Below are 72,089 nucleotides of genomic sequence, written 5' to 3'. Positions count from 1 at the left end.
TAATCAATTAAATAATAATTATTATTAATTAAATAATATAATATAATATAATATTATAATATTATAATGATATATATATATATATATATATATATTAAGTATATTTTGAAGGATGAAAATCCTTCGGGAAGAAGCAACGTAGATAGAGGCGCTACCTCTGTCCCCCCTCGTCCCCTCTCTCCCACTTTTTTCCATCTCGTCTTCATTATACGGCCGATCAAAAATCCGAAAATACGTTGGGCTCTGCTCGTCGCCACCGATATTTCTACTAGAGCGGATCTATCGTAGGAGAAGCGTAGGCACATCTCTTGGGGTGAGGTCAAATTTCAAACTTATCTCAATTTCTATTAAACTATAAGCCCCATTAACAAAAAGAAATTGCCAGGAGACTCGTGGGGGGATTCTCTACAATCTAGCTGGAGCGAGTTTTCGAATTGGAGTTTCGGGGTACCAATCCTAAATTTGGGGTAAGTTTGATAACTTAAGCTTTTATTAGGCTATTTAGGGTATTCAAAACTTAGGAAAATTTTAGGGAAAGTTACTCTAAGAATTATGACGAATAATATGGTAAAATTTAAATTTTAGGATTCATGGGTTTTTGAACACCAAGGGCGTAGGCCGGGGTGTTAGCGAGCTTTTTCAAGAATCAGGTAAGAAGATTAAGTTAAGTCAGTAATTTTATGAAATTTGAAACCATTTAATTGTTATGCTTATATAAATATATATATTTATTTATTTGAGAATTTAAAGGCTATTTTGGAAACCAACTGTTCAAAATGAATTTTACAAACCTAGGATATATGGTATGGTATTTTTGAATAAAATGAACGGTGAAAAGCTTATTTGTTTATTTGGATTTGTTAAAATGTGGAAAATCGTGTGGCAGATGATTTAATTTGTATGGATTATTGTATATCTAGATTTGGGATTTTGAAATACTGAATTATCTGTGAAATACTGAATTGGTTGAGAAATACTGAAAATGCTTGTGAAAATACTGGAACTATTTATGAAATGTAAGAGTTTGAACTAACGGCCAATGGCCGGGTGTTATTTTATTGGCCAAGGGCCAGGATTATTATTTGACGGCCAAGGGCCAAGTTTTAATTAATGGCTATATGTCGGATTGTATTTTGTGGCCGCAGGCCAGATTTTTGGAATAACAGGAAATATACGTGAATTGATATTTTAAATGGTGATTTCTATTATCTAAATTGCATGATATGCTTTAGGAACCCTGGGGACCAATGTATTGTGAGCATGGTACCATTGCCAGTTAGATCATGTGCACCCACACTGTCTGGATAAAAGTGTAGGGGGTCCAACCAACTGCCTGCGTGAGGTTGAAGTAAGGGCGTCGGACCTGCAACTTTGCTGTGGATGCCTACATATGTGTTTGCAGAGGATGTTGTATTTAACTTTGTTTGGGCTGATCACCCAAGCTTAGTCCAGCCTTCGGGCTGCACAACCTGTGCCATGGGGAAGTAAATGGCATGTTTGCCATAGGGAGTGTCTTATATGCATATCTGTTAATTTATGTGAATATGAATAATTAATAAGATAATTTCGAGAGCTTGCTGAGAAAGACGGTGCCCTAGTAGCAGTAATGGTACTAGAGTAAAGGGAAGCTACTTGTATGGGCAGGTAATCTTCCCTATCCTCTGCTAATTGTGTATGTGAGTGCAAATTAAGAATGTTTTCATAAATGTATTTATCTATTTAGTGAACTGGTTATTTTCTGTACACTAAATGCATGATGGTCACACACTGACATTAACTTAGTCTTTCCCTTACTGAGTTGTGCCACACCCCTACTTTACAAACTATTTTTTCAAGAAATCCTAGAGATCAGGTCTAGCGGGATAGAGGTGTAAATTCATGTAGGTAGTGTGTAGATAGAGATTCTATTTTTGTTTAGTTTTATGGCATGTAGTTATGTGGAAATGGATATATTTGTATATAAAGATAGAACTCTAGTAATGTAGTTTGAGGATTTTATATTTTATTTCCGCTGTGTATGTGTGTTTTATATTTGATGAATAAGGAATCAAGTACACTGACATTACTAAAGTAACACTCCGGGCCCACATGGCAAGTCGGGGTCGTTACAGGTGGTATCAGAGCCTACGTTTGTTAGGTTCTGTAGACTTCGAGGATTGATAATTACCAGAGTATAGGTTAAGATAAGATAGGGATAGGAGTAGGTAGGTTAAGATGGGTTTTTGTCTGGAAGCTTGGAGGCAAAAATCTATTGACGGACTTCTGTGATTTTCTGAATCAGTCGCGAGTTTTAGAAAATCATGGTAAATCCATCGATGGTTCCGTTTCTAGTTTGAGGGACTTGAACTCAGGAAATTTAGGTTGGAATGTTAGGATGAGTGGGTATGTGGGTGAAGTAAATGTTAAGATGGAGATTTTTTTTTTACCTTAATGATAGAATTGGAGTATGAATTATTAAATTAGAATCTGCATATTATATCAATTCCATTATTTCATATTTACATTAATTATGTTAAATGCAAAATTTCTAAGTTGGGTTGTATCCTATTTACAGGATGGATTCCAGGGGAAAAGATATTGTGATTGGAGGGGATACCTCTAGTATTATTTGATTTAGGTGCAACCCACTCATTTGTGTCTCAGACATTTGTTAAACTATGTGGGTTAGAGGCTTAACTATTAGAGACTGAGTTAGTAGTGGGCACACCGATAGGGTCAATGTTAATATGTAGCAAGGTGATTAGAGTTTATCCAATAAAGATTCAGGAGAGAGTGCTGCCTGCTAGTTTGATAGTCCTTGATATGCATGGTTTTGACATTATTCTGGGCATGCACTGGCTAGCATCCAGCTACGCGAGCATTGCTTATCGCAAGAAGGAGGTGGTATTCAAACCTCCTGGGGAGCAGGAGTTTATACTTGTTGGGTCGTGTGTGTGTTCGGCACCACAGATCCTTTTGGTTATTTAGGCAAAGAGGTTACTTTTGGGGAAATGTCAAGGTTACCTTGCAATGGTGAAGGAAGCATCGAAGGAGGAACTCAAGTTGGAAAATATCCCAATGATAAGGGAGTTCTCTAATATTTTTTTCAAAAGATTTACCAGGGTTGCGTCCTGATCAGGAGGTGGAATTTACAATAGAGTTGATTCTAGGGACAACACCAATCTCTAAAAGCCCATACAGAATGGCTCCAGCTGAACTAAAGGAGCTAAAGGAGCAACTACAAGAGCTTCTAGACAGGGAGTTTATCAGACCGAGTGTATTGCCCTGGGGTGCATTATTGTTGTTTGTGAAGAAGAAGGACGAGTCGATGAGGATGTGCATCGACTATCGGGAGATTAATAAAGTAATAGTGAAGAACAAGTATCCATTACCCCGAATTGACGACCTGTTTGATCAGCTTCAGAGTACGTAAATTTTCTCTAAAATCGATCAGTGATCTAAATATCATCAGGTGAAGGTTAGATCAAATGATGTATCGAAGACTGCTTTTCGGACTCGGTACGACCATTACAAGTTCCTAGTTATGCCGTTCAGATTAATGAATGCTCCAGCGGTATTTATGGATCTGATAAATAGGGTATTCCACGAGTACTTAGATCAGTTTGTTATTGTGTTCATAGATGATATTTTGGTCTATTCGAGGAGCCCTAAGGAGCATGAAGCTCATCTGAGACTAGTACTTCAGGTGCTCAGGGAAAAGAAGTTATTTGCTAAACTTAAGAAATGTGAATTCTGGCTAGAGCAAGTTGCATTTTTGGGTCATGTGGTATCCAATGGAGGGATTTCAATGGATCCGAGCAAAGTAGAGGCTATAGTTAATTGGGCAAGGCCTAAGAATGTGCAGGAAGTCAAAAGTTTTCTAGGTCTTGCCGGATACTACCGCCGATAGGGGCTCTCCAAATTATTAGGGTCTTTGACACAACTCACGAGGAAGAATGTGAAGTTTGACTGGACTGACAAATGTGAGCAGAGCTTCCAGGAGTTGAAGCAGCATCTAGTCACTGCCCCAGTGTTGACCTTTCCATCAGGTGAGGGTGGATTTGTAATTTATAGTGACGCATCACAAAAGGGACTTGGTTGTGTACTAATGCAGTAGGAAAAAGTCATTGCATATGCGTCTCGTTAGTTGAAAGAGTACGAAAAGAACTACCCTACGCACAACTTGGAGCTGGCAGCAGTTGTGTTTGCATTGAAGATCTGGCGACACTACCTTTATGGTGCAAGGTGCAAAATCTTTACTGACCATAAGAGTCTCAAGTACTTCTTCATCTAGAAGGAGTTGAATATAAGGCAACACAGATGACTCGAGTTGATAAAGGATTATGACTGCACCATTAGCTATCATCTAGGAAAGGCGAACGTGGTAGCCGATGCATTGAGCCAGAAATCTGGGGGTGCGTCAGCCTCAGCAGTTAGCTTTTCATCATATCATGATGGACCTGGAGAGGTTGGGTGTAGAATTGGTAGAAGGGAATCATCAGGCGTTCATTTATGGTCTAGTGGTTCGACCGACTTTACGAGAGAGAATCAGAACAACTCAGTTGAAAGATGCAGAGTTGATGGAGATTGTAGAGAAGTTACAAGTTGAGCAGCACGCAGACTTTAATGTTGCTGAGGATGGAGTTCTCAAATTTCACACTCGATTGTGTGTGCCAGATGATGCATAGATAAAGAGGATGATTCTAAAGGAAGCTCACTGTTCTCTCTATACTGTTCACCCAGGTAGCATGAAGATGTATAGAGACTTGCGAGAATCGTTTTGGTGGAGTAACATAAATAGGGAAATTGCTAAATTTTTGAATCAGTGCTTGATATGTTAGCAAGTGAAGGCATAACACGAGAGGCCAACGGGACCACTTCAACCACTGGACATCCCTACATGGAAGTGGGAGCATATCTCGATGGACTTTGTATCAGGATTGCCTTCAGCATTGCATGGGCAGAATGTCATATGGGTAGTGGTTGATAGATTGACAAAGACTGCCCATTTCATTCCGGTTAGAACTAGTTATTCCATGGATAAGCTGGCAGAACTCTATGTTTAGGAGATAGTCATAATACATGGCGTGCCCGTGTCCATCATTTCAGATTGGGATCCATGGTTCACTTCTCGTTTCTGGAAGAGTTTATAAGGGAGCGTTGGGTTCTCAACTCACTTTTAGTACTGCATTTCACCTGCAAATAGATGGACAGTCCGAACGAACCATTCATATTCTCGAGGATATGCTACAGGCATGTGTATTAGATTTTGGGGGTAGTTAGATCCGATATTTGCCGTTGGTTGAGTTTGTATACAATAACAGTCACTAGGCCAGCATTGGTATGGCACCATATGAGGCTTTGTATGGTCGCCAGTGCCGATCTCCGTTGTATTGGGATGAAGTAGGCAAGCGGCAGATTTTGGGACCAAAACTTGTTTAGCAGGCCTCTATAAAGGTCGAACTTATCAGGGAAAGGATCAAGGCAGACCAGAGTTGGCAGAAGAGTTATACGGATACTCACAAGGTGATATGATATTCTTCAAGATTGCTCCAATGAAGGGGGTGATTGAAGTATGGAAAGAAGGGCAAGCTGAGCCCTAGATACATTGGGCCGTTTGAGATCCTGGAGAGGATTGGTTCGGTGGCGTACATGATAGCACTACCCTCAACGCTGTCCAAGATACACGACGTGTTCCACGTGTCCATGTTGAGGAGGTACATTCCAGACCCCTCACATGTGATCAGTTATGAGTCGTTGGAGATCGGGGATACTGTAGTATACAAGAAGGTACCAGTTTAGATTTTGGATCGGAAAATACATAAACTGCGTACTAAGGATATACCGTTAGTAAAGGTGTTGTCATGGAATCATGCAGTTGAGGAGACTTCTTGGGAGTTAGAAATGGAAATACGTCAAAAGTACCTGCAACTGTTCAGCAAGGGCTAGTGCTAGACGGGTAAGGGTATGCTTGTATATGGTGGGATTATAATAGGTTGTGTAATTAGTTGTGTGTAGTTTTAATTATGGATAATCTTTAGAAAAATTTGTTATGGTTATTGTGATTTCCCAAAGGCAGTAGTGTAACCGCGATATTCTTTCGCCATAAGTGAGAGTAGTTAATAAACGTGGGACGGGGCCGTTATATGGGTGGCTACCAATTTTTGTAGACGGAGATCATAAATTAATAAGATAATTGGTAATAGTTAACAAATTTCGAGAACGAAATTTTTGTAAGGAGGGGAGAATGTAATGATCCTAAAAAAATAAAAATAAAAATAAAAATAATTAAAAAATTAAATTAAAAAAAATATTATTAAAAAATTAATTAAATTAAAATTTTTAAAAATAAAATAATAATAAAATTAATTAATTAAATAAGATAATATAATAATAATATAATATTATAATGATATAAATGTATATATATATATATATATATTAAGTATATCCTGAAGGATGAGAATCCTTCAAGAAGAAGTAACGCAAACAGAGGCGCTGCCTCTATCCCCCCTCATCCCCTCTCTCCCACTTTCCTCCATCTTGTTTTCGTTATACAGCCGATCAAAAATCTGAAAATACCGTTGGACTCTGCTCGTCACCATCGACATTTCTATTAGAGCGGATCTATCATAGGAGAAGCGTAGGCATATCTCCTGGGGTAAGGTCAAATCTTAAACTTACCTCAATTTCTCTTAAACTATAAGTCCCATTAACGAACGGAAATTTCTAGGAGACTCGTGGGGGGATTCTCTACAATCTAACCGGAGCGGGTTTTCGAATTGGAGTTTCGGGGTACCAATCCTAAATCGGGGGTAAGTTTGATAACCTAGGCTTTTATTAAGCTATTTAGGGTATTCAAAACTTAGGAAAATTTTAGGGAAAGTTACTCTAGGAATTATGACGAATAATATGGTGAAATTTGAATTTCAGGATTCAAGGGTTTTTGAACACCACGAGGGTAGGCCGGGGTGTTAGTGGGCTTTTTCAGGAATTAGGTAAGGGGATTAAGTTAAGTTAGTAATTTTATAAAATTTGAAACCATTTAATTGTTATGTTTATATAAATATATTTATTTATTTGAGAATTTAAAGGCTATTTTGGAAAACAACCGTTCAAAATGGATTTTACAAAGTTAGGATATATGGTATGATATTTTTGAATAAAATGAACGGTGGAAAGCTTGTTTATTTATATGGATTTGTTAAAATGTAAAAAATCGCGTGGCAGGTGATTTAATTTGTATGGATTATTGTATATCTGGATTTGGAATTTTGAAATACTGAATTGTCTATGAAATACTGAATTGGTTGAGAAATACTGGAAATGCTTGTGAAAATATTGGAACTATTTATGAAATGTAAGAGTTTGAACTAACGGCCAATTGTCGGGTGTTATTTGATTGGCCAAGGGCCAGGATTATTATTTGACGGCCCAGGGCCAAGTTTTAATTGATGGCTATATGTCGGATTGCATTTTGTGGCCGGGGGCCAGATTTTTGGAATAACAGGAAATATATGTGAATTGATATTTTAAATGGTGATTTCTATTATTTAAATTGCATGATATGCTTTAGGAACCTTGGGGACCAGTGTATTGTGAGCACGGTACCGTTGTTAGTTAGACCATGTGCACCCACACTGTCTGGATAGAAGTGTAGGGGGTCCAGCCAACTGCTTGTGTGAGGTTGAAGTAAGGGCGTCGGATCTGTAGCTTTGCTGTGGATGCCTGCATGTGTGTTTGTAGAGGATGTTGTATTTGACTTTGTTTGGACTGATCACTCGAGCTTAGTCTAGCCTTCGGGTGACATAACCCATGGCATGGGGAAGTAAATGACGTATTTGTCACAGGGAGTGTCTTATATGCATATCTGTTAATTTATGTGAATACGAATAATTAATAAGATAATTTCGAGGGCTTGCTGAGAAAGGCGAGTGCCCTAGTAGCAGTAATGGTTCTAGAGTAGAGGGAAGCTACTTGTATAGGTGGGTAATCATCCCTATCCTTGGCTAATTGTATGTGTGAGTGTAAATTAAGAATGTTTTCATAAATGTGTTTATTTATTTAGTGAACTGGTTATTTTCTGTACACTAAATGCTTGCTAGCCACACGCTGACATTAACTTAGTCTTTTCCTTATTGAGTTGTGCCTCACCCCTACTTTACAAACTATTTTTTCAGAAAATCCTAGAGATCGGGTCAAGCGGGCTAGAGGTGTAAATTCATGTAGGTAGTGTGTAGATAGAGATTCTATTTTTGTTTAGTTTTATGAAATGTAGTTATGTGGAAATGGATATATTTGTTTATAAAGATAGTCAGAACTTTGGTAATGTAGTTTGAGGATTTTATATTTTATTTCCGCTGCGTATGTGTGTTTTATATTTGATGAATAAGGTATCAAGTACACTGACTGTAGCGTCCCTCAATAAAATACAACATAATAAATAAAATGGTCGACCCGAACCCGTGGGTAACAGGAACACCTGTCATACACAACGGAAAACCTAGCAGCAGTAAACATAAAAACCCATACGTCCATCCATAAAACATAATACCAGAGCTTTTATAACATTATAATACTGTACTTCTATACATATCCATATACATCAAAATATCTCTAGGGTCACACAAAATAACTCTAACCCTAGTACAAAATCTTATACTTCTCATAGGTAATCTCACTAACTCAACGGCGGCCTTGACCAGCCAGTCTTTCTGGGGCTCCTGAAAAATTTAATAATGTTGGGGGTGAGACACTTCTCAGTAAGGGAAAGTAAACTAAATACAGCTGTGTGACAACATGAATATTTAAAGTGCTTATGCATATACAGTACACTTCATAACTCTGGAAATAATCATAATATCATGCTGGATAATCATGTATTTTCATATTCGTTAATAAATCATAACATACATAAACATCTATTATAACTCGTAATACTAAAAATATACCCAGGATAAATAGCTAGCTAATGTCATGTATTACCCCCCATGACGAGTTGTGCAGCCCGAAGGCGGGACCCGACAATGGCTGGCCGACCACTGCCGAATCAAATATGTCTGTAAGTACGATGGGCCCGCCACACCCTGGTCCGGACTGCCAGGTGGACGTCCACACTCTACTGAAAGCCACATCGACTATCCATCTCCCATCCCCTCGTGGGATGGTTAGCACTAATACGACCTTGTGCCAAATCTAATCTACCCATAGCTACGGTACCGAGCTCCTGGTCTAAACTAAACTAACATCTTGGTTGTGATAACATATAATACATGATCATATATAACATCATTACGGTTTCGTGCCGAAAACATGGATACGGCCTTGCGCCAAAATCATACGTATGGCCTCGTGCCAAAATCATAGTAAACATGGCCTCGCGCCAATAATATCAATACGGCCTCGTGCCGATAGCATAAATACATGGCCTCGTGCCGAATACATTTCAGGTATTTACATTTGAAAATAACTCATTTATCATATATTTGTCAACTCAATATAACATAACCCATCTTTCCAAAATACCTGAAAATGTGTTTTACTCGTAAAAGCATTCATATCTTATCTCATTTCACGTAAAATAATATTCATGCCACACATGCTCTATTAAAAGTCATTCTTCATATTTTAAAATCATGATTTTCTGACATCTCATACATGCATATACTTTTTAAGCATAATAGCAGTATTTTCCCAATCATACATTTCATTCATAATAAATGAATATATCATATGTTTTTCTGAAAATAAAATTACTCATAATCAATAATAATTTGCATGGAAAAGAACTGTTTTAGTTTACTCCCTTACCTGACTATTGAGAAAGCCCCCTAAAATCCTAGCCTGACCCCTGTAGGATTTCCTACTCAATATCCTGAAACTCAAAACTCCCAGTATTAAACGTCTATATTTTCGTGCGTACATCAATTTTTATAACTACCTCAAAGTCTAATTTGGCTTAAAAAGCCTTACCTCAACTCTGGGATGATTTCCAACTTCGTTTCCCCAACGATCTGCTCCGGCAAACTTGTAGGGAACTTCGCCAGGAGCGTCGTGGTAGCCTCAGATCTTTGATCCGGTGTAAAACCAGCCCAAAATCGAAGAGAGAGTGAGTGAGAGAGCCGAAGGGGAGAGAGAGGAGAGAGAGAGAGAGAGAGGCTTCTTAAAAATGATATTTTCCACGGATTTTCATACTTATAAAACAGTGAGATTCGTCGACGAGCCCGACCTTCGTCGACGAGTCCTTCACAAATTTCGTCGATGAGACCCTGTATTCGTTGACGAAATTCAGGCTATCTCAGAACCCCTCTTGGTATTTTCTCGTCAACAAAGCCCTGTGCTCATCCACGAAATTCTTAAAGACTTCATCAACGAAACCCTATGTTCGTCGACGAAATCCTGCTGAACCCCTATTTTTAGTCCTTCCAAAAATCAATATTGTCAACGAAGTCGACAGCTTCCTTTTGTTTCCAGTATTTATTTCCCTATCTTTATTATTTAAATACCATTCTAAATTCGGGTCGTTACACTGACGTCACTAAAGTAACACTCCGGGCCCACGTGGCGGGTCGAGGTCGTTACACTGTAATAGTTGACGCCGTCTGTGGGAACTTCATGAGAGGTTTTCTCTTTCAATCTTTGATCATGACTACATCAAATAATTGAAGGTCGATGCATTGGCTTGATTAAGATCGTCCGAAATGCCACCGTCCGACACCTAGACATACTCGACGCCATCTGATCCATCACCGATCAAGACCCTACCCAACGCAAACTCTTCATTCGCGGCCTTGGATGGGACACTACGATCAGGAACCTCCACAATCTCTTCTCCACCTACGGTGACCTCAAAGAAGCCATCGCGATCCTTGGCAAGGTCATTGGTAAAAGTAAAGGGTACGGGTTTATTACGTTTAAGCATGTCAATGACACTTTGCTCGCTTTGAAGAAGCTAAGTAAGAAAATTGACGAACGAATAATCGAGACCCAGCTTGCGATATTGGGAAATTTCGGATCTAATGCGAATCCGACTACAATTGATGTTTCTATGCGCAAGATTTATGTAGCCAACGTTCCTATGCTCAAAGTATGATTTTTTCTCCATCATACAATAATAATTCTAAAAAAAAAAAAAACAAATAGATGCCACAGTTTCAACCCTTGAAAAGCTCCGCCTTAATGGCTAGTAATAATTAATAGGATGTTTAAGTTATTTAATTGATTGAACAATGACCTATGCACCAAATGCATAGTGGGGTCATGACAACTGCATTGCTAGTCAAATAAACAAAGCTAACCTTTGAAATTCAAATGGGTTGGTCGAATGCACCATGGGGTTGGCAATAATGACTCTTGCACATTCATGTGCGCTGAACAACGAATTTGAAATTGTAATTGGAAATTTGAGTTGAAATTGTAATGCATACTGAAATTGCGCAATTCTAGCAACTGCCATTGGAAAAACCCCAAATGGCAAAACCGAGCTACTTAGTGACATTCAGTTGAGCACTTGGAGCCCAATTAGCTGAACAATCCACACCATAATCAAAACAAACAGTAACAAAATCACTGTTGCCAATGGTAGACATCTCGTAGATCTCAATCTAAAACTTCAATCTGCCACTGCACTCACAACCCTATGTCCAAAAAATTCAACAAGGGACTCACGGATCAACTGGGATACAATCGAATAATCTAAATTTATAGACCCCATAGATGATACAGGCAACACGAAAATAGTCTGCGAAATCTATGACACTGCACACTTACTTGCAGTTCCCTTTTGCCGTAAATGATCGAACACTTGGTGCATACATTTCCAAACCCTTTGAAACAAATCCATCCTAAACTGATTTCGAATCCTAACTGATATTGAAAATACCATAACTCACATCTTTAACTCCAATGAAATCAAAACTGCAGGAACCTATCGAATTGAACAACCATCCCAGCATCATAAATTACCAAAAGGTTGCTGAAGATATAACCCAAAATATGAGCACAACTCATTAGGCAAAGAAGAATCAGCCCAACTGATGAGCAACGCTTGTGCGGCCAGAAGACTACCCAAAAAAAGAAGAATCGGCCTAACTGATGAGCAACGCTTGTGCGGCTAGAAGACTACCCAAAAAATGAGCACAGCTCATTAGGCAAGGAAGAATAGACCTAACTGACGAGCAACGCTCGTGAGGCCAGAAGACTGCCCAAAAATGAGTACAACTCATTAGGCAAAGAAGAATCGGCCCAATTGACGAGCAATGCTCGTGAGGCTAGAAGACTGCCCAAAAAATGAGCACAACTCATTAGGCAAAGAAGAATCGGCCCAATTGATGAGCAACGCTCGTGAGGCCAAAAGACTGCCCAAAAAATGAGCACAACTCATTAGGCAAGGAAGAATCGGCCCAACTGACAAGCAATGTTTGTGAGGCAAGAAAACTGCCCAAAAAATGAGCACGACTCATTAGGCAAAGAAGAATCGGCCTAATTGACGAACAACCCTCGTGAGGCCGAGAAACTACCTAAAAAATGAGCACAACTCATTAAGCAAAGAAGAATCAGCCCAACTGATGAGCAATGCTCGTGAGGCCAATAGACTGCCCAAAAAATGAGTACAACTCATTAGGCAAAGAAGAATTGGCCCAACTAACGAGCAATGCTCGTGAGGCCCAGAAAAGGCCCAAAATATGAGCAAAGCTCATTAGGCTAGAAACGGTAAAAAAGAAGAGCACGACTCATCAAGCCACAAGAAGCCCAAAATGCCTCAAGAAGAACTATTTAACAAAAAATAAAAAACAACAGCAGCAATAACTTTCGAACTTTGGAATCCAACTTCAAAAATTCGAAACTGAAAGGGGGGGGGGGAACTGATATACCCCAAATATATCACTTTCCATAAGTCTAGAGGAGACTAGAGCCTAGCATTGATAAAGACAGTTACCACCTAAGTCAACTGCTCAGCCATAGCAATTGATGCCAACTCTATGATGACCAGAGCAATCTACGCCAATGTTATAACAATCAGAGCGATTCACACTTACGCCATAATTGGCCAATAAATGGCACATCACCTTTTGGGTCAAATTCCATCACTATAAATGGGGATTCAAAAAAGAGGTTAAGATATTTCATTCTAAACTCTACTTTATTGTTGCATAAAAAACCTCTTAAACCAAACCCTAACTCAAGCATCGGAGAGATCCCCTAGAGTGCACCCTAGGTCCTCCAAGCCTTGCTTATTTATCTATTTTCAGGTGGTTATGATCAGCGATCGTGAAGGTCGTTTAATTTTTGGTTGCAACATCATACATTTAAATGCAAGAATTTTTTTTCTAAATTTTTTTTTAAAAAGTTATGGCACGACAAACTTGAGTTTTTTCCTAATTTATCTTTTTTTTTAAAAAAATTTATTAAATAATACATTTTTTAGGAAAATATTTATCGGAATAACCCTAACGTAATCTCGCTACTTGAGCCAGTGAGATTTAAACAAATCTCTCTGGATCAAGTAGCGAGATTTACTGTACATGAATAAGACAACTTTGGATGCGTGGCAAATCTCGCTGTTCATCCAGCGAGATTTGTTTTGGAATGTTTAAATGATTATGAAACAATAAATGCATAGGGGTTTGCATTTTAGGAATGTCATTTAATTTTTTTTTCAATTGGAGTTTACAAATGTAAATGTATATATATAATGAATTTTCTTTTGTTCTCCTTATTTATTAATTTATTATAATAATAATTAATTAAATAATTGAAGGGAAGAATCATTTATTAAAAAAATATTTTTTAACTTACTCAATAAAACTTAATTTAATTAAGAAAATGACGTTTATGATACTTGAAAATTTTAATTAACTTTCTACATTTATTTATTATATGCATAAAATAACAAATTTATCCTCCTAATTAAGATTTTGCAATGAACATATTTTACGATGAACACTCTTCTTATACTCAATTAATAAGTAAAAAAAATGATTCAATATTTTGAGATTTTGTCAAAATTTTGAGATTACATTTGTATTTGAGAACACGAATGCAAAGTCTTAAATTTGAGTTTGTGTGGATTTAAATTAAATTTAATATAATTTTGTATTGTATTGTATTGTATTTAGATTCATATAAATTCAAATATGATTATTAAAAGTGCCAAAAATATAAAATAATGGTGAGACAAAATTATTCGAGGTAGTGAGTCGAGAAATTTCATACTCATAATTCACAGATGTAAATAATAAAATATAAATATATTCTTAAATTTTCCAAACAAGTAACATTAATTTTTCAAAGAAAATTAAAAGATACTCTTGTGAGCATGTCAATATAATTAATCAATCTTATTTTATTTAAGAGCTGGGGCGAAACAATATTTTAATGAAAATAGCCGAACAACTCTTTAATTTATCAAAGACTTTTTATTTTTTGATTTTCAATGGAGAACTGTTAGAAGAAAATTATTAAGTAGACCAAGTTTATCATGCCATTTTACTATAAAAATGTATATTCCTAAGAAGGAACACTTGGAATATAAGCATTATAACCTTCACAATAATATTTAATTATTTTGACAACTTCTTGTTAGAAATTTTTATATCTAAAATAATATTTTTTTTGGATTAAATCATTCATCTTGTACATATTTTTTTAATTAAAATCAAAATAAAATGATCATATGAATTTAAATATAATTAAAATAAAAATATGCATAATTTTTAAAAAATAAAAATAATAAAAGCCAATTTCAAAATATTTTTTGCTATTTTTCAATTGTTGTGTACAATAAGATTGTTATTCTAAAGGAAATTTTGAAAATGTAATAATTAAGTAAAATTATTAAATTTGTTTTAGTATTCTTAGTTCCTATTTTACAGTTTTATTATTTTCATCATATTATTTTATTTAAATATGAAAATGAACATTGTTAATTTGTTTTAACTTTACAAATATAAACATAATTTTGCAGAAAGGCGGAACAATATAGAAATATAATAGAAATTGTGAAAGTTATAATGATTCAAAATTTTTAGAGAAATATTATTGTCACTCTAAAATAATATTATTGACAGTTCACATTTAATTTTTTTATATATATTAAATAATAATTTTACCCTTAATTAATTTTTACAACCAAACGTTAGATCATTTTTTTTTTTACTTTTTTTAAATTTAGAGGATAAATTTGTTATTTTATGCATACAATAAATAAATGTAGAAAGTTAATTAAAATTTTCAAGCATCACAAATGTCTTTTTCTTAATTAGATTAAGTTTTATTCAGTTAAAAATATTTTTTTAATAAATGATTCTTCCCTTCAATTATTTAATTAATTATTATTATAATAAATAAATAAATAAATAAAGAGAACAAAAAAATTCTATATGTATATACATTTACATTTGTAAACTCCAATTGAAAAAAAAATTAAATGACATTCCTAAAATGCAAACCCTGTGCATTTATTGTTTCATAATCATTTAAACATTTTAAAGCAAATCTCGCTGGATGAACAAGTGAGATTTGCCACGCATCCAAAGTTGTCTTATTTATGCACAATAAATCTCGCTACTTGATCCAGCGAGATTTGGTTCTTTCGTTGGATCAAATAGCGAGATTATGTCATGGTTATTCCGAGAAATATTTTTTCAAAAAAATATTATTTAATATAGTTAAAAAAAAAAGACAAATTGGAAAAACTCCAACAAACTTACCAAACACTTGTTCAATCACAAAGGGTCGGTAAGCCCAAGATACGGAAGGGGCCCATAGTCGGAGAAGCCCAAAACCCATCGTAAAACCTTCTTCTCCCTCAAGAAACCGCTGCTACCTACAAGTCGCCACGCCATTTAGCTCCCAGTCCAGCTTTGATTCCCTAAGAAGCATTAAACCTAAGTTCTCGCTCGCTCGCTTTCTCTTGCTTAACCATGGGGGATAGTCAGTACTCATTTTCTCTCACCACTTTCAGGTATCCAGTGAATTACTAACTCACACTCAGAACTAATTTGCAATTTTCCTTTGTCTGTCTTTCTGTCTGTCTGCCTGTCTCTCTGTCTACATGTATCGTTTGTTTGTATGTATTGATCCACCTATCTACTTGTCTATCAATTAGTCCTTCTGGGAAGCTGGTACAGATCGAACACGCATTGACAGCAGTTGGATCAGGCCAAACATCTTTAGGGATCAAAGGTATCCGAATCATTTCTCTGTTTACGGTGAAACATATATTTTATTGGAAGCTTGTATTATTTTGATTTTATTGCGAATGTTCTATTGATTTGTTTTGAATTTAAGAGAGAGTTTGTGAGTTTAAGATTTGATGAATATTTTGGATGTTGACATGCAAACTGGGTTTGCCTGGAAATAATTTGGGATTGTGAACTTCAATAAAAAAAACTGGTCAAATTAGGATTGAAAAATGCATTTAATATGGCAATTTGATATCTTTCTGTTTATTAAGTTGAAAATAACTTGAATTTTGAAAACTTTATTGAAAATTGTGCGAATTTGGCAAATGATTGAGTAAAACTTTGAATCTTGATTCCCCAAATTTAGCTAAAAACTGCAAATTTGACAATTTTGGATTCAGAGTGGACACCTGAAACTGCAATAAATTCATAATTTAAAAACCACGAAAGTGTACACCCCAATCATATCCTGTTGTTGTTTTCAAATGTCGTGAAAAGGATTGTGGTGCTTTCTTCCAGTAATAAAATTTTTATGGAATGCTTTATCTGGTTATTGCAGCTGCTAATGGTGTGGTGATTGCAACTGAAAAGAAACTACCTTCAATCTTGGTTGATGAAGCATCTGTGAGTAATTGTTTAGCCCATAATTCTCATTGTTGATATGTTACTTCTTCTGTGTTGGCTCTCATTACTTTTTTTTTTCCAAAAATTTTAATTTCCACTCACTGATTTTTGGTGACCTTTTAGAAAAATAGATTAATGTACACAACTCTGGTCCACTGCCCTTATATAGTTTGTTTTTAGTTTTATGGTCTCTGTACAACATTGGCATAATTTCATCCCTTCTGAAATGATGACAATTGAAGCTCTCAACCCTCCCACATTTGGATTTTCTTCCTAGATGCGAGGCAAACTAGATATTTTCATTGTTCCAGCAGTAGAAATAGTACTTCTTTGCCCCTCTGACGTCCGTGGACCTCAATAGAATTTTATTTTTCCACGTGTAAAATTTTGTTTGACTGGTTATGATAGTTATTTTGTCTGCTTGATTTATTTGTTTGTTGATTACAACTGCTGTGTCCTCTTTTGGTTGTTTAAAATTCCCATTCTCATATCCCAAGTTTTCTTAAAATACCATTTGGATAAACAATTGAGCTTGCTTGGATCAATATTCAACAGATGAAGTGTTTGGTTGGAATATAGCAGGTCTATGTGTTCTAATCTTAAGCAAATTAATTGTAATTGCTGGTCAGTATTTTTCTAGGGGATTGATTGTTGCTCTTCTAACAAGTTCTCCTACTTTCCTATAAAGTAATGCAATTATGCATGATCTAAGAATTTCTTGTGCAACCGTGTGTTGTAAGTTATGGATCTCAGTCCTTTAAAATAGCTTAAATGCAACAACCTAGCGCACAAGGCTCCCGCATCAAAGTTTGAGCCTAGGCAATAACGGCATATTTACAGTCAGCTCCTGCCACTGGAAATTCTCCTCCTTCAGCTACCTTGGCAAGATTCCCTGGTAGCTATACTTAGAAAACCCCTGCCTCCACAAAGGTTGCTTTGTTTTTTTTGGGGCGTGGGAGGCAATTCTTGAGAAGATTCTTACAATAGATAACCTGCAGAAAAGGGGGCTGCCTCATATCAACAGATTTTTTTTTTTTGTTTCATGGAGTGGGAGGCAAATCTTGAGAAGATTCTTACAATAGACAACCTGCAGAAAAGGGGACTGCCTCTTATCAACATATTTTTTTTTGCATGAAAAATGGCTACACAATTGATTATATCCTCATGCATTTTTCTTGAACGAGAAATCTTTAGGACCTGGTCACTGCATTGATGGGTTAGTGCCATGATAGTGGAGGGCGAAGTATAGGCATGGGAAGGATTCTCTCAAGTAAGCAAAAGAAGGAAAACTTTGACCCTTACTTCCCTTACCATTTTTTGGAGGTGGAGGGAAAGAAATAGAAAAGACTTTTGAAGGATTAGCTACGTAGTTAAATTATCAAAGACAGATTAACAACCACTATATCTTTTTGGTATAGCAGTTCATACAGGATAGGCACTCATACAATTCCCAACTTTTTCAACAGCCTTTATGATGGGTATTTTGAGACACTGTTTTCTACATGGGTAGGGCGTGCCTTTTAATAGATTTTACCTTTGCCAATTTATAAAAAAAAAAAAAACGAAGCTCCGACCCCATATCAACGTCTGGGGAAAGTGTGATGCTGTGACCTTACTTCCACATTTGGAGAGGCTGCTGTGACCTTCAGGTTTGAGTGTAACACTCTTACCGTTGGATAAACTGATCAAGGCTCACGGTCTTTAAATACCAAAAAAAACTGCAGAAAATGGGAATCTGAAACCTTATTTAGTCTTTGCTCTGTACTTCGCACTGGTGGTTAATTTTGTTGCTTGAGAATATCGGAAGTATCGAATGACATGCTTGCAAAGCTATTTTCTTTGTTTTTTCTTTCCTGAAATATTTTGATTTTCAGGTCAACCAAAATAATGACTTGTCATAAAATTTGCATTTCTGTGATTCCAGGTTCAAAAGATACAGTCTTTAACACCAAACATTGGGGTTGTTTACAGGTTTGCTCTTTTTGCTGCTTCTTGGTAATTAGGTAGTGGATACCAATTTTCTCCATCTTGCTTACTTCTAGTGCTTCTGTCGATGCTACATTCATGATGTGGGTCCTGACTGTATTCACTTTTTCACTTTTTTTTTTAAAGCAATTACACTGCTAAAACTCTAGCACAGATGATTGTACTGTGACTTCCAGAAATGGGCCATCTCAGGGGTTTTCTTCTTAGTAATTTTTTGAATTTAAGTCTGTTATGCCAGCTATTTAAATGATATCTGGTGGACTGCATGCTTTCCCTTTGCAATGAGAGAAAAGTTTACTTTGTTGGAGTAATTACTTTACTATTCATCACGAGATCTAGAGGATTAATGGAATGAACAAGTATTTTTAATCCCTATATGCACACACACGTGCACACACATATATATATATACAGGCAAGAAGTCCTAAATAGAAAAAGAGAAAATGAAAAAAAAAAAAAAAAAGGAAAAAAAAAGAGCCCGACACAATTTACTTCAGAAAACTCTTTTTAAGCCCTCCATAATTTATTGAACAATTCATACTACATAATACATGTTGCCCTATTTCTTTCTTTTTTTGGATAGTAATTCATGTGGCCCTATTTTGTCTCCTCATTCTTACCAAATTACAACCAAACTACTCGTCCTCCAGCTTCAAGTAACCATAAACCCATTGTCGAGTGTCGAAGTCCTTCCCATTAGTCTCCTTTATAGGAGATGCAGGCGTTGGCAATATGCCATCCCTTTTGAAATCGCCTCATCATCCTCAAAAATTGGGATTCCATCCAAACCTTCTAAAGGAGCCGCTGGCATATGAGAAATATTACTAATCACAAAGCTTCCAATAATATTCCATTATCACATGCACATTCGCTATAAAAATACTCTCTTCATCAAACTCATCGCCCATTTATTTTTTCCCCTTAATTGATCTCCCTCATTAATCTTCTCCTCTGATCCCCTTGGATCAGTTGGAGTCTCCGTAACAAAAAAGTTACCAGCTCTAGCTTGCTTTAATTCTTTTTTTTTTTTGTCCACATATCAGAATCAAGTCATTTGGCATTGAAAACTTTTTGTCAACACTCGCATGCATTGCCTTGTGTCACGAGCTAAGCTTGTTCAGGGCATTATGCTTGCCTGTGACCGCTTATCTCGTGTGCTTAGGATGGGTTTCCATCATGTAAATACTAGTGTAGGGTTATTTTCTACTAGTAGAGTCTTTGTAAGCCAAATAAGGCAGTATGACTCCTCGGTCATTTTGATGTTTCCTAGTGCCAGGATGATAATTACATAAAAATGTCTTTAGGGGAGGGTGAGTGTTCATCAGTCATTGTAAAACTCACTAGCAATTGTCAACGTGCTTAGCCTACTTGCCTCCCTCGCTAAGTACACCATGTCAACGGAGGATTTGTTAATGAATTACGTTTTCCTCAATGTTTACTGCTTGCTTGCCACGACTTTCATGAATTGATTACTGTTTCCGCTGCTATTTGAATGAATGCTAATGAAAGTGTTTCATGGATGAATGTTGGTAAACGATAGGCTGGCTAGTTAGTTAAAACAAGAGTGCTTTAGCTAGCGCCGCACGACCCTTCACAATGGTGTGAAAATAGTTGGACCATGACATTTGGTATCAGAGCCAAGTTGGTGACACTTGGTGAGAGCCCAAGGTTGAGTTGCAACGTGAATTCGATTGCCTTCGTTATTGGATTTGGGAAGCTTTGGTAAGTGACCATGGCACCAAACAACGCTGAAAGAATCAGTGCACTGGAAGCACAGGTTGAAGAGACAACCAACTATATGGCCAACGAGATGGCTTAACTGAGGGGACTTGTTGATGAAGTGATGGGATCACAGCAGCATCAAGCAAGTTTGACAAGTGAAATGTTAGAGGACTTTCACCACACTGTGGAAACTTTGCAAGCCCGGATGGCAGATCTGGATGCAAAGATGAATGTGATGGTTCTTGCTATGGGGAACTCCAACACTCTGGGAGTTAGCAAGGCCAAGGTGCCAGAACCCAGGACGTATGGGGGTGCCTGAGACGCCAAGGAGTTAGAGAACTTCTTGTTTGATGTGGAGCAGTACTTTTGTGTTGTGAGGATGGCCTCAGAACAGGTAAAAATGGATACTGCAACAGGTACTTGATTGGTGATGCCAAACTGTGGTAGCGTACCAAGTACAGAGAAATTGAAAATGGAAGCTGTGTAATTGATAGTTGGGCAGACTTGAAGAGAGAGCTCAAGGCTCAATTCTTTCTTGAGAATGTTGAGTATAATGCAAGGAGAAGACTGAGATATCTCAAGCATATGGGGTCGATCAGGGAATATGTGAAACAGTTTTTTGCTTTGATGTTGGATATTCGGGATATGTCGGAGAAGGACAAGTTGTTCTATTTTCTAGAGGGGATGAAACCATGGGCAAGAACTGAACTTCATAGGCAAAGGGTTCAAGACTTGTCAACTGCACAAACTACTGCAAAACGTTTGACGGACTACGCTAGTGATGAGACCGCTTCGTCCAAACGGTTTGGCGAAGAAGGAAACAGTGGAAAGTCTTTCAAGAATGGCAAACCCAAGAGTGGGGGAGCCGACTCTAAATGATCAACCTAAAGGAAGCTTCGTCGTCTCAAGGGTTCAACACACCCAATGGAAAGGGGAAGAGTAAAATTTCGTGCAACTTGTGTAGTGGGTCTCATAGAGTTTTTTGAGTGCCCTCACAAAGCATCACTTAATGCTTTACAGGCTTCCATTGTAGAGCAGGTAGTGGAAGACGATGAGGAAGAGGATGATGTCCAGAGGGTGGGTTCAGTGCGGCTTGTGAGCGCATTGGAAAAGCAGGAAAAAACCCCAAAAGTTACACAAGCAGAAGGGTTAATATTTGTGGACTTGAGGATAAATGGGAAGAGTACTCACACTATGGTGGATACGGGGGCTACTCATAATTTTGTTTCGTAGTTGGAAGCAGGGAGACTCAACTTATCCTTAGAGAAGGATACAGGACCCTTGAAAGCAGTTAACTCTGTAGCCCAGCCTACACTGGGAGTAGCCAAGCAAGTGGCTGTAAAGCTTAGACAGTGGGAAGGTCATGTGAATTTCACAGCAGTGCCATTGGATGACTTTCCAGTCATTCTAGGAATGGAGTTCCTAAGGGGGACGAGGGCTGTGCTGATGCCTTCGGCTGGTTCCCTGTGTCTAATGGGAGATCACTCGTGCATGGTGCAAGTCGTTGCAACGAAAGGAGACAACGGGAAGTCCCTTTCAGCCATACAACTCAATGAGGGATTGGGTCAGGGTGAGCAGACACATCCAACCACGGTGGTGGTAGACAAAGAAGTAGGCCAAGAGCTGGAGCCTACGACCATCCAAATGGTGTTGGATGAGTACAAGGAGGTGTTGTCGGATAAGATGCCTTACAATTTGCCTTCATGGCGGATTGTGGAGCATAAGATCGAGTTGTTATCAGGAGTGAAACCACCTGCTAAAGGGCCATGTTAGATTGCGCTTCGAGAGATAGTAGAGTTGGGGAAACAACTTGATGAATGGGAAACGGGATGTGCTCGCCCTTCCAAAACACCGTTGGGAGCATTGGTGTTGTTTCAGAGGAAACATGAAGAGCATCTATGGAAGGTGTTCGACAGGCTGAGGGGAAACAGCTTTCGCTCGGCGGAGCAACAAATTCCTTGGTCAAGTGGTTGAACAAGGTCCTATCCGGAGGGGTATGGAGAAGGTAAAGATGATTCAAGAACGGAAGATCCCCACGACAGTGAAGGAGTTGCGTTCCTTTCTTGGCCTTAATAGATACTGCAGGAAGTTCGTTGAGGGGTATTCGCGGAGAATGACTCTAATGACAGAACTACTGGGGAGGTATTATTGGATGCACATGCGAGATGATGTGGTTGATTATACCAAAACTTGTCTCACCTGCCAACAAGACAAGGGGGAGCAGAAGAAGTATGGTACTTTCATGGCCGCACCAAAGTACTGTTTGGCAGAGGAGACGACACAATTGTTCCTTGTGACTGTTGTGAAACATTGGGCTGTTCCCCAAGTTATTATTTCTGACTGAGACTTAATGTTCACTGACAACTTCTTGACAGAATTTTTCAAGATATTCGGGTCACATATTGACATCTCTTCGAGTTCTCACTGACAGACAGACGGACAGATGAAGAGATTCAGAGAGCTGCTAGATGAGTACTTGTGCCATTTTGTCAATGACAACCAGAAGAATGACGTGCAACTACTTAATGTGGCTCTGTTCTGTGGCAACGTCCAAATGCGCTCAACAACCAACAGGAGCCCTTTTGAGCTTGTTACAGGCCAGCTGCTGCTATTACCTCACACAGTGGGCGAGCCGTACAGACAAAAGAGTCCTAGGGCGTACATCTTCACCAGTGAAGGGAGATAGAATGCAGAGTTTGCCCAAGCCTACCTGGAGAAAGCTTCTGAGTAGATGAAGAAGTGGGCAGATAAGGGGAGAAGACTGCAGTTTCATGTTAGCTGCCTCAAGCCGTTCAACGCCGACACCAATGACCTGAGCAGAAGTTAGTTCAACAGAACAGAGTTGAAGATAGTGCAACTTGACAGACATGACGTTGAAGAGATCCTTGTAGACTAAAAGTTCATATCCTCAAGGAAGAAGCGGCAGAAGTTCCTAGTGAAGTGGAAATGCCTTGATGACAAAGAAATCAGCTAGATTTCTGCGGAAGATATTCAACCATTTGTGGACAAATTTGAAGTGTACCTACCACCAATAGTCTACGAGGATGTCGACCGCATAAGTGGGGGAGAATGTCACGAGCTAAGCTTGTTCAGGGCATTATGCTTGCCTGTGACTGCTTATCTCGTGTGCTTAGGATGGGTTTCCATCATGTAAATATTAGTGTAGGGTTATTTTCTGCTAGTAGAGTCTTTGTAAGCCAAATAAGGCAGTATGACTCCTCGATCACTTTGATGTTTCCTAGTGCCAGGATGATAATTACATAAAAACCTCTTTGGGGGAGGGTGAGTGTTCATCAGTCATTGTAAAACTCACTAGCAATTGTCAACGTGCTTAGCCTACTTGCCTCTCTCGCTAAGTACACCATGTCAACAGAGGATTTGTTAATGAATTACGTTTGCTTCAATGTTTACTGCTTGCTTGCCACGACTTTCATGAATTGATTACTGTTTCCGCTGCTATTTGAATGAATGCTAATGAAAGTGTTTCGTGGATGAATGTTGGTAAACGATAGGCTGACTAGTTAAAACAAGAGTGCTTTAGCTAGCGTTGCACAGCCCTTCACAACGGTGTGAAAATAGTCGGACCGTGACACCTTGCAATGGGTATAAGCTTTTGTAATTTCATTGTGAGCACATTGCTGCTCATCATTGGGAGGCTTATTTCCTCCCCCTTAGATGCCATTGCTTCTTGAACAAGTTACCGCGTAATTCATTGATGTGATCCTGATTTTGTTAAATTATGTTAATGATCTTCTTTCCCTTTGCTGGTAAGCATACCTTTGCTGAAGCATGATAAGACGATGACTCCAGAATACCATTCATTACTTCTCTTCAAAGTATGCCTCAGACTTAAAGCTCAAGTAGATAACTCTGTTGGTTTATCAGCCTTAAACCCACTATGAGCTTGGATTTTAAAGCACCCATTCCCAATATAACCTCAGTGATTGATGGGGTTACATTCCATTGATCCCATGCATTTGAGCTGTGATTGATCCTATTAGATGCCTTTTTCTGAAGAGGAAGATGAAGCCACACGATGAATGCCCAACTGCCCCAACCACTTTCTATGCTACTAACAGAGTATTAACACCCTCAATCAATTGTAATACCTTTCCTTTTTTGTGTTTTTTATTATCCCTATGAATTGACTATCTTGATTCTATTTTGGGTCAGTTTAGAGAGGGGAATATTCTGCAAGGTAAATTGCAGTTGGGTCAATCAAACGGGCAGGCTCAAATGCTTAGTCAGGTCTCCAGTGAAAAAAATGCCCTCATCTGAAAACTTCTAGGCTGTGGGAATTAATATCTCCTCTGAACAGAAGAAAAGTGCAGGCGGTTCAGCACCTCAATTGTCTTCAAATAAGATCTATGGTTGTCAATAGGAGAGAAGCGGGTGCTTTGAAAGCAAAAAAGATAAGGAGGAGGCTCCAGATAGATGGGTGGCTAGAAACTCTACTAGTTTTCTAGAGAGTAATGCATGATAGACAAGAATGATAGTAAGCGGGATTCCAGCATTGAGTTTGGGGGATCTTCTTCTAAGAATGCTGATTCTTGTGTGGTTGAAATCAAAGATTTTATTGTTGGTTCAGAAAGGAATTTAGATGATAAGAGAGTCAATTCGGATAATTTGAAGACTTGAAAGGTTTACGCTTGTCATAAGAGTGTGCAATTGGGTTTTGAAAGGAGGAAGTATTTTTAAGATAATCAGGACTCGTCTGGTGATGCAACAAAAAAAATTCTTAAGAGATTCTGAAGGTGATTTAAGTACAGTGGAGGATCCAATGATTGAGGGTTAATATAAGCAAGGATATTAAGAGACGGGGGATGTATTGGGTGATGATAGTGTGTGTAATAGTGATTTTGAATGCAGCAAGGGTTTACTTTTGGATCAAATTCTGGAGCAGCAAGGATTTTCTTCTGACTCTTCTGATTGTCTCAGGCATTTAACTTATGTGCCACCTTCTCCTCTAGAAAGTTTGGATGTAATTAATATTTTTGAGGATGATGTTCCTATAGAAGAACCGAAGGTAAAAGATGGAATTCTGCCCAAGTTTGAATATCTACTGATAAAGACGGTCAAACTCAGAATTTACTTTGCTGAGCTTGGGCCTCACGTTGGCTGATCATGGAGGAAATGAAGTTAGGCTTGATGGGGATAAATCTAAGGTGAGGAAGGGTCAGAGGGAATTAGGGAATTTGAAGTGTTCGGTGAACTATGATGGGAAGGGATTAAAGAGGGGCTTTCTTCGATAATATCAGCTTTTTATTTTATATTTTATATTTTATTTTTTAATTTCCTTTTTGTTCTTTGATATATATTTTTTTCTATTTTTCTTTATGAGGATTTAGTATCCTCAATCTGATTGTACACACTCTCTTTTTTAAAAAAAAACTCTTGGGTTTTTCTAAAAAAGGCTCTTCCCAAATGGGCCATAACTGAGTTTTGTTGGGCCACTGCTTTCTATTGCACGTAATAAAACTTGATGGATCACAGCTAAAAATAAGTTAGCATTATTCATCAATCAGCCCAAATCAAAAGAAAAAGATAGAATACCGGGCTCATCCTAGTAAGCCCTAGCTACAGCATTCCTGTTCCCCAACTGATCAGCTTCAATATACCAAACCAAATCTGGAGAAGCAGGAACCTTCAACTCCCTGACAATATTTGTCCTGACATTAGTCAACCTGTTTCCAATACTCCTTTTGATGTAAAGGCCAGAATTGGTTACCTAAATGGTCTCAATCCTCTGCAACTACTAAAGGCTTCTGCCTTCCCTGTTGTCTTTTTTTCCCCGAGTTAATAAATTCTTCTTACCATATTTGCTCCCAAAAAAATCCCCCAGCTACAGGCCCATAATTGCCTAAATCTCCTTCCAACACTGCTCCACCTTAAAACCCTAGTCACTGATCACCTTTCTCTTTTGACAACCTGATCCTCACAAGAGCACAGCATCAAATGACCACAAGGTTATACAGAGATTGGCTTTTTTAGAAGACGATGGACCTAAAAACTTCCTTCACCACATCATTTTCTAACTCCCTTTGTCACATCTGACAGAAGACCAGCCTGCTTCACAGCCCATAGCTTTATTTGGATATGCATGGAATACAAAGGCATAACGATCTCTTCAAAGAAAACCCATTGCTTCCAAGGAATGAAAACAGAATGCCCGTTTCCCTTCGGACTCCGCCCTAGCTCCAAAAACTTTTTACTTCCTGTTGATTGGAACACCACCCAATACCAAAATTTCCCAAATTCTTTTCCAATGAGAAAATCTTCCCAAATGCACAAAATACGAACGAGAGACATTCATAAAACCACCAGGCAGTCACGACGGAGACTAATCTATCAATTTATTCAAGGATTTCACTCCAATGAAAAAAAAAACAAAAAACAAAAAAGCATTATTCAGCCTCCTCTCGTCGCTGATGGAAATATGTGCCTCTTATCTGGACTTCTATCCAACGGAAGTCCTCCGCCGTAGTGTTTGGAGTTCACTGGTGAGAACATGCAGTTTGGAGATTGTTTTTGGGAGAATTTGTACATAGGGGATATGCTCTTTTATGACACTTCCTTGTTTATACAAAATTTCCAATATTCATGATGTTCCAATTTCACATTTCTACAGTCGGGATGAAATTAATCTTTCTTGGAAGCTCTTCCCCCCTCCTCTCCCTGCAGGTGCAATCTGAATGATAGGGAAGTGGATGAGTTTAGTTTCTTATGTCCAATGCTAGGTTCTTACCAGTTCCATTTTGATAGTTCTGATATTTTCACTTGTAAATTCTTTAATTCTTACCTTGTTAAGTCCTAACTGATCAATTGTCCCTCTTGCATAATTTTATTTGGAAGGCAAAGGACCCTTTGAGGTTAACACTTTTGCTTGTAGAGGAGGAGATCTAATATGGCTTTATCACTTGATCCTTGTGTGTTGTGCAAGCAGAGTGGTGAGATGAGCTGCTTCTTGATAAATTTTGAGGCGCTGGAAGAAGGAATGGGGTTTGAAATTTTTTGTGGAGTTTTGCTTTAACAACCATGGTGTGGGGCATTTGATTAAAGGGAAATTCAAGAATTTTCCAGGTTAAAAAATCCTGCCCAAGTGTTTGCTTTGGGAGAGGGTGCCCTATGGGCATGACTAGCAGGTGCTTTTCCAGTAGTTCCATTTTCCCATATTCAGTGACGTGTCATTTTGTTACATTGATTACATTATGACTTTTGTTGTGTTCTTTTGTATTTTTGTTTTTCATTGATGCATGGATTTCTGGTCCTCTGCTTTTCTTATCTCTTCCTTCAAATGAGAAAATACTAGGCCCATAAGTATTTCAGCTTCTAATGAGACACTTTCAGAAAATAAATGGTCAAAGTTTTTGTGCAATATGTTGTTGTAATACTGATCTCCTTTGAGGAGGATCTCCTCCTCTTGCTTATATCTTTCTCATAAATTAAAATCTGTTCCTCTTCCAATCTACCACCCTAGGCACCAATAACTTGTGGTTACCAGTTTTTTTTTTTACTTTTTTTTTTTTTTTTTTTTTAATTTTCAGCAAAGATAAATTCCATTAAAAGGGCACCAAGGGGGTGCCACCCATGAGAGAGAAAAAAATGGATCAACAATGTGACATTGTATTCAAGGGATAAAAATTTAAATGCTTGTCCAGCATGTACTGCCACTGAACCAGCTTGAAATACTAGTTAGCCATCTGTCCTTGAGGATTGTGGGAGAAGCATATGTTCCTTCAAAAGCTCTAGCATTTCTCTCTCCATGCAATCCAGAAAATAGTAGAGGAATCAAAGACAAGGCCTTTGCCCTTTCTTTGTTCCTAGAATTGTAGATATACCCCTCCAAGCCTATATTTCCTTTCCCAGAAGTGGGCCAGTGCTGTCCGGATTCCCGAATAAGTTGAGGCCAGATTCCAAAAACTCTGGTCTAGGGGCAGTGGACCAGTAAGTGGTCCACAGTTTCAGCATTTTCTTTGCAAAGAAATATTTATTGACCCAGTTTGGACCCCTTCTCTGAAGTTTTTGAAAGTTAGAATCCTCCCCAAAGTTGCCTTCCAAGCAAAAAGAGCAACTTAGGTTGGCGCAAGAGTTTTCCAAATGCTATATTATTTATTTATTTATCTATTTTGTGTGGAGTTCTGCTTTAATGGCTTTGGTGTTGGGCATTTGGTTAGGGAGGAGTTTGAGAATTTTCAGGGTCCAAAAACCCTGCCGAAGTGTTTGCTTTGGGAGAGGTTGCTCTATGGGCATGACTGGGAGTTGCTTTTCCAGGAGTTCCATTGTCTCATATTCAGTGGGACTTGTGATCTTTGTTACATTGATTATTTTATGAATTTTATTGTGTTCTTTTGTGTTTGTTTATTCATTGATTGATACATGGATTTCTCATCCTCTGCTTTGCATATCCTCCTCCAACAAAAATTTCTTTTCTTATATAAAAGATGCATAGAACAACTTTCCGAGAGTGTACAGGAAGAGAACCTAGGATGGTTGACAAAATAGTTTGGCTCGTATTTATTAGCTTCTAAGTCTAATGAGACACTTTCTAGAAAATAAATGATTCATTGAATTTTTTATGCAATATGTTGTTGGAATATTATTGGTCTCTTCTGAGGAGTCTCCTCCTATTGCTGATACAAATTTGTTCCTCTCCCCACCTTCCTGTCTAGCACCTATAACTTGTGGTTGCTGGTTTAGTTAGTTATTTATTTTTATTTTTAGCGCAAAAGATACTGAGCTCCCTTGAGGTTTGACAAAAAGACATGGGCCTCCCGTGAGGTTTCAAAAATCCCATGGACCTCTCTTGATGTTTCAAAAATCCCACAAACCTCCCTTGAGGTTTCAAAAATCCCACAGACCTCCACTGATATTTGATTTTTGAGACACTTAAACATCTCAAAAGGCTTGTCTTTCTTTTTGCAAAATATAAAAGGAGGTTTGTGTCTTTTTGGCAAACCTCGAGGGAGGTCTATGGAATTCTTGAAACCTCAAGGAAGGCCCCTCTAGGATTTTTGAAACCTTAGGGAAGGTCAATGTCTTTTGCCCTTATTTTTTGTTTTTTATTTTTTATCTGCAAAGAGAAATTTCATTAAAAATTGTATGAAAGGGGTGCCACCCGTGTGCAAACAAGAAAATAAAGAACAAAAAAATGGATCAACATTGTGACAGTGTATCCAAGAGAAAAATTTAACTGATCCAGCATCGACCGATCACTGAACCAGCTTGAAAGAGTAACCGTTTGGAACCACTTACAGAAAAGTGCTTTTCTAAAAAAGTGCTGAATTGAAGAAGTGCTGAACTGGGAAATTAGTGTTTGATTGTATCTAAAAATAAGTGTTCATTATAAGTTTTAATCAAATAACTGTTGTTTGAAAACTCATTTTTATTACAAGAGAGTATATGAATTTGTATTGTTATATTTAAGGTGAATGAGTGGTGGCAGTGCATACAGTTGGTAAGTATGTTCATTCCTTAATTTAACAAATGGGTTGGGGAATGCCATGTTCACGGAGGATGATAATCCCGAAGGTTCCTGCAGTTTTTGAGAAAGTTTGAAGATTAACTTAGAGTGGTTGATATATGCTCAAGAATGGGGGGTTCTATTTTCTTTTTCGTAGAATCCAAGACTTTTGAATTCTCAGTTGAGGAGGGTGGTTGTTATTTCATGTTATGCATTTTTGAGCGAAATCAATACTCTCTCCGATCAGTTTGCATTGGCAAAGAGAGTGCAAAAAGTTTGCTAGCTATTGTGGTGGAGCTAATGTCCAATGTAATTCCTGGTAATTTTGCACAAACATTTAGAGATGGTGAGAAAGTATTTATTTTGCAGTCGGGATCCAATGCACATGGTTGCTTTTTAATGATCTCGAAACTTATACATGGCTGTCGGAAAGGATTTCTGTGGTGCCAGAAGGAAAACTAGGCAGTGGGTGGGGAGGGTTTGGATTTCATCTACGGAAGGCCATTGCTCCTGAGACGTTAGCCAGCAAACAAACATTAGCCAGCAAACAGACATCCCGATCTGCACTTAAACTCATAGAGAAGAATTCCATAACTTTTCTGTTGGCAGCGGTGGAGGGGGTTCGGAGAGATGATGGTGGTGGCAAGAATGGAAAGCAATTAATGCCATATTCTCAAAATTTAAAATTGATAAATCATAGCCACAATATACGTGATTTGGGTACTGGGAAGGAACAAGCAAAATCAAAGGCTAATGTTTTGGTGGAAATTACTGAGAACGTTAGTGGTAACACAAACTCTTATGTATCTTTGAATATAAGACTCAGATTGCATAGTGGGCCGGATGGAGAATAGGAGGTAATATGGTCCAAAGTTACTCAAGCTCAGGAAGATCAAGGAAAACGATAAAAGTTTTAAGCCCAAAGCCCCCTTCAAGTCAAAGCCCATACCTAATCCCAAGCCCATCTCAGTTTGGTGGCCCAAACCAACACAAGCCCTTCAAAATAATAAGACCCAGAATCCAGAATCGTCATCTTCAGCCTTGGGGAGTTCAGTGAGAAGGGGTGATGTTGTGGTTCTCGATTTGAAGCAATTTGAAGTTGATCACCGAAGCGCGTCGATGCTAGCCTAGTTGATGAAATCTTTCGATGACACCGGGACTGATAGTATCGGCACTAATGAGACCGATACTGAGCTCTTAGGCTTCGACGAGACCGATATGGAGCACTTGGGCGATGATGAGGCCGATAAAGAGTGCCTTGGCACCGATGAGCCAGTAAACACATCCGATGGTGAGGAAAACTTGCAGCAAGACATCCTATTGATTCTTCAAGAACATTTTGGCAATATTTTTAAGAAGTGGGGAAATTCTTAGCAATGGGTGCTTGAGCTGCGAGATGGAAGAAGAGTTGCGGTTCCAATTCAGATTTCTTTGCCACGTGGTGAAGTCACAGAGAGTTTGGAAGAGCAAAACCAATTGTCCTTGGTTTCGTTGAAGCCTGCAAATATTTTGGAGGTGTTACCAGCTCAGTTTGATAAGAATGATGTACTTGTGGAGGATTGGGCCTCGGACAACGATACATAGGTTGCTGTGCTACCTAACGAGAGGGGTTTGTCACCTTTTGCAGTGGAACCACTAGCCTATTCTTTACCTTTTGAGTATGGAAGGACAGGAAGTTGTGGATGTGGAGAGTCTAGTGAGGGAAGTACCTTATTCCGAGTGGTTCCAAAGAAGATTTAAAGGGTTTGACAAATTTCTGGGCACGTCCTTACAAGGTTTGGAAAATCAAGTAACCACTTTTTTGCTGGCTGTTAAGGCTGAATTGCACCGTAGGGCTACTTTGGAAAAAAAATGCATGTGACTTGAAGAGAACTAGTGCGAAAGGTTTATTCAGTACAATTAATTATGGTTCTACTTCATCTAGGCGCAGTGGTATTAATAGGGAGCGGGCTCTCTCTGTTTCTAAATGAATCTGAAGATACTTGAAGATACTTTCATGGAATGCTAATGGATTGAATGAGGTTGAGAAGAGGCTTTAGATTCGTAATTTGTTGCGTACATGGAAACTTGATATTGTATGTTTGCAAGAGACCAAACTTGAATGGATTACGAGAGGAATTGTCTGAAGTATATGGAGTTGTCCGTATGTAGACTGGTTGTACTTGGGTTCAGAAGGTGCTTCTGGAGGTATTGTCCTGATATGGGACCGAAGGGTAGTGGAAAAGGTGGAGGAAGCAATGGGGTATTTTTTTGTTTCATGCAAATTTAAAAATACCGGCGATCAATTTGAGTGTGCTTTCACAGGTGTTTATGGGCCAAATTTGAACACGAGGCGTAGGAAAATGTGGGAGGAGCTGATAGGGCTGATTAGTTTGTGGGATTCGCCATGGTGCCTAGGAGGTGATTTTAATATAATCCGCTTCCCATTAGAAAGATTAGGGGCTTTAAGTTATACTCAGGCTATGCATGAATTTTCAGATTTTATCTCTTTTCATGGGCTGATGGATATATCTATGGAAGGAGGCCTTTACACCTGGTCCAATTCTTCCTCCGCTTCTAGAATAGATTGGTTTCTTTTCTCTCCGTTCTTGGCGGATCACTTCACTCAATTTTCACAGAGAAGGCTGTCCAAAATACTTTATGATCATTACCCAATTCGGTTGGAGGGGGGGAGTCATCGGAGAGGTAGAACTCCTTTTTGCTTTGAAAATATGTGGTTGAGGGTGGAGAACTTTGTTGATAAAGTGAAGGAGTGGTGGGCTTCCTATTCGTTCCAAGGAAATCTTAGTTTCATACTAGCTAAGAAATTGGTAGCATTGAAGTTGGATTTAAAAAAGTGGAACGAGGCAGAATTTGGGAATGTCACTGTTAAGATATAGCAACTTTGGAACAAATTGAATGACTTGGATGTTAGAGAGGAAACTTATCCTTTAATAGTTGAGGAAAAGTTAGAACAAGCTACTCTTCGCACCAATATTGAAAAGCTCACTCTTTTAGAAGAGATTAGTTGGAGGCAAAAGTCTAGGGTGCTACATTTGAAGGAGGGGGATGCAAATACCAAATTTTTCCATAGAATGGCAAATTCTAATAGAAGAAATAATGGTATTGAGAGCCTGGTGGTTGATGGTGCCTTGTCTTCCGATCAAGGTATGATTGCTGATTACATCACTCAATTTTTCATGAAATTATACTTTGAGCAACAATTTAGTCGATCATTCCCAAAAGTCTTAGTATGTCCAAGAATATTTGGTGATAATGCAGATTGGCTAGATAGACCATTTGAGGAGGCGGAAATTTTTGATGTCATACAAAATTTTAATGGTGATAAATTGCTTGGACTAGATGGATTTACAATGGCTTTCTTCCAAGCTTGCTGGGGCATTCTCAAACCTGATCTTATGGCCGTGTTCCATCATTTTTTTGCTAAAGGCCAGTTTGAGAAAAGCATGAATACTACTTTCATCACTCTCATTCCCAAAAAAAATGAAGCAATTGAAGTAAAGGATTTTCACCCTATAAGTCTTGTTTTGGGGGGGGGGGGGGGGGGGGGGGATTTTAAAATATAATTGCTAAGGTCTTAGCCACCAGACTTCGCACGGTTATGGAAGATATAATTTCAACTTCACAGAATGCTTTTGTGAGGAACAGGTAGATTCTTGACCCTGTACTTATTGCTAATGAATGCCTTGATAGTAGATTGAAAATTGGGGTGCCAGGGCTACTTTGCAAATTAGATGTTGAGAAGGCTTTTGATCATGTAAATTGGGGTTTTCTTATGCAGTTACTAGAACGGGGTGGGTCCTCTGCCAAATGGAGGCGGTGGATTTTCTTTTGTATATCTACAGTTCATTTCTCCATTCTGATAAATGGCATTCCTTGTGGGTTTTTTGAGAGCTCTAGGGGGTTGAGACAAGGTGACCCATTGTCTCCTTTGTTGTTTGTCTTGGTTATGGAAGCCCTGGGGAGAATGTTGGATAAAGCTGTCCATGATGGTCACATGTCAGGCTATGGTGTGGGGCGTATAGAGGGAAGAGCTTTGGTGGTGTCTCATCTTCTCTTTGCGGAGGATGCTCTAATTTTTTGTGACGCTGATCTGGATCAGATTTTGTTTCTCCATGTGATGCTTATGTGGTTTGAGGCGGTCTCTGGTTTAAAGATAAATTTGGGCAAGTTAGAGTTGGTTCCTGTTGGTACGGTGTTTAATTTTGACTTATTCTTGCACGTCCTTGGCTGTAAACAAGGTAATCTACCAATGAAATATTTGGGTCTTCCTTTGGGAGCCAAATTCAAGGATAATACAATATGGAACCCAATTTTGGAGAAGATAGATATGAAGGTTAGCAGGGTGGAAACGTTTGTACTTATCTAAGGGAGGTAGAGTAACGTTAATTAAAAGCACTTTATCTAATTTACCCACTTACTTTCTATCTTTATTTCCTATTCCTGCAGTGGCTAACCGTATTGAGAAACTTCAAAGGACTTTTTTATGGGGTGGCATTGGTGATAAACCAAAATTCCATTTGGTTAAATGGGATATTGTTTGCTCTCCTATTTCTTCGGGTGGTTTGGGGATAAGGAAGGTAAGACAGTTTAATGAAGCTTTGCTGGGGAAGTGGTTATGGAGATTTGGGATGGAGAAGGCTGCTCTTTGGAGGCAAGTGATAGAGGTGAAATACAGCTGTGAATGGGGTGGTTGGTGTCCTAGGCCTGTTAATGGTCCACATGGTGTTGGTTTGTGGAAAAATATTGGTCGGGGATGGCCTTCCTTTTCTTGCCACGTTCTATATGATATTGGAAATGAGTCTTAAGGTGAAATTTTGGCAAGACCATTGGTGTGGTGAGACGTCTCTTGCCGAGATAAAGAAGCTAGCGTGGCTGGGCTTTTGAAGTTTGATAATGGAGTCTTGTTTTTGGGATGTAAGTTTCTTTAGGGGCATGCATCTTTTGGAATTAGAGGTCTTGACTGGTTTTATGGATACCATATATGGTGCATCGGTGAAGTGGTTTGGTGAGGATAAGATGTGCTGGAAATCTGATAGAGAGAAGTGCTTCTTGGTTAAAGGTTATTATGGTATTTTAATGGGCTCCAAAGATTGTGGTTTTCCTTGGAAAAGTATTTGGAAACAGCAAATTCCATCTAGAGTAGCTTTTTTCATTTGGACTGCTGCTTTAGGCAAATGCTTAATGATTGACAATTTACGCAAACGAAAGGTTTGGATATTGGATTGGTGCTACATGTGCAAGTGTAATAATGAGATAGTTGATCATCTTTTTATTCATTGTCCGGTTGCAATGGACTTGTGGGTTATGATGTTGGGTTTGTTTGGAGTGAGTTGGGTTATGCCACAATCTGTAGTGGGACTTCTAGCATGTTGGCAAGGCAGATTTGGTCGTTATTGAAATGGGTTTATTTGGTTGATAGTTCCTCATTGTTTATTGTGGTGTCTTTGAAGGGAGAGAAATAGTAGGTGTTTTGAAGATAAGGAAAGATCCATTTCGGACCTGAAGCTATTTTTCTTTACAACTTTGATGGATTGGTTGGCTGCTTTGCGAAACCAATCATTTTCTTATGTTTTTGATTTACTAGATTCTTGCCATTTCTGTTCTTGATTTGTTTACCCCATGTACACTCCTTGTGTACTTGGTGTTCATTTTTGATATCAATAAACTTATTACTTATCAAAAAATTTGACATGTTATAATACATAATAAAATAATATATGATTATTTTTAATTAACATTTTAAATTAAAATTATTATATTTTATAATTTAAAATTTAAGTAGTAATTATGTTAGTTAATATTCTTAATTAACATTCAAATCATTTTTGTTAAATGAAATAATATAAGATTATTATTTTTTGAATAAAAAATTTTGTTTTTAATGTGTATTTATAACATTTAATATCATAATAGTTCATGTTATAATATTAACTAAGGTTAAATTATCATCAAATTAAAAATTTAATTAATAATATAAGATTATTATTTTTAATTAAAAATAATATTGTTTTTAATGTCTATTTATAACATATATGATTATCATAATAATTTTTATGTTATAGACTTATAGTACTGTTAACTAAAATTTCATTTTTAATTTAATTTAGTATTAATTAAAATTATGTCTCTTGCTTCTTCATTCAAAAATTGGAGTTTGTGGGGCCATGTCACAGCCATTTGTGAACAAGAGGCAATTAGGTGGAGGCCATTTGTGAAGGAGAGGTGATCAAAGGGTGGGCGGGGGGAGGAGGAGGAGGGCTCATTGTGATCTATGAGGTGGAGAGTGTTCAGCACATGATCTGTGATGGAGAGGCGACAGTGCAGAGCAAGGAGGCAGCAGCAATGATGATAGCATCGTCAATGGCATGCGGAGGGGGAGGAGGAGGGATTTTTTCAATTTGCGAGGGAGAGAGAGTGTGGGGAAGAAGATCTGTGAGGGAGAGGCCGCAGCGCAATGGAGGGAGGAGGCGGGGGCAGCGGTGGCGATAGTGGAGCAGCGGAGGGAGATGGAGAGAGCAGGTCCTAGCGAGAGGGAGAGAGGGGGAGGAGAAGTTCTTAAAATTACAAAAAATGCCACTGAAATTCAGCTTATTTACAAAAATGTCACTGCCTATGTAGAGTGCGACTTTTAAGTGGCTAAAAAGCTACCTGTGAATCTGTGATGGATTTTCAAAATTCACTTAAAATGTTATTAAAAAAGTGGTTCTGCACAAGCATTTTTTGCAATAAGCACTTGTTAGAGGACAGGCCAAACACCACCTTTTTTTATAAAAGAACTTAATAAGTGATGAGTGCCATAAGCACTTCTTTTAAGTGCTCCCAAACAGAAGCTAAGCCATCTATCCTCAAGGACCTTGGGAGAAGTAGATGCTCCTTCCAAAGCTCTAGGATTTCTCTTTCCATGCAATCCAGAAAATAATTAGAGTCAAAGACAGGGCTTTTTCCTTTCTCCATTCGTAGAAATATTCTTCCAAGTCTAGATTTCCTTTCCCACAGATTCAGCAGTGGCTGTTGCTGTCCCGAAGAGCAGTGGCCAGATTCCAAAAAATTTCTGGTCTAGGGGCAGTGGAGCAAGTGGTCCAAAGTTTCAACATTGTATTTAGCAAACCCCCTTTCTGAAGGTTATTGAGAGTGAGATTCCTCCCAAAATTGCCTCCCAAGCAAAAAAAAAAGCAACTTTGGGCGGCCCAAGAATTTTCCAACTGGCTTTCCAATGGAATTATGGAAATCGGTTCTTCCCTTAGAGGGGGCTGTCAGGCTGTTTGTAGAAGGAGCTGACTGTGAAGTAGCCATTTTCATTGGGCTTCCATAGGGGCACATTCTTATTGGTCCAATTGGGTGCATTTGGAAAGATAGCCTACCAACATGGGTATTTCTAACAAAGGAGGGTGTTCCAACCTGCCCCATTAAAGGGAGTGATCCGTATACATACCAAGGCATCTTTGTTGTGAGCAAGACTAAAAATTGCTGGAAATTGAGAACTTAGAGGAGATGAGCTGCACCAACTGTCATGCCAAAAGCTGGATGCGGATGAGAGTCAAAAAAATCCTCCACCCTTTCCTGAGTGACTTCCAAACGCTTACCCCATAGGACTTCCTGGGATCATTATCCATTCTCTTTTCTTTGTTAAGGGAGGGAGGCGAGTAGGTTCTGGTTATTATCTTATTTTTATGCATTTAAGTTGTACAAGTAAAATATGCACCTAAAGTCATACAAATTGTTTATTCTGACTTTCTGAGGGTGCAGAATGACTTAATTTGTATTGAACGATTGTTTGTTTCTCTCCTTTGATCCCTGTCCTAAAAAAATTTAAAACTGATGTGTTACTAATTGATTTTTCTGTTTTTAACCTATTAAATTCAAGCGTATGCAGTGTGCAGACTGGCTTTACTTGTACTGAACTATTTTTTGTTTCTTTCCTTTGAAATGTCCTAAAAAAATGTAAAACTGATGTTTTGCTAAATGAAAATTTTGATTTTGACCTACTAGTTTCAAGCATGGGTCTATTGGATGGCTAATCTTAATCCATTGCCAATATTTGGAGTAAGGAGGGTAAACTAATGCTTGACAATGCGGGTTTCAGTCCCTTTTTATGTAGAAGTATGAGGAGCAATAACTTCATGAATTTTTGTTTTGTCCCCTCCTTTCTTTACCGCATTCCTGCAGTCATCATGTCATTTTTTACGTTATGATGTTGTTTTTTTAAATTTTATGTTAATGATTTTATGGAGTTTGGCTTAAAATTAACTTGATCCTGCCATGTGGGTTATGTATTTTTGAATATTTTTATGTTATTCTGCCATCTTTTCATTCTGAACACATTTTATTTGCCGTTGCCTTGTATTCTGCAGTGGGATGGGTCCTGATTCTCGAGTTTTGGTTCGAAAAAGTAGGAAGCAAGCAGAACAATATCACAGATTATACAAGGTATCAATTTCCTTTTGACAACTTCTCTTCCTTAGCTCCTCATCTCGCATAACATTTACATTGTAATTTTTCATTCACTAATTTAATTGGTGGTGAAATGCTTGTTATAATTTCCTGTAACAAGCTTTGTAAAATCATTATCATCATCATAGTTGATCCAGTGCCCCAACTGATTGGATTTGAAGTAAAATACTTTATGGTGTCTTTGTTCATGGACTGGATAGGATGGGATAGGCAGTAATCCAGGATAGGTTCTCAGTGGAGAAAATGTTGAAAAAAATGCAATTTGAGAGAATGAGAGAGCTAGCTTCTTCTTCTTCTTCTTCTTCTTCTTCTTCTTCTTCTCTTCTTCTTCCTTTTTTATTTTTATTTTTAAATTTATAATTCTCCAAATCTGTTTAATTCTTAGAAATTTTATTTAAAAAAGTTAACGCTATGGTTATTTGACAAAATCATGTATCTGCAGCTGAGTCCTTCGAAAAAAAGATTATACTTACCAGAATTTATTATAAGTTGATGGAGAAAATTATGCTGGCTGCTATAGTCAGAGAGCGGATGCGATCTGTTAACTGGGGGTCAATAATTCTCTCAATCTGTTTGATTCATGGTTACCTGGGTTGCTGCCTTCCCTAGAGCCACGATCCAGATTGCATGTGCTGATTTGTGGGTAAATAGCGTCTCGAATCGATGGGCGTAGAGACCCAAATCCCAAAAAGTGGCAACCCAGATTTTTAACCGTTTACAAATGAAAAATGGTACGAAAGTAATCAAAAAATTCGAAAATCATGCGAAAATATTCATTGCTGCAATTAAGCCTGTCTGGGAGACAAAGAAAAGAGCTTCCTGTGGTTGTGAAGCCTGTGACGAAAGAGAGAAAGGGGCTTCATGCTGCTGTGGAGCCTTTGATGAGAGAGAAGAGGGCTTCCTGCTGCCATGAAGCCTGTGATGGGGAGAGAAAAGAGGGCTTTTTGCTGCTGCAATGATGGATGAATTTGGGCACAGAGAAGAGGGTTATATATTTTAACTCAAAACATACTGCGATCAAGCATAGTGTATGGACTAATTGACCCAAATAAGTGGCTTGTGTGCCACGATCCGAGTTCAAAAGTTGGATTGTGTTATGCGGATCACTTATAAAATGTTGTAGCTAATATTTAAGTTCAATTTTGATAAATTCAGATCGTGATATGCAAACCACTTATAAAGTATTGCAGTAAATAGGATTGCTGTAGGCAAACCACTTATAAAATGCTGTAGCTAATATCTAGGTTAAACTTTGATAAACTGGATTATGGTATGCAAATGACTTATAAAATGTTGTATCTAGTATCAAATTTCAATTTTGATAAAATGTTTTCTTACTTTTTTGTAGTAGTCATTATTTTCAATGAATAGAAGATTTATTAAGAGTGGAATTTCAATTTTGGGCCCTGTGTAATGGTCACGGCCATTGCGGTTGTACATAATGGGTTTCCTACCCAGAATTCAATTTTTTTTTTTCATTGGCAAACTTGCTAGAAGCATATAGATTCACATGTTCTGATCCCATACTCCTATGTACAAATGCTTTAAAGGATTTTTAGTAAAATTTAATCAATTGAAATATAACATATACAACGAGTATATAACATAGACTGCAAGTATTGGATGTCATCTTGGTTGCTTTTGTTGCTATTGCGAGAAGAAGCATGCATTTGCTACTTTTCACAAATTTATTGATTATATGAGGAGTTCAAGCCAAGAAATCATGAACATAAAGAAATGTATATAAAGTTCATATATGAAACAAGTACAGATTTGCATAGCAATATGATGTACATTTGTCTCCAAATTAGGTGAAGAAAAACATAAAAATATACAATTATAAGAACTTAAAATATGCAAATATATAATTTGATGATAGAAAATGTTAGCCTTATTTGAATTCTAGTTATTAAGAAATAAATACTGAATGTCAAAGAAGATAATTCCAAAAAATGATTTTTTAAAAAAATTACTAACTACTATAAAACCAACTTCAAATTGAGTTTCTAAGCTTTAGTAAATGGGAAAGAGTGAAAAAAAAGAATGCAAAAAGAGGGACTCAAAAATCTGTTTTAGTCATTAACAGCCAGATGATGTAACAGCTTATTGAGGCCCTGTAGCAGTCCATAATGGCTGTTATGGTACTGTAATGAACCATATTGGCCAATTTGGTTTTGAATAAGAGAGGCTTTTGAGGTAGGGGCATTGAAGCATAGTTTTTTAGAGAGAGAACCTCATCCCATACCATGAGATAGCTTAGCACCGAAGCTATTCTGTGCTTATCCCAAACCTTTCTTACTTTGCCTATCCTACCCTATCTGGTCAGCAGTACCAAATGCCTCGCAGGCCTAGGGTGGCTAGGCTTAGGTAAGCTCTTTATAGCTGATGTTTGGCCAGGTCAGACATAGGAATCTTGTGGGTATAAAAACCAAAAAGAAAAAAAAAGAAAACGAAAACTTTTCTTGTGTTTATCCTGTCACTGTATAGATTGGACACCAGATGTAGGATAGGATGGTTCTTATAGCCAATTCATTCCAGCACTCAGTCTATAGTCCAGTCTTATTGATCCTTAGCCTGCAAAGTGAATACAGCCTTGTGGTCTATTCCCTCAAAACATATATGCTATTTAGTTTAGAAGTTTTATTGTTTTTCACGACTGACCAATTTCTCTGGCTTAACAAATACATCGAAATTGTGTGGATGTTGGTTATGCATTCATGAACATTTTATATAATTTCTCCAGCTTGTTGTTTCTTTGTACTTGGGCACTTGGATGTCATCCCCTTGATGCCTCATTTTATATAATTTATCTTTGCTGATAAAAAAAATGATTGAAGTTATGATGGTTTTGCATGGCCTGCATGCAATTAGTTTTGTTCCTCTTTTTTTTTTTAATTATTTTTTATTCTAGTTCTTTTTGCTCATTTTATTTTATTTTTTAAGTGGATCAACATATTTGAAGATATGAAAGATAGGAATTATCTTATTGTGCATCTCTAACTTCATTATTTACATGCTCCCTTATATTGCTGAGATATTAACTTAATGTTCAAATGCCATGATTATAGGAATTAATCCCTGTGACTCAACTTGTGAGGGAAACTGCAGCTGTTATGCAGGAGTTCACTCAGTCTGGGTAATCATCATATTTCATACAAAATATATAATTAAACCTTTTTTATCATTTTTTGATTTGTGAAGAAATATACAGATGACTCCATGGAATTCAAAAATTCATTAGCCTATGTTTCTTTTCGTTCAGACTATTATTTGTTTCTCTTGATCAGTAAATAAGGAAAAACCAAGGGGGTGTCAACCCATGTACAAAAATCATTTGCAACTGTCTCTTACTGGGACTGGATATTAACACCATGTAACATTTTCAAATTTCAATAATCTATTATTAATGTCTTAGCATGGACTCTTCCTCTCCCTTGAACACCCTTCTTTTTCTTTCCCTCCATACTAACATAATGAGAGGCACTAAGATAACAACTTTCCTCTTTTTGTACAAGTATTCCCTCCCAGCTAGATTCATCAAACTACCATAGATTACATTTCTTCATGTTGTCCTCGACTGGCACCACCACAAACTCTCAGTGCCCTGTTTAGTGTCTTATCATTTTCTTCGCCAATCAAAGGTGGGATGATGTAGGAAAGTTTTGTTAGTTATATTGTCAGCATAAAACTCATGCTTACACCTGAGCCTCTGTGAGATTTTGTAGCCCTGCTACCTTTAAGGATAAAATGGGAAGTGTAGCCCTGCCTAATTATTAAAATAACTCAATGAGGAATGACACCACTCAATATTTTTCTCAAGGCAGCGTTATCTTTTGGTTATTGTTAGAACTTGGTTTGAACTTAGATCAATTTGTGTCATGAACAACAGAAGCATATCTGGACTATGATCTGCTTTTTTGTGAAGTTCAATATTTTCAATTTTCTTTTTCTAAATTTTCTTGATGTCCTGGCAGTGGTGTAAGGCCTTTTGGGGTATCTCTGCTAGTTGCTGGGTTTGATGACAATGGTCCACAATTGTATCAGGTATTTCCTTCCCTAGATTTGTATTCAACTCATTTTTAAATGAAATTTGCATTGGTATTATAATTTAATATTGCACTAGTTCTCTTTGCAAATTTTTGCCATGTTGTGTGGCCACTTTTAGTTTAGATGTAAGTGACTTGAACCTGCATACTTTCTGACTGTGTTTGCTCCTTGGCTTGGTTGATCCAAGCCTAATTCTTTAGGAACAAACTTCTCATTAGTTATTATTATTGTTGTTGTTGTTATGGCAATAGAAGCCCTTTGAGTTACGGAAGAAAAAGAACTGAATGATTTAAGGTGGCACCACTTGTCATGTGAAATATATTTAGCTAATACAACAAAGTAGGAGTCCTGTTAGAAGATGGCAAAGTGAATATGACCATTGTTTGCATTAACCATTTGCCATTTGATTCCCCATGTGGTAGGCGTGAGTCAGGTGTAATAGCTTCGAGCTTAGATGTTAGTTGTAAATATCTTGATGTAAAACCTATACTTTCCATGCTTTAACATAGTCCAATGCTCCAATCCAAATTGACCCATCAGTTGCCATGCTGAGAATAGGTTTTTCTCTCTCACCTGTTAACAAACTGGTATTTAAATGCATTTTATAGAATAAAAGGTTATTCTGTTGTTCATTGCGCTTCATTTTTCTTCACTTTAGATTGACAAGCAATGGGTGGTAGTTTTTTAATTGCCAAATAAAGTCAATAAATCCCACGAGCAGTAGTCTTTTAATTGCCAAATAAAGTCTATAAACCCCATGAAAAATTTGGTTTAACATGCTTGTTATGTGTCTGAACATCATTTAGAAGCAATTAATTTGAGTCATGCTTTCTCTGTTTTCATTTTCTACTGAACTGTCTTCATTCTTTGCATCACTAATATGATTTTTTGAAGGAATAAAGATTGCCTGAATGAGGGTGTGAGCCTTGACCCAGTGGCAACTGGTGACACTGCACATGCTGACTTATGTACATCATGTGCTTCCTAGATCCCCATTGCGGCATTAGTGCCTTGCGTTCTGGGTGTGATATTTTGGATTGCTTGCATGAATGAACTTAACCATGCAGTCAGATGCTTGCTGAAATTCTTCATTATTGTCCTACCTTTACAGGGAACTGTAGATTTCTTTAATGTTTATGGTGCTGTTTCCCATAATTTGACAGCCATTCCACCACTCTAGGACTCTTTCTTGTGAAGGATAGGGATGTGTGGCTTTAAATCTTGTTCTATTCTATGGGTTGTTGCCTTTTAATGTGCAGAATATGGACGGCCAAAATCCCTCAAAAAATCATTTGTCATTTTTGTTAAATAACGCCCTGTTGTTTTCAAATTTCTTGCTTAAGCACACCCTGGATTGCAAGAAATGTGAAATTGGCATGGGATTCTATGTAGTTAATGTCATATTTTCATTATGTAGTCTATTTAGGGATCTGTATGAGCTTTTAATGTGTTATTTTTTTGGGGTAAATACCTCTAGGTGGACCCCTCAGGTTCGTATTTTTCATGGAAGGCCTCAGCAATGGGAAAAAATGTATCAAATGCCAAGACATTTCTCGAGAAGAGGTACTGATTAGAATTTCTGTTGCTATTAGCATTCTAGCAGGCAGCTCTTCCATTTTTCAGTTTGTGATTTTGGGTTAATTTTGTGTATCGGGAATTCAACTACTAAAATTTTATGTTTTTATAGCAGCATTTTCACCTTTTATTTATCATGTGAAGTGGTTGCTGATTTGGCATTTTAAATGCTGAATCTTTGACACTATATTTTCACTTGTCTATGGTGCTGTACTGCATCAGGATATTTTAGTTTCTTATTTTGCAATTAAGCAACATGTCCAGAAAGCATGCGGTAGCATAAAAAGTAGGTTTAAATGGGCCTGCTGTTTTTAATGAGTTGTAGAGTTTCCATGCTCAAGGTCAGCAGGATCTAATGGGGCCATGTATGATGATAGGGTAGTTTAACATTAGAAACGTTGCTGCTGCTGCCTTCTGCATTTCCTTTTTTCCTCCTTGGTGTTTGCTCAAATTATATTAAGCAAGGGTCCCATTCATATGGGCGCGATGGTTTTGTTCTCTTGCGAAAAACTCTCTTCGCACATCTTTCTTTTGCTTGAAACCATGTTGCTAGTATGAACTGATGGTGGCAGTTTGTTCAATACAGATTGAAGGGAAGTCTATCGAATCTGAGATTGGATAAGATAGGGAAGGTTGGAGCTCTGTTTGTCCTTGAGAAGAACTATAAATGCCATCGGTGGGTATGTCTCTCTTCAGCTGTGGCTTCATGATTTTCTCTGGGATTCTTATCTCCTGTTGGTAGGTTGTGCAAGTGTTTTCGAAGAGTCTGAATGGGATATGTCGATTACTGGATGGGGATTCATGCGACTAGGGGCGCTGGGAAGTTTATGGGAATAGAGCATGGATGGAGGGTTAAAAGGTATTCATTTCTGTTCCAGAATTCGGAAGATGCTTTTGTTGCTGCTTTGGGGAGCTTGAATCTAATGCAGCAGATAACAAGAAGAATGATAATCGTTCATGGAGTCAGATTGTTTCAGGCAGCACAAGTGATGATGGAGTCATTCAATCCCTAAGAGTGTGCAGGAGGTGGTGTGTGCTGGCTGCAGGGGGAGAATGCAAGAGAAGTTCATTCCGTGAGCTTTGCACGATCAATTGACGGTGGGCTGGGCCTGGTTTGACGATAAATATAGACTTTGGCCGGCTGTTAGGAAGTAATAAATCTCTTTTAAACTCTTTGCTGGGTTTGCTGGTTAAGGAGGCCCAAGGGCAATCTTTTCTTTTATCACGGGGCTTGGGCTGTGATAAGATGCAGACAGGTCAATTGAATGAGCAGGCCCGTAAATTATTACAGGTCCCTAACCAAAAGGAAGTCCTTCAGCCCAGGTCTGGGGAGGCTACGGAGTTTTTCAGAGCAGAAGCAAGATGATCTGTGTTCATCTTTGAAAGAGGTAGAGGATGATAAGAAAGATCCTAAGTTGTGCTCCTCTTTGAACAACATCCTTGGTGGTCATCAGGAGGATCTTTCGGTAACAGCAAAGAGCAGGTGATGGAACTAGGAAGTCAAGATGCCTCTCCTCGGAAGGAGAAGAATGATAACAGGGGATGTTTCAGGGATGAAAGTGGGGATTCTCGTTCTAAGAAAGCTTAATTCTTGGGAGTTTGAAAACCAGGACTTCTTGTTTGGGTCAGTTGGAAATCTTGATGGTAAGTGAGTAACTCGAATAATTGGAGAAGAGGAAAGGTTTACGCCTGTCGTAAGGAAGTGCAAACTGGTGTTGATGGGAGGAAACTTACTGGCAATATGCGACTTTGTCAGGTGAGAAAACACGTAAAATTATTAGAGAGATTCCAAAGGTGTTCTAAATATAACAGAGGAGCCAATTGGTGAGGGGGACAAATGGTGCAAGGATAGTAAGAGATGGGGAGATGTTTTAGATGAGGATAGTGACGAGAGTAGTGATTTTGAATTCGAAATAGGTTTACTTTTGGATCATTTCTGGGATCAATATGGATATTCCTCTTGATTTTCTACTGATTGCCTCGAGGATTCATCTTATGTGCCGCCTCCTCTTTAGAAGGCTTAGAGGGAATAAATATTTTTGATAATGAGATTACTAAAGTTGATCACAAGGTTAAGGATGGAATCCTGCCTACTCCAGTCCAAGAAATCTATGGGAAAGACATTGAAACTCGGTTGGATGAATTGGGCCTTAAGTTGTCTAATCAAGGAGGAAATGAAGCTAGGTTTGATGAGGGAAAATCAAAGGTGAAGAAGGGTCAAAGGGAACTAGCTAAGTTGAAGTGTTCAGTGAACTATGATGGGAAGGGATTAAAGAGGGGGTTTCTTGGCTGATAATAACAATTTTTTTTTCTTATTTGAGTTTATTTTGTTTTCTATCTTCTTTTTGAGGATTTACTATCCTCATTATGATTGTACATTCTCTTAATATATTTTATTTTGTTAATAAAAATTGTATGTAATTGGTTGGGAATGGTGCGTGGTCAAGGTTGTTAGAATTGGGATTCTAAGTGGGATGATTGGAGGGGTCTGCAGGATCGAATCATAGAATTGGATCGAGAATAGTAAGATTCTACTTTCAATGTAAAATAAATATTAAAAACTTATATATGTGGAACTTTATGATTAGTCTTAAAACTAAAAACTTGGTTAGTAACTTAGTAAGCATAAGAAGTTAAAAATACAATGAAAATTCAAACAATAAAAAGAAGAAAAAGAAGAAGAGTAAGAAAAGGAGAAAAACATGTTCAATATTGAGTCTTTTCAAGAAGCAAATCTGTTTCAAAGCATACCTCTGTAGCTCTGTTGGGCCTGCTGGCTCAGCTCTTTTCTTGGCTGCTGCTGATTAAACAAGAACTCTGTGTTGAAGATTGACGTGTTCTTGTCGAACACCAAAGAAGGAAGAGGACTGAGGACTGAGTTCTTGTTGAACCCCAAGAACTCTGGTTGTTTAACACCAAAGAATTGTTGATCAAACAGCAAGACTGCTTGCTGATGCTGATCAAAGACCAGTCACCAGATGGAGGGTTCTCTGGTTGTCAAACAGGAGAGAAATTCGGGTGCTGGGTTGCTGATGAGTAGATGACTGAGGTGTCGAACTCTAGGGAAGTCAGTTGCAAATTGTGCTGAATCTGTTCATTGATGGGAGGCTGTAAGCCATTTTGCCTGAGTTTTAGAAGACTTTGGACCAAACATAAACCTTTTGGGGCCTTTGGGTGAATAAAAACATGTATTAGGCCCCATTATTGAAGCCCAAAAAGGGGAAAAAATCCCAATCCAGGTAACAAAGTAGGATCTGTACGATTCTACGATTCTGATTTTACGGTTCTGCCAATTATTTTAGAATTCTACCACGATTCTACTGGATTACGATTTTTGTTGTGACTTGAATTGTTTGAGTGGATCTGGATCGTAGAATCGTACGATCCTATGATCTGAATCGCGATTTTAATAACCATGTGCGTGGTAGTAATTAGATCTCAACAACCACCACCACCACCACTAAGCCTCAAGTGACACTAGGCGGGGCTAATTAGATCTCAAAAGGAAAAAAATATTAAAAGCTTTTGAGGGTCACCTAACTGTCTCTCCTGTGGGTAGCCTTATTTGGATATGGTTTGACATTGAGCAGTTGTGGCACTACTTTTCTATCAAAATCATGGTAATGAGCAGCACAACACTTTTTCTTTTTATAAGTAAAAAGTGAAAATGTCATTAAAGGGGCACCAAGGATGTGCCAACCTGTCTACACATCACCTACACTTTAGAAAATGAACAAGGTCTATAACAGCATATATGTCAATGTCATCTGTAGAGCTGTACATTGTACCAAAATGTAACTTTTAAGCATTCTATCTTTGAGCTGTCTGAGAGAATTTTCCTATCCTTCAAAGGCCTCCTATTTCTCTCTCTCCACATGATCCAAAAAATGGCAATGGTTCTGCTTAAGACTTGCTGCCTTTTTCTGTTCTGCACAGAGTTTAGTGCCCAAGCAAGCCCATATTTCCTGCACAATTGAATCTGCTTGCACCTAAGGTAGGCCCATCATTGTATGTGCAGTATCCCAAATCTCTGTGGAGGAGATTCCCTTCCTTAAAAGTTATCAATAGTGAGAACTGCTTCGCAGGAAAAGAAAGCAATTTTTTCTGGGCTCCCGACTTTCCAAATTACTTTCCAGGGAAAATAGGTCTAAACCCTAACCCTTGAACAGTCTAGTGTTGCTTTTGCGATCTCTTTATGAAAGGATTTCTATCACTCTTTAATTTCCATTTAGCTACATCCTCCCCATGAAACAATTAAAGAAGTCATCAAAGTGGTCAACTTCCTAGTCTTGGGATTGTCTTAGAAAACTAAACATTCCAGATCTCTGTGTCACTAACCCAACTAATACTATTAGCTATCTTTGCATTCTTTTCCCTATCAAGCCAGAATAGCTATGGGAATTGAACTTTGAGACGTTGATTCCCTACCAAGTGTCAATTTAAAATGGAACAGAATTTTCATTTCCATCCTATGAGAGCCACATGTTGCCAGAAATCATCCCAACCATTCCTAGTCCATCTTCAAACTCCTACACGTTACCACATGTTCCCTTAGCCTTTTTTCTCCACAAGCCCTTGTTTTCAACAATAATTGCCAAGCCCATTTTTGAAAGAGCCCCTGCTGACAAGGGATTACCCAAATCCCAATTTTAGTGGTTGTTTAATTACCTCTATTTGACTGAGGAATACTTTAAAATCATCTCTGGTCTTTTTTGAATGTCTTATAATATGTTTACTGCTGAGCAAGGAATGTGGGAAGGCACATAAAATAGATTGGAAAATTAAATATGGTACTTCTGACAGGAGTTAGCTTTTCCTTTTTGAGAAAAAAAATTCTTCTCTACCTGGCAGTTTTTCTCAAATTTGGTAATTATAAATTCATGTTCTCTTATTCACCCTAGCAGGAAACATGTAGTATACCATAAAAAGAGACCCCAAGTTACGTCCCAAAGTGTCTGCTGCTAGCAGTGTTATAAAAGGCGAAGGTGTAAGGTGAGGCGTTTTACCCCTAACAAGGCGAGGTGTAGGCCTCAAAGTGTAGAGGCAAAAGCCTTTTGGGAATTTAATTTTTATTTAAAAATATATAAAAATAAATTATACATACTAAAAATCATATGAATATTATCTAATACTTAAAATAAAGCATTTTCTTTATATTTTATGCCTAAAAATAGCTTAAAGAGAAGCTCAAGCTAGCTGTGGGGGGTACTGAACATGAATTACAGAGTCACTGCCACGTGCCCTTCCAAGCTTTAGTTTTTAACTCCAAGCCCATTGCCTTTCTTGGTTAAAAGAGTTTGACTTAGTCACGACTCTCTCTCTCTCTCCCTCTGAAGTGATATTAGTCTGCGAATAGAGATGCTTTTTTCGTGAAGCAGATGAGTGTCGAAGAGAGAGGCTTCTGTATGAAGATATGAAGTAGCTGAGGGTTGAAGAGTGTCGAAAATTGGAGTTAGGTCCTCGATGTTGGAAAGAGATTGCCTGAGAAGACAAGGGCACAGATCTGCAGAAGATCTGAGGTTGTTTGACAATTGAAGTATGGGGAGAGAGAGAGAGAGAGAGAGTCTTCCCGTATAACATTGGTCGAGTCTTCTTGGAGAACATTGGTCGTGTATTCCCGAAGAACATCGACCGATGGAAAGAGAATATTCGTTGATGTCGTGGAAGCTTTTTTTGCTCCATAATTTACACAAATAATGGGGTCCAAAATGCGTACGACTTGTCTGTTGAGGCGTGAAATGCGAGTTTTTCTGTGCAAGGCATACGCTTAATTCCAAAATGTGTATGCTTGGGACTTTCGCCCTTTAAATTATGCCTTGGGGCATTTTATGCTTAAAACGCATCAAGGCACACCTCAAGAATGCCTTTTAAATCATTGGCTGCTAGTAATCTTTCTTCAACCCCTTCTCCCTAATTGACACTCTTTTGCAAAGTTTACCCCTGAAGTGGGAGACTGGTTCAACATAAAGTGGAATGCACCTTAGATTTATAAATTGCTCCATTATCCACCCACAAGAAATAATAGTGTTGTCTGTGAAAAGATGTGATTTTTTTTTGGGGTCTCCTTGCGTCTTTCTTTGATTTCAAAGCCCTTGACAAGGTCCGCAGCAGTAGCACAAATCAACTTTCTGCTATGAACCTAAATAACCAAGACTAATACAAATGTGGAGGGAGGATAGTTGATGACCTCTGGAGGATATAAAGAAATCTGTGGGATTACCATTAATAAAATTGAGAAACTTGGGGAAGAGATAAATATTTTTATTCACCTTCACCATTCTTCTCCAAAACTTGTTATATCTAGAACTTCGAGGATAAAGTCTCAATTAACATGGTCAAAATTTTTTTTCGTATCAAGTTCACAGATTGCTTCCACCCCCCTCCCCCCAACTCTTCTTTTTGATGTATGGTTATCTACCACTTACATTTGCAATTAAGGTGGCATCCATACTTTTTCATCCCATAATGAAAGCACCCTAATTTGGTTCAATTGCTTTCTTTATCACCTTTTTGAGCATGGTGGCTACCACATTGGATATTACCTTGTAGACACTCCTGACATGACTAGTGAGCTGGGAGTCTTTTAAAGGATCAAAGCAGCAAAAGTTGCATTAAGGATGCCTAACCATGAAGAGTTCCTCATCGTGGAAAAAATCTCTCTAGCCAGGAAGCTTTCTCTGAATGGACTTTGTTGAGACTATTCTAGGAAGCCTTTTAATGTTTGGATCTCTTCAAAGGCTTCTATAAATATTGCATGTTGGATTCTTCCTCTCTTCCTTTTCTTCAAAGATCTGCCATGTATGTTTAGTGTTCTATGAAAGAACGTAGTATGTTGTTCTCCTTCTTTCAGCCCTAAAGCCCTAGCCCTTCCTTTCCCAATTTGAAATAGAACAGAGAATTTAGAAATAGAAATAGGACAGGGTAAAGAGACAGAATTAGGGGGCAGAACAAAACAGAGATGGTGGAGGAAGAAGAAGAAAGAATAGAGTGAGGGGGAGAGAGGGATGGGGTAGGGGAACTACACTGCAATTCTGTTTTCAAATGATAACTGAACAAGAACTTACATGTCTAGCTTTTATACTCACAACTAACTAAAACACATACATAAAAACCCTAAGAAGAGATCCATAGAGCCATAATACAGAATTTAAAAATAAGAAAAGAGCCATAGAGGGAGGAATAAGAAGAAGAAGGATGAAGAGAGCCAGAGGAGAGAGAGGCGGGGAACTACACAACAATTGAAGTAGAAGAAATATAAATAGAACAAGGGGAAAGAGACAGAATTAGGGGGCAGAACAGAACAGAGAGAGAGAGAGAGAGGGCGTGGGGAGGGGGGGGAGGGGATCGATGATTGTACGATAACCTACATGTACACCACTTATACCCACTACTAACTAAAACACATATCTAAAAACCTCATTACAGGAAATTACAAAATTACCCCAAAGTAGTTAAATAAAAAAAATAAAATAAAAGTTAACTAACTTAACTTCTAAAATATTCATAGTTTTCCCAAACTAAAATAAAAGCCCTAGCTACTAGATAAACATCTAAAATTCTCTGTTGGTGGTTCCCCATCAAACTCCCCTTGTTAGAGAAAACTTGACCTCGGGTTCCGAAATGGCATGGTAGCTTTAACTTCATGAGTGGGAATAAAGTTGAACATGCAGGAAAATCAAGAGGAGACACGATCTTCATTTCATCATCAATCACCATTGGAGAGTATCTAGAAGATCCTCCAACTGCAAGTACAATAGAAAGCTGCAGTGTGCTTTGATAAAGTAACAAGTCCTCCAAACATGAAATCAATTTAATATCCAAATCTATTGGCAGCTCAAGCAAATATGCATTTGGTCCATATTCTAAGATGGACAATGTTTCATTGGATTTGGTTTTATGCCTAGGAGATATTCTACAAAAGCTATATATATTTTAAGATTAATGCAAAAGTTTAGGGATAAGAAAAGGGACTTGTGTATCTAGGGAAGTTCTATGGTGGGTTAGAAAAAAAAAGCATATGTAATAGGTATACTGATTTCATTAAGGATATGTATGGAGTATAACTAGCGTTTGGAGTGTAGGTGGAGAGGCTAGGGATTTCCAATCACAATAGGTGTACATCAAGTACCTACTTTGAGCCCCTGTCTTTTTGCTCTAGTGATGGATCAACTTACTAGGAGGGATCCAAAATGAGGTTCCATGGTGTATATTATTTGCTGATGATATTGTCTTGATTGATTGATGAAACTAGGGTTGGAGTAGAATCTAAGTAAGAATTATGGAGAGAAGCTTTAGAATCTAAGGATTTTAGGATATGTAGTAATAAAACATAATATATTAAATGTAATTTTAGTCATATTAGGAGGAATATTGGAGAGAAGGTTAAACTTGATGGTCAAGAAATCAATAAAACTAGTAAATTTTGATTGGATCTATTATTTAGGGGGTGGCAAAATGGGGCAAAACCTGATTGGTGACTCGTCACCCACTTGTTTAGATCTGGTTTGGGTTTGGGAGGAGGCGATTTGTTTATAAATGTGTCAACCTGAACTTGATCCGTTTGATAAACGGGTTCAGCAGTTTGGGTAAGTTACTTGTTTATATATATATTTTAGAAAAAATTAAAATAAATAAATTTTATTTTTAAAAGGGTGCTTAATGGTCATACCGGTGTATGACCCATTTATTAAACAAGCGGGTTTGGGTTTATAGATTAGTCACCCGTTAATAAACGGGTCAACCCAAAATCGAACCCGTTTTGTCACCCCTATTATTATGCAAGCTGAAGGAGAAATTGAAGAAGGGTGGTGTTTGGTAATTGGGAATCAACTCTAGGAATTGGGGTCGGAACTAGAATGGTTGATTCCCATTCCTAACGCTTGTTTTATGGTAATTTCATTTCAATTCCCATTCCATACAAGAACAGGATTCCCCTTTTTACCTATATTTTTATTCTTGACTTCTACTCTAGAATCAAATTCTATTTCCTAGAAACACAGTATTTATTATAATATGATAATTTATATTAATATAATATAGTATATATTACATAAAATTTTAAAATAATATTAACATTATGATATCATTAATAATATTTAAAATGTTATAATATATTTTAATATAAATGTTAAATAATCTTTATTAATATTTTTTATTATATATAATAATTTTATAACATATAAAAATTAATAGAATAATATTAAATGTTAAATATTATGATATACTTGTAATATGATTATTAATTTATTATATTATTATTTTTAATGTAAAAAATAAATGAAATTAAATTTTTTAATAAATATTTATTTTCATAAATCATAAATATATAATAATAAAATTTAATAATGATATAGTATAGAAAAATATTTAATACTTGCACATATATAATATACTAAGATATGCTACATAAATATAAAAAAATAATATTTATATAATACTATATATAATATAATATGTTGCATAAATCTTAAAAAATTGTATTAATATTATAACATCATTAAATATAACTATACAATAATATTTTTAATATAAAAAATTTTAATATTATTATTAATATTTATATTATATATAATAATATTATAACACATAAAAAGTAATAGAATAGTATTAAATTATAAAATACCATGATAAAATTGTGGTTATCATTATGTATAACCTTAAAATAAAATAAAATATTAATTATTAATATCATTAATAAAAACATATAATAATGAATTTTAATAAAGATATTATATATAAAAAAGAATAAAATACTATAGTGTAATAATATATAATGCTATGTTGGTTGTTTTATTATATTATTATTTTATATTAAATAATAAATTATATTGTAGTGTTATAATACTTGAGATTTTTATTTACATTTAAAAAATTAAATATTAAAAAATAATACTTATAAAATATAATATTAATAATATAGTTAAAATAATAATAATAATAAAATGTAATATGCAAATTTATAATCAATTATATAATTATAAAAATAATTTTATCGTAAAAAAATATTTATTATATAGTTTAATAAAATAATAGTATGTAATAATTACATATTTATAGTGTTATTATTCCATATTAAATTAATAAAATAAATTTTTTATACTATACTGACAATTGATAAATTAAATTCTTTTCTGATTCCTATGTTTATGTATACTAAACACTACAATACAATTTTGATTTCGATTCCTTGCCGAATCAAACATGAGAGAGGAATTTGACATTCCTTTTCCGATTCCAGTGAATTCCAATTCCGATTTCAACTATGAAGCAAACACCGCCCAGATATGACGCTTAGAGTTAGTAGGTTGGGTAAAATGGAAAAGTGCTTCGAGTGTGTTATGTGATTGTGGAATATCCTTAAAATTAAAATGAATTTTTATAGGTGTAAGACCAGCCGTGGTATATGTATCAAAATATTGGGTGACTAAGAAACAACATATCTAAAAAATAAAAGTTGTTTGGATGAGAATGCTAAAGTTGATGAGTGGTATAACATAAAAAGATAAATTAAGGAATGAACATCTTCATGGTAAGTTAGGTGTAACTCTTGTAGAAGATAAAGATAAGGGAGGGACAACTTAGATGATTTGGGCATAAACTTAGCAAAACAGATAAAAATCTATTAATCCACACTAAATTTGACCCACTTAAACTGACTCATGATTGTTCTGCACATTAAATGAGTCTAATATGGTTTTAAAATTTTTTATCCGCCTCTAAATGAGTCAATTGGCTGATTTCGGGTTTTATCCGATGGACATCTGCCTATCTGTTAACAACTAATGTCCAAATTCATAGATAATTCTATATGCCCATTCTTATTAGACATCAGTCCAACTAGCATAGGTCCAATTAGTTGGGGCTAGTCCCACTCCCAACTCTTGCACTATTGTATGTTCCTCTAGTTCTGCCCTATGCCCACATTGAAACTCAAGTCCAAATACTCAATTCTCTCAACAAAACAAAAGCCCCAAATTCATGATTTGAAAAATAAAAAAAAAATTATCTGATTGGTTATTAAATGTTAACAATTTCCAAATTATGATTTTAAAAGTTATTAAATGTTAACAATTTCCAAATTATGATTTTAAAAATAACTTTAGCTATTATGTTGCAAAATAAATTGTTCATCGGATGATAAAAATAATTATACTAGGGGTGGGAATGATGGATTATCTATTTTGAGCTGCCATAAATTTGCCATTGAATTGAGTCGAATATGGATTATAATTTTCTTACCCGATAATCCATCATGGATTATCCAACTCAATCCGCTTTGCCAGATCTATTTGGGCATCTGCAACATAAGTCAAATAGTGCGCTAGTGAGGAGGAATTGACTAGTTATTATGAGGAGTAGTAGAAGGGATAGGGGTAAACCTAAAATAATTTGAAATGAGATAGTAAGGATTTAATAGCCCTGAATTGTCAAAGGAAATTGCCCTTGATCGCGTAAATTGGCGGAAATGATTCATGTAGCCAACCACACCTAGTTGGGACTTAAGGCTTGTTTTTTTGTTATTGTTGTTTGGTTAATGAAAATGTAGAGGGAGAAGATGAAAGGGATGGAGGCACAAGTGTATTGGATTGAGGAGAAATAATCTCAAGAGGATTTTCAACATTAGGTTCCTTGATTAAAGAATTTTCAACAAACTCTATAGTAACTGATTGTTCCTCACTCTTTGGGTTAGAATGAAAAATTGAGGTTTAAGAGCAAGTCATGAAAGTCATATCTCTGTCCTAGTTGTTGGCAACTCAACTTGCTGTTCATTACAAGTTTCAATAACCAAGTTTGATGACAAGTCAAGGTCCATCTCTAGTCTAAAGGCTCCAATAGTGCTTAGTGTTCAGCAAAAATAAAAAACTCTGCACTAATAATAGGCAAATCATTTATGTTGTCATGATACTCAATTACACAACAATTTGCATGGGCACTACTAATATTTAATTGTTTATCCTCAACAATTTTAGTTTTCTCTTGAACATCTTGGGAGAGTCTAGGAATACCTCATCATGGAAAAATTGATATGGACTGATGAAATTCTTTAAAAGTGGAAGTAGTGTTATGGATTGGTATCTGGAGAAATCTCTCAGTATCCAAAGGCATGGGTAGCCCTGAATTTGTCAAAAGAAATGGTCCGTGATAGCATAAATTGGTGGAAAAGGACTCTTATAGCCGACCCTTCCTAGTGGGACTAAAGGGCTTGGTTTTGTTTGTTTATTTGTTTGTTACATTCCTTCTAATTTCATCCCTCTACCCTTTCTTGAACAAAATAGACCATTTTAGGTTCGTTACTTAGAGCACGCCTATGAATGAGGTCTCTAAATTTAAGATAATAATCAGCAACACTAGAAGAAAGCTGTACACAGTTGGTCCAGTAATTGTTGAGAATTGCCAACTAGGTAGGAACCACATATACCGAACTGAATTTATTTATTTATTTTTTTCCCCCTCAACTGGATAGTAAATATGGGCTGATATTTAAGCAACATTAAATCAATTCAGACAAGACAAGTACCAAATAGATAAGCAACATTATATCAATTTCTATGGAGTAGTGTAAATTCATACAATGTTACCAAAACGCCCTTGCTCTGACTTTGTATTTGCAGGATATTCTTCAAATATTTCACTTCAATTTCTCACAGATGCTCCAAGAAAACTCCACTTGCAAACTTGGATGAGGGTGCTGGCACTCTGAACTCAACCTCTAAAAATATGTATTAGACAATGATTGATGGTTTTCTTCAAATCAACATCAAAATCTTATGGAGGGAAGCCGATTTGTCGCAGTAAATTTCAAAACACAGCTGCTGGGCCTAAATCTGAATGTTGGCAGGCTTTCATGACTCTGAAATTTGCATTGGCAGTTCAATATCTCAAGCTAATTTCCCAATTTCTCAGTCTCCACAAAATAAAAGCCCACAAATTGCAGCAAATAAAGTCTAAATCAGTGTTGGTGCTGAAATTATCCTCCAAACATTTACTTTGCACTAGCACTTGAATTTTCCTTTAATTCAGCTTCACAATCTCAGGGAAAAACCCAATTTATGTGGCTGGAAATAATTTCTCATCAGTATGGAAGCAGGAGAAGACACTGGTAGTTTCCCACTTTCAGGTTGCCAGTGTGTGGGGTGTGTGTGTGTGGCCGGCAAGGGTCCTCAGCAATGGTGCTCCAGCTGGTGGCAGATTGAGGGGTAGAGATTCCAATGAGGGTGGTGGTATATCAAGAAAATTGCAGGAAATTGGAGATTCGGAGGGGTAGTTGGCTGTGATAACTTAAGATTGCCTGTGGGACCACAACTCTTGTTGGGTGGAGGTGGTATTGTTGGGGGGAAGGTTTCAGTGGCGTCTGTCTGTGATAGTGTAGATGGTGTTGCGAAATTTTTTCTGAAAGTTGGGGCTTCAACTCAATGCGCAACCGTAATTTTCTGGAAAAGTTGCAGGTGAACAGTGCTTGCAATTTCTGAACTTTGGCTTCGTGGACGTGGTTTGCTCTGATGCCAATTTGATGTAGGGCAAGAAAAAGAAGTCAAAAGCTTATTACAAAGTGGTAGTCAGAAGTTAAAGCTGTTGAGTGGTGTGGATTTCTTTGGACCTTGAATAGCTAACACCATTTCTCAGAGGCATATAGTTTCTTAAGTTGATTTAAAAACAAAGTCTTCGTAATATTACAAATTGGAAGTCAAAGCTCTGTTGAGTGGTGTGGAGCTACAAGATAAACATCTAAATTTCTCTATTCGAGGTTCTCCATCAGAAGTTTTTGGATATCACAAGTTATTCTGTTCTGGAGATTTACAAAAATCTATGAAGGTGTGTGTTAATGTTTCACTCTGAGGCATATAGTTTCTTAGGTTGATTTAAAAACAAAGTCCTCAAAATATTACGAAGTGGAAGTCAAAGCTGAGACCTTGAATAGCGAACATCATTTCTCAATTGATGATGAAAAAGGTAAATCTATGAAGTTCATGTTCCTGTGAAGGACAGTCTGTAGTGTAGTGAAAGAGAGTTAGGAACAACACCAGGGTCATATTGACGAAATATACGGTCACTGTCTTAAGGAAGCAACAGCAGGTGCTTGGGATGGAAATAAGTCTCTCCATGGTGGACGCCAGTCTGCTCATGATGAGTCTACTAGAGTTTATATCTGTCCTTGTGGCACTGGCAGCAGTCTACTCATGATGAGTCTACTAGGGTTTATACCCATCCTGTGGCAATGCAAGCAGGAGTGTGGTTGCGAAAAATCCTTGATGGGAAATGAATTAATTCTGATCTGCTGATGACAAAAATTTTAAAGCAAGAGAATGGCGGGGAGGGGGAGGGGTTGCTTTTTGATTGTGGAGATCCTGACTGATCTGAGGTCGGGGTTGGAAGAGAAGGTTAAATGAGGGAGATCGATTGAAAGCATAAAATAAATGGGGTGATGAGTCTGACGATCAGAGTGATTTTGATAGCGAAACTGCATGTGGTTATAGATTATTATTGGATGATTTTCATGAACAGTAAGGGTATGTGTTGGAATATTCTGATTTAGTATGTGCTTTTTCTCGTGCTAGTGGTTTCTTAGAAGGCTTGGTTGATATTCCTATTTTTGAAGATGATGAGGGTGGATAAAGATCTGCGGGTAACTGATCACGGACGGGATGGTGTTTTGCCTACACCTGCCTCTCCTATGAGGGAGATTAGAAAGGGAACCAAGAGTGGAAAGGGATTAAAAAAGGAATTTTTTGAAGTAGATTGTATTAATTTTTTTTTTTTTAATTTTATTTGCCGCCATCTTGCGCTCCCTTAGGTTTTTAGTGCCTTCTCTCTGTCTCCATACATTTTCTTTTGCTATCCAAATAAAAAGGAAAAATCTCTCAAAATGATGTTTGATTGAGAGGTTTGAATTTTTGATTTAGTTCAAAGTTGCATGATTCAAAGATGAGATACCACACTTCTTCTGCACCCTTTGAGAGGTTTGACCTTTTGATCTAGTGGAGAGCTCCAACTCTTGTTACCATTTTTTTTTTTGTGTGTTTTATTATCAATTTTTTTGGATAAACGTTTTCAATTTTTGATGTGATAGATTACTAGAAGTATAGTTGTATCTTGGCTGTGTGTGTTTTTAGTGTGTATGGATGTCACGTTTCTTTAGAGGGTTCAGCTTTTTGATCTAGAGGAGAGCTCCGACTCTGGTAGCTAGTTCTTTTGTAATTTTTATGTATTGTATATCCAGTTTTTGGATTTTTGTTTTTCAATTTTTTCTAGAAAATAGAGAACTTTATTTAAACTAAAAGTCTATACTTTCAACTTAGATTTCATAATTTCTGGGTTATCTCACTCTGAGTGTGTGGTATGCGTGTGTGGGTAGATGTTGTCTCCTTTTAAGTTGCTGGTCTTCTGTTGAGAAAATTTTCTATCAATATAGTCCTTGATCTGTAGTTTGCTGTCCAAAAATATTAGAACTTGATACCCCTACTATCAATGGTGAATCGTGAATGTTATGTCTCCTTTTAAGATCTCACTCTTCTGTTGAGAAAATTTACTATTAATGTATTCCTTGATATTTAATTTGCTGCCCAAAATCTTAGAATTTAATACCCCTTCTATAAACAGTTAATACCTAGTTGATTATATTAAGTTCTTTCATCTTCTAAGGAATTTTCAGAGGAAGTAAACCTTTGGCTAAATTTGTTCTCATTTTTCTCAGGCCAATGACTTGATGTCCTTTTGATTTCATTCTTGCCTTCGCTGCCTAGGAATAAACTTAGTTGTATCATATTAGATAAAATCTTTGCTTGAAAGGAATAGTTAGCTTATGTTGTGTATGGATCTAAAGGGCCAATTGTGTGATCATGGGGGCCAAGTTGGTTTTTGGCACTTGAATTTGTGATGACAGTTTCTGAATTAGAGTAAATTCAGCTAGTTGTTCATTTGGGGTGCCTTTCCTTCTGAATTTATAGTATTCTACCATCAAATTATTATTCATAAGTTTCATGGATTATAATTCTGTTCTACTTGTAGGTACACGAATGATATGGAGCTCGATGATGCTGTTCACACAGCTATTCTGACACTGAAGGAGGGGTATAGAGCTATTAAACTTTCCCTTTCTTGTTTTCATATTCTCTTTTTCTATCATGCGTATGTTTATGTAGTACATATACTGATATAGGATTATATGACCTGGTAGCAGTTGCTGAACATGCTTTAGATCAATAGTTCAAAATTCAGCATTTAAATAATCTTAGGAATTGATGCAGCATGCTTGACATGCTAAAGGGACTCCCTTGGCTTGGTAATCCTAGTTAAAAGAGTTTTGAAGACTTAGGCATTGTTAAACCTCTGATTAGCATCACAAAATGGCAGAAATACCTCCTTAACCTCTGGTGAATGATTTCAAGAGAAGATACCCTGTGCATAGAATTGTAGAAACACTTTATCTTTTCCATTTGCACTGCATCATTGAACTTCCTTTTTTCCTGGAGAGTGAGCTGTGGCAAACATGATGTTAACCAAGGGCTCATATGAATTTCAATACCTTATTGGCTTATAGCCTAAGGGTGAGTTTGGGTCCCCATTTTGGATGAACTTCTTTTAAAAAGTAAAAGTGGGTATAATACATTTGGTAAATGTTCTTTTTTTGGGCAAAAGACACCGACTCTCTTGAGGTTTGGCAAAAAGACACTATCTTCCCTTAAGGTTTCAAAAATCCCATAGACCTCCCCTAACATTGGATTTTGAGACACTTACACCCCTCAAAAGTCTAGTCTTTTTGGCAAAACATAAGGGGAGGTTTTTGTCATTTTGGAAAATCTCAAGGGAGGTTTGTGGAATTCTTGAAACCTCAAGAGAGGTCAGTGTCTTTTGCATTTTTTTTTCCCCAAATTTTAGTAAGATAGTTTTTAGCATTTTTAGGAAACTTCTATAAGTTATGGATTTGGAACCTCCCAAAAGTCATAAGCTGACTTTTTTTTTTTAAACAAATTATTCTCTTCAATGGGTATCCTCAGTTTTTAATTTTTTAATATTATAAAATTATCAACTCAATATTTATGTTTCCTAAATGGTCATTTAAAACATTTCCCCTAGCGCACAACTTTTTACCAAACATTCAGGATCAACTTTTTCTTTGTAGCAATTTTTTCATTGGAGGGATAAACAATTTTGACAATTACCCGAGTCAGCTCCTTTTTATCAGTTCCTTCTCATTGCCCATAGAGGACCAAACTATGCTTGAGAGCTTAAGCTTTTTGTTGAAGTGGTGGCTTGAAATGGTATCAAAAGCCATGGTTTCCGGAGGTTCTAGGTTCAATCCTTCTTGCCTATGTTTTTCATCTATTTTTTAATTATTGTATTCCATTTGATCAGTGCTATTCACCTTTTGTTTCAATGTTTTAATAGTCAAAATTTAGGCTTGCATCAGGATGAGGTATGTGCCTAAAACAACCTGAGGCATAATACCGAACTCCAGGCAAAACACATTAAGGTCCACACATTTGCACAAAAGGTGCACCTTTTAACCTTTTCTGGTTTAGGCGATAATGCATTTTGAATTTGTCCACTTAACGTAAAATTGGTTTTATACTAGACTAGCACAATTTAATCATGTTTATGTAAGAATAAAAGTAAGGAATGCCCTAATCTAAGCAAATCTCTAAAACTCTTAATCCCTAACTTTGATGCCTTGAGGCTTAACCTTCTATCATGTCTTCATGTTTTAAAAACATTGTTAAGGCTTGATATTTATTGTTGGCCCACACCGTGACAGCTCAAATTTTTAGGTGAAGTGATGACTTGACATTATTTATTGGATATGTCATGCAAATGTCAGCCCATCCGGCTTCCCTTATAAAACTAATTTCATATTTGATGAGTTCTACAAATTTATGCAGATTCGAAGGACAAATCTCAGGCAAGAACATTGAGATTGGGATAATTAGTACCGACAGAAAATTCAGGCAAGTTCTGTTTTGAATTCTTCATTTGGCTACTAATTTGTGTGCATATTCATTTATTTGGCCTTCTGGAATAATTTAACTGCATCAGAATTCTATTGATATGCATGCTGCTCATCTGTTTTGAACATATTGCTTCTGACAGCTCCTTTATTTCACAATGATAAATGGTGGCCTCAGGGTGCAGATTTATCATTTGTTGAAAAACTTGTCTTGTTAAATAATTTAACTGCATCAGAATTCTATAGATACTCTGCATGCTGCTCCTCTGTTTTGAACATATTGCTTCTGACAATCCCTTAATTTCACAATGATATATGGTGACCTTATTTCTGATTTATCATTTGGGAACGAATTTTAGTTTTTATTATTATTTTTTATTTTTTATTTTGGTCTTGCTAAAGAATGAAATTTTTTTCCAGGAGTCTCTGAACAAATGTATTTCTGCATTAAGTAGCAGCCTTGGGATGTTACATCTTTTATTAAATACTTGAATATTTGGATTTCCATCACATTTTATTCACTCCTATACGTCTTAAATTTCCATGCAGGCACCCTTTCACAAGGGGTTGGTTTTTCCTTGTATTTTTTTTCTTCTGTTTGTTCACTATTTTTTGTGTTTGGCTACCCCTGCCCCCTGCGAGCCAGAGGTGCTCTCCTGCATGATGCATATCTGGCCCATCACATGAATTTTCACGTGGGAAAATTTCTGATTTACCAACTTTATTGGTGACAAAAGATCATAAATATTTCTCATGTAGGCGCCTTTTCATGAGGGATTGGTTTTTGCTTGTTTTGTTTCTTCTGTTTGTTCACTATTTTGCGAGTTTTTGGCCACCCCTGCCCCCTGGGGGCCAGGGGTGCTCTCCTTCATGATGCATACCTTGCCCATCACATGAATTTTCATGCGGGAAAATTTCTGATTTACCAGCTTTATTGTTGACAAATGATAATGAATTTGTCTCTGCACTTATTTGTTCCATGACTGTTCTCCATGGTTGCTTTATTACAGGGTGTTGACTCCTGCTGAGATTGATGATTATCTGGCCGAAGTGGAGTAGCTTGGTTGGTCACTGTTACTTGGGAAAATATATCTATTTTTCCAATTTATATGTTGCATTACCTTCCATTACTGTGATCTCCTCCTGTTCTAGCAAGGTTTGGTTTATTTGATGTACATCAGTATTTTGCAAATTTATCAATTTGAAATTACTAAATCCTTAATGGTTGGAAATGCAAATGTGAGGTTTTAGACTTTGTTCCCATGCTGTCTAGGGTACTCATAAGTTGGAAATGATCCGCCCTTTTAAATGCAAGTCTGAATCTCGTTTGGTATGGTTTTGCCCTAGAGTTCAGTTTTATTGTATTTGGCCGGGGAAAGCTGCCTATATACTAGCAAGTTAAGAGCTGCATTTGCTAGATGAGTTTTTACCCTGCCTTCTGTGCGTTGGATTGCTTATAAAACTCTGTAGCTGGTCGGCACCAAATTATAAAAGATTAATGTTCTGTGCATTGGACTCGCAGGATTGCGTTGTCCTATGCATATTTGTTTCAAAACAACTTACTATATCTGCGCATATTGAATACTAGTTTTACCTGAACTCTTGAAATTTCTAAATTTGTCGAGTAAAAAATGTAGACACAAGTGAATGATTTAATGTTTATTATTTTTGTACATATTTTTATGTTTAATATTACAAAATATAACAGCGAACACTTTTGAAATTTAACTTTGCTTCTAGTGTGTTATGTGATCGTAGAATATCCTTAAAATTGAAGGGGAAGTTTTATAGGACAGTTATAAGACTAACTATGCTATATAGATCGGAATGTTGAGTGATGAAGAAACATAATATTCAAAAAATAAAAGTTGCCGAGATGAGAATGTGAGTGGTATAACATTGAAAGATGAATTAAAAAATGAATATATTTGTGTTAAGTTAGGTATAACTCCTATAAAAAGATAAGATGAGGGAGGGACGATTCAGATGGTATGGAGACTTGCAACGTAGGCCTTATAGTGCACCTGTGAGGAAGAGCGACTTAGTTATTGTGGGGGGGGGGGGTAGTAGAAGGGATAGAGGTAGATTTAAAATAACTTAGGAGGAGATAGTGAGTAAGGATTTAATATCCTTGAATCTATCAAAAGAAATGGTTCATGATCGCATAAATTGACAGAAAATGATTCATATAGCCGATCTTATTTAGTGGGATTAACACTTGGTTTCAGTGTTAAATATCTAGAAAGTTCTCAGAGATATCCAATCATATGCATTCATGTGGTAACAATTTATTGCAGATATAAATTATATTATCGAATGCTTTTAGTTGCCCAATGTAAACGGCTTTTTTACATAATCCGTATTAAAAACACAAAGAACCCAACATAATTATGTAATCACTGATAGTAAAATATGATTATTAAATCATCTGAACATATTTAAAACATCTATTTCTAGAATTATGAACGCACAAATTCCTCACTAAAATGTCAAGGTGGGGAGGGGGAGAACTTCTGTTGATATGGGAGGAGGAAGAAAGTCAGCACCATGTCAGAACTAATATTGTAATTGCGTCTATCAAAATGAGAAGTAATGTTTATTCACACAAATAAATTGACCAATATACAAAATTTATGTTTTGAAAAATTCAATCAGTCTAGATCTACCTAGTGATGACTACAGGGGACTAGATGGTTGTTGGGGTTCAAACGAGTTACACCACATAAATTGGTATGTGAGCAACTCTAGTAACTAGAGTTGGGTGATATAGTTCTCAATAAGGGACTAAATAATGCTGTCCAAATGAGCTTGCTTGGATGTAATGCTATAAGGGGAATGATAGAAGTCATTGTCAACTATCTTCTATTCAAAAGATGAAATAGGCAAACAAGGTACAAAGTTTAGAATATATTTTTCAAATTATTTTTTTTTAGAAAATAACTCAGTTTTATAATGATGTCAAATGAAGAATAATCATCTCTTAAAGAAAGAGAGTACATACAAATAATCCTGATCATACGCTCAAGAGCATGCTTTTTATTGGAAAAAAAATGGGAAGAGGGGCAAACAAGCCCCTAAGTTTGAAAATTTAGTCTGAATTGACCTATTTTAGAAATAATACATCACATCATAACATACTACACATACCTTCATTCTATAATAACAATTCAATCTAATCCGATAGGGAGAGATTCCCAAGTTCAAATTCCATCTTGATATTTATACCATATCTCGTCATGAGTGTCAACATCCATGCTAATGATTATAGGTTTCAGTTCACTCTTTCAAGTTCATAATCTGTTAAAGCATGCATATCTCATTTAATATTGTTTACATGCAATGGAGTAAAAGAATAAGTGAATCTCAACCAGGGCCCCTAGAAATAATGAACATGCCATCAAGCCATCACTTGTTGCAATGATGTGAAGGGAATGTATTTTTGAAGGTGAAGGGTGCATAAATTGAGACTATGACTTTATACCATGAGTAGTTGACCTTTGATTTGAATGTGTAGGAAGGCTTTTGGTCATGAAGGAATGTGGTATATTTAGCTCAAAATGAAATGTGAATGAAAGTCAATAGGGATTAAGAATCACTTACATTGATTGCAATCACAAAAGCTTTAATGACTGTCTTTGTATCTAGTATAAAAAATTGTCCAAATGCCTAAATGAGTAAGGCTTAGAACTGATTTTATTAGCTTTCTAAACATTCTCTGACTTTGTCATTTGTATATTCTCAACCTAGCAAGCTCCATTTTATTTTATTTTATTTTATTTTTGCAATCTCTGAATAACAACATTGGTTCTTGATACATTAGCAGAAAGTTCTTGAACACGCCTTTTCAAGTACTATGAACAAAGTTGTGACATTAGGGTGGTTTTCTAGAGACAGAAAAAATGTAGTCTAGGATTAGGTTAAATGAAATAAAAGAAACTAGGCTAAAACACCCAATGGTTTCATCCTTTGCCCTAGCATAGCAATGACATTATGAACATTTAAGCAAGAAAAATTTTAGAGTTATTTAAAAAAAAAAGCTTATGTACCCAGTATAGGATTAGGTCCTAATTAGTTTGGGTTTACATTTTGTTGAAACACATTTTTTTGAACTGCCTTTTTCAAAATAGACATTCATTTCGTGGCCTTTCCTTTCACATGCATATTTTGCTCTTTTTTTGGTTGTGCATGTCTATTTTTCTTTCTTGCCTTTTTCCCCCCTTGAATATTTGTATAACATAACTAAAGGCCCTATACAGGAGTAATATGGAGTTTCAACATTTGTACAAAGAAATAGGCCATATGAAAAACAAAAAGGACTAACAGTTGGTGACTCAATATGTTTGATATTTGTGGAAAAAAATTAGTTGACTGATTGATGTCCACTTATCTTTGGTGATAACTCTAAGACATGATATGATCGGAGTTTGTTCAAATAAAAATCTTTCAAATGTGTTGGTATATGTATAACCATTTGGATTAATCTTTGCTATAGCTTTTGTTGAAAATCTCATCCAACAGAATAATATTCGGTGAAGACCTTAATATTGAATGAAATATCAATACAAGCACTCTGTTTACCCTACTATGGGATGATCCTTGTCTAGGTTTTTAAAAATTAATATTTAAGCTCAAATTGGGACATTAGGGAATTTTACCAATTGCATATGAATAGTAAAACGAAATTCGCTCCTCATTCCAAAATCCAGCTGCTCGTCATTATGCCGATTCCTTGCTTTATTTGTGCCATGGTGGCATTAGAATTTGGGGGCATGACTAACAAATACTGTTTTGAGATAAACAATGAACGATATGAAATTGGAATGACAATGACAATGTGAAAATATGACCTTTATGCATGTTGTTTTCCATGTCTCGAAGCCTTAAATCAAGATGATAGAGATGGGGTAATTGTACCAATGGAGTGAAATAGAAAAGAATTTTCAATGTGAAAGAGAATTCAATGGGGGAAAGCCACCTAGGAGATTGCCAATGGAGCTTAGGCACAACCATAATACGAAATAATGATAGCTAGAATTCAACTCATAGATGAGGGGGCATATTTGCAAAAGTATTTCTACCCTTCTTGGAGTGCAAAACCCATAATCCAAGTACCCATAGCCTCCAAATGGAACGATCTACCTCCCCACAAATTTTTAGAATTTTCTGAATTTATTTTCTATTTTCCCTGAATTTTCCCTATTTTTAATTCAAAAATTAATAATAACTACATCGGAGCCTGGAAAATTTAGAAAATTTTTTTGGAGGTAGCCTTTGTTATGCCCTTCCCATAATAGGAAAAATATCCCAAAAATTGTGCTCTCCCTTCATAAAACTGAACCAAACCGCGTGACATGCACACAAACTTCCTCGGAATTTTTCTTCACCTATTGGATTTCAAAACCAAAAAAAAAAAGTGACACATGGCCTTAGAATGTTACCATATACCTCTCCAAAATTTTTCATAATTTTATGAATTTTTCTTGAATTTTACCTATTTTTAATTCAAAAAATAATAATAATTACACCGGAACCCAGAAAATTCCAAATTTTTTTTTGGAGGTAGCCTTTGTTATCCCATTCCTATAATGGAAAATATCTCTTAAAAATATTGACAATTTCTCAAAAAAAACCCCAGTATGACTCCTCGAACAAGTTGATGTTTCCTTGTGCCAGACCCAAAATGGCATATAAAGCTCTTTAGGGGGGGGGGGGGGGAAGGTGCTCAAGCACCTGTCAATGTTGGGCTGGCTGCATGGCCCTTCATTGACATGCTCTGGGCATAATTGACACTCATGTTGTCATTGTTGGGTTATGCGTTTAACCAAATGCTTATCGTTGACAATCATTCATGGCCATGCGTGGATGTGTAGTGGGAATTGTTGACATTCAGATTTGTCATCATTGGGCCATGCGGTTAACCAAATGCTTATCATTGACAACCATTCGTGGCTATGCACAGATGTGTAGTGAAAATTGTTGACATTCGAATTTGTCATCGTTGGGCCATGCGGTTAACCAAATGCTTATCATTGACAACCATCAGTGGCCATGCGCAGATGTGTAGTTGAAATTGTTGACACTCATGTTGTCATCGTTGGGCCATGTGGTTAACCAAATGCTTATCGTTGACAACCATTCATGGCCATGCGCGGATGTGTAGTGGGAATTATTGACAATTGAATTTGTCATTGTTGGGCCATGCGATTAACTAAATGCTTATCGTCGCTAACCATTCGCGGCCATACACGGATGTGTAGTGAAAATTGTTGACATTTGAATTTGTCATTGATGGGCCATGCGGTTAACCAAATGCTTATTGTTGACAACCATTTGTGGCCATGCGCGGATATGTAGTGGAAATTGTTGACACTCATGTTGTCATCGTTGGGCCATGCGGATAACCAAATGCTTATCGTTGACAACCATTGGTGGCCATGCACGGATGTGTAGTGGGAATTGTTGACATTCAGATTTGTCATTGTTGGGCCATGCGGTTAACCAAATGCTTATCATTGACAACCATTCGTGGCCATGCACGGATGTGTAGTGAAAATTGTTGACATTCGAATTTTTCATTGTTGGGCCATGCTATAAACCAAATGCTTATCGTTGACAACCATCCATGGCCATGCGCGGATGTGTAGTGGAAATTTTTGACACTCATGTTGTCATCGTTGGGCCATGTGGTTAAGAAAATGCTTATCATTGAGAACCATTCGTGGCCATGCACGGATGTGTAGGGGGAATTGTTGACATTCAGATTTGTCATCGTTGGGCCATGCGGTTAACCAAATGCTTATTGTTGACAACCATTCGGGGCCATGCATGGATGTGTAGTGAAAATTATTGACATTCGAACTTGTCATCGTCGGGCCATGCGGTTAACCAAATGCTTATCGTTGACAACCATTCGTGGCCATGCGCGGATGTGTAGTGGAAATTGTTGACACTCAGGTTGTCATCGTTGGACCATGCGGTTAACCAAATGCTTATCGTTGACAACCATTCGTGGCCATGCGCAGATGTGTAGTGGGAATTGTTGACATTTGGATTTGTCATCGTTGGGCTATGCGGTTAACCAAATGCTTATCGTTGCTAACCATTCATGGCCATACACGGATGTGTAGTGAAAATTGTTGACATTCGAATTTGTCATCGTTGGGCCATGCGGTTAACCAAATGCTTATTTTTGACAAACATTCGTGGTCATGCGCGGATGTGTACTGGAAATTGTTGACACTCATGTTGTCATCGTTGGGCCATGCGGTTAACCAAATGCTTATCGTTGACAACCATTCATGGCCATGCAAGGATGTGTAGTGGGAATTGTTGACATTCGGATTTGTCATCATTGGGCCATGCGGTTGACCAAATGCTTGTCGTTGAGAACCATTCATGTCCATGCACGGATGTGAAGTGAAAATTGTTGACATTCAAATTTGTCATCGTTGGGCCATGCGGTTAACCAAATGCTTATCGTTGACAACCATCTGTGGCCATGCGCGGATGTGTAGTGGAAATTGTTGACACTCATGTTGTCATCATTGGGCTATGTGGTTAAGCAAATGCTTATCGTTGATACAACAATTCGTGGCCATGCGCGGATGTGTAGTTGGAATTGTTGATATTTAGATTTGTCATCGTTGGGCCACGCGGTTAACCAAATTCTTATCGTTGAAAAAACCATTCGTGGCCATGCGCAGATGTGTAGTTGGCATTGTTGACATTCGGATTTGTCATCGTTGGGCCATGTGGTTAACCAAATACCTATTGATGACACAACCATTCGTGGCCTTGCGTGAAACATTCGGATTTGCCATCGTTGGGCTATGCGGTTAAGCAAGTGCGCGGATGTGTAGTGGTTTATACGATTAAGCTATTTTATTGGTTTTATAATACCATTGATGTCTATGTTGTTGGCATTGGATGTTGATTGCCTTCATTTAAAGCTAATATAATATCTTATTTGTGTTTACATGCATTCTGTATACTCTTTCATTCTTGAAGCATGTTCTCTGAGGAATTGTTGGTTATGTTGCTGTCGCACCTAGCGGTGCTTCTACAATCCTACTTAATGTGTGTATATTTGCACAAGCCTTTTTGCCTAGTGAATTACATTGCATTTTTTTGGGTTTGTGGCCAAGTGTACGCGATGGTGTGTGAATGGCCATTGGTTTGTGTGGGTTTGCTGGCTCTTTGCTTATGCTGAGAACTGTATTCATGCATTCCTTTTTCATTGTTGCTTCAAGTGAATTGCTTCCTTGGGCAAAATATTGATTCTTGTGTTGCCTACCTAAGTTGAAGGAATTATCGATTGACGTCTCTATTTTTGCCATACGCCTCTTTCCGGGGTGAATGGTGAACCTAGAAGCAACCCCTACGATCCATGCATATGCTTCACTTGTGTGTCTTATGCTCATGGTTTGTTCAGGTTCAATTGTTTGTGCTCTCGGATACAGAACCTTGTGCGGGGATGGGGTTTACACTCCAATATGCCCTTAACCAAGTGTTTATCACTTGATGCAATACACGATGATGACACTTACTTTGATTGCCTTTTAGGCTCATACGGTGTCGGTGTTAATAAGGAATGCTACCTGGTTGTTCTTGCCAGTAGTCATATGCTTGTCTCAAAGATTAAGCCATGTGTTAGGGAGTGACAATGTAATGGGAAAAGGGGGAGTGAGATACTGCTATAATTGTATTCTCCAGGGATTTGGAATGAATATATGATTATCTGTGTTATCGTTTGTATGATTATTCTCTTGTAGTTGAATAATACAAGTAGTCGTTTTCATTGTGGTGTTTTGTTGCCTTGGATTGTGATGTCTCTGATTGTTATAGTCTTATTCGGTGTATAAGAATATATTGCTCGTGTGATATCCTATTGTTTCTTGGTTTTCTTAAGTACTGAGACTCACCAGGTGCTCGTGATTGCAGGCCTTAATGTGTGAGACTTGGCTGACTGTTGAGGGAGAGCTCTCAACGAGTGCCACATGGCCCTTACTTGAGTCCCATTTTTGGGTTCCGTGACAGTTAGTATCAGAGCACAGTGTGTGCGAGCACCATGAGTGGTAATATGAGAAACAAGTAAGGACAAGTGGAGCGCATTGAGGCGCTTGAAGCGAAACTTGTAACCCTAGAGAGAATGTGTGATGAACTCCAAGGGTTGGTGGCAACATTGATAAAAGAGAAAAGCGTGCCAATAGAGCTTGAGGCCGCTGAAGAAAACCCTATAGAAAATCTCTATGGGGGATCAAAAGTTGTAGAGAGACTTGAGGAACTTGAAAAATTCATTCCACGTGTGAAATCCCTAGAGAAACTGCCAAGAGAGCTTGAGGCCTTCTAGAAGAGTATCTAGCAGTTGGAAGCCTTTGAGAGTAGGCTGGAACATATTGAGAGCATATTGTCATCTCTTTTGTCCCAATGGGGAGAGCCAATAGAGCTTGAGGCCTCCTTATGGGAGCTAACGGATAATTTTGATTTCCTTGCAGAAGATGTTAAGGAGTTCATTACTGATTTGAAAGAAGATTTGAAGGAGATGGGCAATGTCCAAAGTGCGGTAGTCCAAGTCCAGAGGGATTTACAAGAGATCACTGTGAAAGTGAATGTAGTGGTACAGATAGCCCGAAGGTCGGTTGTAGATCCAATTGAGAGTTTTTGATTGAAGGTACCGGAACCTAAAAGTTTTGGGGGTACGCGAGATGCCAAGGAGCTGGATAATTTCTTCTTTGATATGGAACACTACTTCACGTGCTCACGAGTGGATCTAGAAGTGGATCGAGTAAATCTGGCAATGGTATACTTGGTAGGGGATGCAAAAGTGTGGTGGAGAACTAAATGGAATGATATTCAGCACAATAGATGTGTTATCAACACATGGGAGGGGTTGAAACAGGCGTTGAAGACTCAATTCTATCCCGAAAATGTGGAGTACATAGCAAAGTGCAAAGTAATGGAATTGCAATAGACCGGCTCAATAAGGAGCTATGTACGAGAATACCAAGCCTTGATGTTGGACATTATAGACATGACCAAATCAGACAAACTAATTCATTTTCTTCGGGGTTTGAAGACATAGCCAAGGAATGAATTGCGTCGGCAGGGTGTTGGTGAT

General features: G+C 37.2%; 1 protein-coding gene across 1 annotated transcript; it reads left to right on the top strand.

Annotated features, from left to right (window-relative positions):
* Positions 1–15,690: 15,690 nt before the first annotated feature.
* Positions 15,691–63,233, top strand: LOC131160614 (proteasome subunit alpha type-2). The gene is made up of 11 exons (XM_058116450.1): positions 15,691–15,943; positions 16,088–16,164; positions 16,723–16,787; positions 18,712–18,758; positions 38,310–38,385; positions 41,478–41,545; positions 42,384–42,453; positions 43,934–44,019; positions 60,037–60,099; positions 61,908–61,973; positions 62,983–63,233. The coding sequence occupies exons 1-11, from the start codon at positions 15,903–15,905 to the stop codon at positions 63,029–63,031; spliced, it is 708 nt and encodes a 235-aa protein (XP_057972433.1). The 5' UTR covers positions 15,691–15,902; the 3' UTR covers positions 63,032–63,233.
* Positions 63,234–72,089: the final 8,856 nt, after the last annotated feature.

This window comes from Malania oleifera, chromosome 7, assembly GCF_029873635.1.
Source record: "Malania oleifera isolate guangnan ecotype guangnan chromosome 7, ASM2987363v1, whole genome shotgun sequence".
Taxonomy (NCBI): Eukaryota; Viridiplantae; Streptophyta; class Magnoliopsida; order Santalales; family Ximeniaceae; genus Malania; species Malania oleifera.
The sequence above is the reverse complement of the archived record's forward strand: the minus strand, read 5'-3'. Positions and strand labels throughout refer to the sequence as shown.

What these genes read in the sequence shown, in the direction of transcription:
- LOC131160614 (XM_058116450.1), top strand. Translation starts at nt 15,903, where the DNA reads ATGGGGGATAGTCAGTACTCATTTTCTCTCACCACTTTCAG. An exon ending in AACATTGGGGTTGTTTACAG is followed by an intron (nt 18,759 to 38,309) that starts GTTTGCTCTTTT and finishes TGTATTCTGCAG; the next exon opens with TGGGATGGGTCCTGATTCTC. An exon ending in CAGGAGTTCACTCAGTCTGG is followed by an intron (nt 41,546 to 42,383) that starts GTAATCATCATA and finishes ATGTCCTGGCAG; the next exon opens with TGGTGTAAGGCCTTTTGGGG.